The sequence below is a fragment of the Lolium perenne genome, chromosome 2, assembly GCF_019359855.2.
Source record: "Lolium perenne isolate Kyuss_39 chromosome 2, Kyuss_2.0, whole genome shotgun sequence".
NCBI classification, from domain to species: Eukaryota; Viridiplantae; Streptophyta; class Magnoliopsida; order Poales; family Poaceae; genus Lolium; species Lolium perenne.
Genome location: NC_067245.2, coordinates 148,228,396 through 148,300,092, shown reverse-complemented (window position 1 = coordinate 148,300,092; position 71,697 = coordinate 148,228,396). Strand labels below are relative to the sequence as shown.

At 45.1% G+C, this 71,697-nt stretch overlaps 3 protein-coding genes across 3 annotated transcripts; all 3 read right to left on the bottom strand.

The window, feature by feature from the left end:
• Positions 1–41,629: 41,629 nt before the first annotated feature.
• On the bottom strand, positions 41,630–47,923 carry LOC127322045 (ras-related protein RABE1e). The gene is made up of 8 exons (XM_051350991.2): positions 47,680–47,923; positions 45,287–45,359; positions 45,103–45,203; positions 42,713–42,778; positions 42,527–42,621; positions 42,370–42,432; positions 42,169–42,264; positions 41,630–42,071 (listed from the first exon to the last, which is right to left on the bottom strand). The coding sequence occupies exons 1-8, from the start codon at positions 47,750–47,752 to the stop codon at positions 41,985–41,987; spliced, it is 654 nt and encodes a 217-aa protein (XP_051206951.1). The 5' UTR covers positions 47,753–47,923; the 3' UTR covers positions 41,630–41,984.
• Positions 47,924–50,806: 2,883 nt separating this feature from the next.
• On the bottom strand, positions 50,807–54,663 carry LOC127322090 (hydroxyproline O-galactosyltransferase GALT6). The gene is made up of 7 exons (XM_051351047.1): positions 53,839–54,663; positions 53,521–53,753; positions 53,043–53,330; positions 52,821–52,949; positions 52,549–52,722; positions 51,787–51,894; positions 50,807–51,459 (listed from the first exon to the last, which is right to left on the bottom strand). Exons 1-7 carry the CDS (start codon positions 54,620–54,622, stop codon positions 51,253–51,255), a joined length of 1,923 nt encoding a protein of 640 aa, XP_051207007.1. The 5' UTR covers positions 54,623–54,663; the 3' UTR covers positions 50,807–51,252.
• An 11,391-nt stretch (positions 54,664–66,054) lies between these two features.
• LOC127322074 (phosphoacetylglucosamine mutase) lies at positions 66,055–68,977 on the bottom strand. Its single transcript, XM_051351024.2, has 8 exons — positions 68,430–68,977; positions 67,986–68,105; positions 67,753–67,895; positions 67,417–67,668; positions 66,912–67,327; positions 66,629–66,804; positions 66,447–66,543; positions 66,055–66,350 (listed from the first exon to the last, which is right to left on the bottom strand). The coding sequence occupies exons 1-8, from the start codon at positions 68,763–68,765 to the stop codon at positions 66,208–66,210; spliced, it is 1,683 nt and encodes a 560-aa protein (XP_051206984.1). The 5' UTR covers positions 68,766–68,977; the 3' UTR covers positions 66,055–66,207.
• Positions 68,978–71,697: the final 2,720 nt, after the last annotated feature.

Genomic DNA, 71,697 nt, shown 5'->3' with positions numbered 1-71,697 from the left:
TTGTTCTTGCAGCGTCGGGTGCAACCGGCGATGTCGAGGAGGCATCCACTTTGGAAATATACAGGCACCGGCGACCAAACCCAAATCAGCTTAGATGATTTCTCAGAGAGCGAACTTCGGGATGAAGTAAGACGCCTAACTTGCTTCAGCCAAAAGGACGTTGTCGCTATGACTTCGGTTCATTTCCCTTTCGGCCTTGATCATCTTCCTTCAGAGGTATTTTTCAATTGTTTTATATTCAACGTCATTATTTGTACTTCGAATTTAACACTTTTCTTTCGCCTTCGATAGCCATCTACCATCGTCCAGTGCTACCCTTCGACACCCGAAAGCGGAGAAGCTCCAGAAGATGATGATGTTGTAGAAGAAACCGAAGACGATCCTGACGTGATTGAAGATAGAGATGTTTTGGGTGACGAGGCTCTTGATGATGACGCACTCCTCACCTCCAGGCGCCGCAGGAGAATCAACGAAGATTTGATGGTGACAACGGAGTCGAGTCCTAGCGGACGTGACAATGATGATGCTAATGTAAGTCCTTCTCCTGCACCTTCTCGTGAAGCCTCGGCTCCCCCAGCACCAAGAAGGTCGTCAGGATTCTTCACCGAAGAAGACGATTTGATATCTCTTCCGTAAGTTTCTTTTTCCTCGCGTTCACTTCTCATACTTTCTGATAACCTTTGAATCTACAATAATCCATATTTTTCTTCGAAAAGCTCTGATGAAGATGAAGATGTTCCTCCTCCGAAGAAGGCAAGGATGAACTCTGAGAATCCAGAGTCAATGAAGGAGTCGACGCCCTTATCTGCTGAAGATGATCCTACTGTTGCTCTTCCGCCAAGGAGAGCCGTAGCCAAGGTTAAAGCATCTTCAGTTGCTCCTTCAGCAAGTGCCTCTGTTCCTCCATCTTCGAATAATCATGTAAGTATTTCTTCAATATCCAATACCCAGCAGCCCCCGAGCCGATAATTTGCTTTAAGCAGAGCCAAATATAGGTTAAGATATGTCTGTTGTATATCCTGACGCACTCCTTTGATTCTCTTGTTGCAGCTAATTCATGTTGCAGTCGACATTGTGGTTGACTTGATCAGTTCGTTCGACTAGAGGCAGAGAATGCCTAGCTCCGCAAGGCTGCTAGATCTTCAGCTGACCAAGTGCAAGAAGCAAATAGGCTAGCAGCCGAAGCTCGGAACAAAAATGCAAGCCTAAAGGAAGAACTTAAAAAGCTGAAAAAGAAGATGAAGGAGGAGCAGGAGTCGAAGCTAAAGGCTTATGCCGAAGCAGATAAGAAAGCGGGCGCTCTTCGCAAATCCATCGAAAGCTTATTAAGTAAAATTTCTCCATGCTCGTTTACTTCTCCTTTTCTTAAGATATTTTTTCATTGTAATGAAATATCTTCCAAGGTATTTTAGATACTGCCGACTTGCCTGTCGATGGTACGAACAAGCTTAGGGTGGGTTCCATGTCAGATGCTCTTTCAATTGCTGTCGAATCCAGCGAGCAGATCCAAGATCTTTTAAAGAAGGCCAAGGGAGCTCTGTCGAAGTTATTCTCGATGATGTTTCCCAAGTTGGATCAGAACAAAACTCTTGGAGAGCTGGCGAATGCCTTCTTCATCGACTTCAGCAACGCAATTGAGGTACTAAAGCATCGCTCCTGACTTTATGGAGCGGTTCTCGCTTTTCAACTCTTAATGGGGCATGGTCTTGAATCCAAACTGGAGCAACTATCGAAGGTGTTACCAACGGACGTAGATGGTTCTCTTGTCGACCTTGCCCCTTTTAATGAATCAGCTCAACTGTGCGCAAGTCGTCTCCTGAAGCTAGTGGATGAAGAGAAGAAAAAAGCTACATCCGAGACTATTGTGGGTATACTTCATGGGTGTACCATCGACAATGCCTAGATCCGGCAAGCCAGGGTGGCCCATAGACGGTGATGGTGGCATATGGCCCATCGGGCGGCCCAGTTGCCGTAGATCAAGATGGATGAAGTCCAGCCCAGGAACAAGGAGCCGAATCCATCGACCGACCCTGGAAGTCGGATCCGGCCTGGCCCATCAGGGGTAGCCGGATCCAGTACGACGTGTAAGGAAAGGCGGATCCTTGACGTGCATGGCAATGTAATATTCCGTAGTTAGGTGACTTGTATTCCGGCTATGACTCTCCGTGTAAACCCTAGATCCTGACGCCTTTATAAGCCGGATCCCAAGAGCCCTAGAGGCACAACCACAACTCATTGTAACAACGTGAAAGCGCCCAGATAATTCCAGGCGAGCAGCAGTAGGCCCTATCATCGTGCAGGTGTTCCGAAGCTGGGTAAATCTTGTACCACCGTCCCGAGGACTCTCCGCCCGATGGCCCCTACTTCTTCTCCCCCTCGTGAGGATCCCTCCTCCGAGGTACCATCGAATGGGCAACGACAGAGACTGCGCCAAGCACGTCTGCGCGAACTCAAGCATCTGATTCCGCTGATTCACTTAATTGTATCTTGAACATATTTATCTCGTCCTTTGGTTTTGTAATGAATTAGGCTGACTGTGTTGTCGCCTCCCAACTTCTTAACATGGCCTTTTGAAAGAAATGTTTCTGATAGCTCCCGACGGGAGTTTCCTGCATTTGATAATTTTCCTTTGCTGATTTTCTGAGAATGTATGTTAAACAACTTGCTGCAGATACCTTTGACTTCTTCCCGAGCCGAAAGTTCTTTGAACTCTACTGATGTCGACGAATCTGAACTCGTGCATCGATTGCGTAATCAAAATTCTCAATTGGATAAAGACATGGTTATTCTTCGTGCCATAGCTGCATTGGTGAAAAAGAATAGTGAACTCGCCACAGCAGTCGAGCAACATGCTCTGGATCGTCTGTGTGTGGCTACTGAGAGCCTAAGTTGTAAGAAATCAACACCCTTTTGTTGTGTTTTTTAATTTGTAAAGAATCTTCTCCTGGCTTGCTTTTTCCCTTTGTCTTGAAAAGTCGTTGCTTTCAACGAATCAGAGGAGAACACACGAATTCACGAGAAGATTGAGCGATGACCGACATGTCACACCCGGAGTGTGCATTATGGTCGAATAGGTCGGAAGCTGTAATTGTGGCAAAGTTCGAGTATCGGGTTGAGAAGGTACATTACTACTTTGATAAGTACCATGCTCATCTGACCATGGTATGGAGGACCATGTTTCCTTTGGATCCAGCACCCGAGACTCTGTCGGCTTTGTTTAGTCGATTCAAGACTCCTGCCAGAATTCGGTCTTTAGTGCGCAAAGAACTTCTTGCTGGAGCCGAACTGGCATTTGCTTCGGTGTTAGCTTGTCACCCGACCTTGAATTTAGAATACATAGCCAATGCTAATGTAAAACTTGATCAGTACTACCCCTTGGCTAGACATCCGGCTCATATCGTCATCTCTAGGATGGAGGCAGGTACTGAAAGAGATTTGAAGAACCAAGCAGATCGGGGAACCTCATCATGATGGAGATTCTTAGTTACCCTCACACATAATGTGCTTTTGTAATTACTTCGAATGACTCACTCTTCTTTTTTAAGAGGTACTTGCATTGTAAAGATGATGTTCTTTTTTAACACCCTTATGTCGTTGATGTTCTTTTTATAACACCTAATAGTGAGTCGATGGATCGTAAGCCCAGTCGAAACTTTTTATTTGTCGAAGGCAACTGAAGGATCAGGTCAGCTTGCTCATTCGACGACCCTGTAGTAATCGCAATCATTTTTGCTGGGTCGTATGTATGTTCTTAATGGCAACATCCCTCGAGTAAACGAGGGAACTATGCGCTTATTCGGCTTCGTAATGCGGTGCACCGGCGTCAGCCTTTCATATGTTGCATTGTTTCCACCAATTGCAGTGCTCACATGTTCCTTGAGGCTTGGTGGAATTGTTTTTGTAAGAAGATTCTTGTCAATTGTAGCACTCGCATGTTCCTTGAGGCTTTTAACGAAGAACCTACAGCCCCCGAGTATTGCCGGGAAAACTGCGATATGTCGATAGCCAGAGCTCCCGATAGGAGTAATAGTAAATGACGCCATTGTAATAATCCTTGCATCCCCGAGTATTGTCGGGTAAGCCATAAACATTCTGATAACCAGAGCTCCCGATGGGTGTAATAGTAGCCGATAAAAAAGCTCCCGAACATTTGTACGAGTAAAACAGTAATCGTATAATCTGAATCAGAAATTTTATTCATAATACGCAAATCGGGTATACATTATTCTGATATTGCTAAGAATCCTTATTGCAAAAGGAAGAAATAAAAGGCAGTGAAAAGGTCGAGTTCTACACATAAAATCGTCGCAATTGTGCAACGTTCCATGGGTTCTCAACATCTTTACCTGTTGTAGTATTCTTGAGGCGATAAGATCCTCCTGGGATTACTTCAGTGACGATGTATGGTCCTTCCCATGGAGATTCCATCTTCAGATGTCCTTTCTGCTTTAGTCATAGTACTAGATCGCCTATGTCGAAACTTCGAGTGCGCACCCTTGGACTGTGGTAATTCTGTATCGCCTGCTCATATACTGCTGTTCTTGCCAGAGCAATATCTCGAGCCTCATCGACAAGATCCACAACGTCTTGTAATGCCTGAATGAAGGCTTTCTCTTTGTACGCCGCCACCCGAGGTGCGTCGAAGCGAACGTCGGCAGGTAGTACAACTTCAGCTCCGTATACAAGGAAGAAGGGAGTATATTGCGTTTATCTATTCGGTGTAGTCCGCAAACTCCAAAGTACTGATGGTAATTCTTCGACCCAAGCTCCAGCTGCATTCGTGAGATGTTTTTTAATGCCATCGCAGATTAGACCGTTGATCCCTTCCACTTGTCCATTGGTTTGGGGATGTGAAACCGAAGCAAATCTGAGTTTGATGCCATTATCGTCACAGAATTCATGAAACTCCTTCGAAGCAAAGTTGGTTCCATTGTCTGTAATGATGTTGTGAGGCACACCAAAGCGACATGTGATTCCTTTAAAGAACTTGATGGCTGTTTTAGCGCTTTGATTGGTTACTGGTATGGCCTCAATCCACTTGGTGAATTTATCGACTACTACCAATAGATGGGTATGACCGCCAGGTGATCACCTTAGCATTGGACCAACTAGGTCAAGTCCCCACTGCGCAAAAGTCCATGCCAGAGGTATTGTCATAAGGTCTGTAGCAGGTGCATGTGGCTTTGGTGTTGGAGATATGCCCGAGAGGCAATAATAAAATAGTTATTGTTATATCTTAGTGTTCATGATAAATGTTTACACTCCATGCTATAATTGTATTAATCGGAAACATTAGCTTGCAAGCATGTGACTAGGTCCGGGTAGATTCGGAATATGAGATGGAGACCGAAGTTTGTTCGGAGTCTAGGATGGGATCCAGGAAATCACGAGGAGGTCCGGAATGGTCCGGAGAATAAGATTCATATAAGGGAAGTTGATTTATAGGTTTCAGAAAAGTTCGGGATTTTTCCGGTGGAAGATCAGGAAGGTTCTAGAACGTTCCGGGGGTCCCACTAGTGGGCCCACGACCCTAGGAGGCCTAGGATGGGCCGAGGGGATGCACCCTAGCCTAATGGGCTAGGGGCACATGCCCCTCAAGGCCCAAGTCGGCCAGCCCACTAGGGTTCCCCAAAACCCTAGGCGGGATCAACTTGGGGGGAAGAAAACTTCCCCCCCTCCTTGGCCGCCGGCCCTAGATGGATCTAGGGGGTTAGAGGGCCACCCAAACCGACCCTCCCCCCTATATAAATAGGGGAGGGGGCAGGGGGCGCAACGAACCCATCATTTGGTCCAAAACGTTGGCAATGATCGCACTTCCGAACTAAGTCTCTTGCATCGGCTGCTGCTGTTGGCCAATAAAACCCAGCTCTAAAAGATTTGGCCACGAGTGCTCTGCTGCTTACATGATGGCCACACGTGCATTCGTGTATCTCTCGCAACAGGGCCTTTCCATCGTCGATGGCGATGCACCGTTGGAAGATGTCAGAAATACTCCGTTTATAAAGGTCACCATATACTATAGTAAATGCTTTAGATTGTCGCACAATGCGTCTAGCTTCCATTAGATCATCTGGCAGTCGTTCTCCATTAAGTATGCCAGAAAAGGTTCAGTCCATAAAGGCTTGAAGAGAAAAACTTGTTGTTTGGGTCCAACAGTAATATCTTCGGCAGCTTCCTGGGGTGTAGCCTCCGAGTCAACAAACGATTTTTCAGCAGGTGTCGAAGTTTTTTACTTTAATGGACCGTTGACTAGTTACTTCATAGAAGACTTCATCTGGGATTGGAGAGCATGTAGAACCGATATTTGCTAAGGCATCTGCTTCCTCGTTGCTAGCTCTGCCGATATGTTTTAACTCGCAACCTTCAAACTTGGCTTCCATCGATTTATACATTTGGCGATAAGCAATCATATTGTCGCTGATAGCGTCGCACAAATTCAATGACTGCTGAACCATAAGGTTTGAATCTCCATAGATGTCCAAATGAGTAGCCCCACATGCCTTGGCCATACGCATGCCTTGCAATAATGCTTCGTATTCTAATTCGTTGTTCGTCGGCAGTGAGAAATTCATTCTCAACAAATATCTCATCTTGTCTCTTTGTGGAGAAATTAAAACTACTCCCGCCCCTGCGCCCGTGCTTCGTTTCGAGCCATCAAAGTACATAGTCCAGGAACCCGACATATCGGGTGCAGCAGGAGTTTGCGACTGAATCCAATCGACAAAAAATCTGGGAGGACCTGAGACTTGATAACTATTCGATTGATGTAAGAAATATCACGTGGTGCTATCTCGATGCCCCACTGAGATACACGACCTATAGCATCTGGATTGGTGAGTATATTCTTCAATGGAACTTCGGTTACGACAACAATCGGGTGCTCGACGAAATAATGCCTCAGCTTTCGTGCTGTCATCCACACAACATATGCCAATTTCTGGTAGTGTGGATACCTTTGTTTTTCTGGTGTAAGTACTTCGCTGAGGTAATAAATAGGGTGTTGTACGCCGTGAACTTTCCCTTCTTCCGCGCGCTCAACGACAAGCACAGTGCTGACGACTCGACTAGTTGCCACGATATAAAGTAACATTGGCTCCCTGTCATGTGGAGTAATGAAGACCAGAGAAGTCGACAAAACCTTCTTGATATTGTCGAAAGCGTCTTGCGCTTCTGCTATCCACTCGAATTTTTCCGATTTCTTCATCAACTGATAGAAGCGCGGGGCCTTTTCTCCTAGTTTTGCAATAAACCTGCTAAGAGCTACCACTCGTCCTGCTAGCTGTTGCACCTACTGTAAATTCCTTGGTGGCTCCATGTCAAGGACAACTTTGATCTTCAAAGGGTTAGCCTCTATTCCTCTAGCTGAAATAAAGTACCCGAGTACTTGGCCTACTGGTACCCCGAAATAGCATTTCTTCGGGTTCAGCTTGATCTTGTAACGGTCGAGGTTGTTGAAGGTTTCTCAAGTCATCGATGAGTGTGGTGGCGTTTCTGGTTTTGCCGACGATATCATCAATATAAACCTCAATATTCCGGCCAATCTGCTCCCCGAGGCAGGCTTGCATGCACCGTTGATAGGTTGCACCTGCATTTTTTAGTCCGAAAGTCACGATGTTGTAGCAGTAGACACCATGTGGTGTAATGAATGCTGTTAATTCCTGGTCTTCTTTTTTGAGCTTGATCTGATTATATCCTGATTAAGCATAAAGAAAGGAGAGGCGATCGCAGCCTGCCGTGGAGTCGACTATTTGATCGATGTGTGGCAACGGGAAATGATCCTTCAGGCAATGCTTGTTGAGGCTCGTGAAGTCGATCCACATACGAAGTGTTGTCGTATCTTTCTTCGGCACCATGACTGGATTAGCTACCCATTCGGCTTCTTTGAGCTCTCGAATAAACCCGGCTTTGCGGAGCTAATTAACTTCTTCTCCAATAGCTTTTATTTCTGGTTCTGAGAAACGAAGTAATGTCTATTGTACATGTTTGGCTTTGGGGTCAACATTGAGGGCGTGCTCAACGAGTTCCCTGCGAATACCTGGCATGTCGGATGGCTCCCATGCAAATATTTCCCATCGCTCACGGAGGAACTCGATGAGCGCGCTTTCCTATGCGATAGTAAGATCTGCCGATGCATCGATTGTTTTCTTCGGGTCAGAGGGATGTACTTGATGCTTCTTTGCTTCCTTGGCAACGTCAAACTCGTCGGACTTTGTGTTCTGATTATCAGCAGGTGGTTGTGTATGATCGGTGATTACGTTAAGTGCATTGAGTTCTTCCCTGACTCCAAACTTAGAGGCGATCTTCTGAAAGTCTTTGTCGCAGTTATCAGAACGAGAACAACTTCCATGAATAGTTATTGTTGTCCCGTTATTACCTGGCATCTTCAGCTTCAAATACGTATAATGACGAATTGCCATAAATTTGGCAAACGTTGCCCTGCCGAGGATGGCGTGGTACTGGGATTCCCAATCTATCACCTCGAACTCGAGTCTCTCCTTCCTGAAATTGTTGGGTGTGCCGAAGACAACATCCAATGAAATTTTTCCAAGGGGATATGCGGGTCGGATTGGGATGATGCCGTGGAAGCCGGTGTCAGATTCTTTTAACATATCAGGGATGTGTTCGGTTTTAGGATGAAGTGGAATGGAATGGAACCATTCCATTCCATTCCATTCCACTCCATTCCATTCCACTTCATACTTGTGTTCGGTTGCACTGGAATGGCAAGGAACCTAATTAGTCTAAATACTCTATTAATTAGACCCTAATTTAATCTAAAATTTTAATTAACCTAAATTATGCCTAATACTGCCTAATAGATGGGAGAGCAGGGCCTCCATCCGCGTCGCCTGCCTGGCTGGCCCCGCCGCCGCGCTCCCTGGCCGCCGCGCTGGCTGGCCCCGCCGCCGCGCTCCCTGGCCGCCGCCGTGCTGGCTGGCCGCCGCCTCCCTGGCTGGCCCCGCCGCCGCGCTCCCTGGCTGGCCGCCGCGCTGGCTGGCCCCGCCGCCGCGCTCCCTGGCCGCCGCGCTCCCTGGCCGCCGCCGCGCTCCTTGGCTGGCCGCCGCGCTGGCTGGCCCCGCCGCCGCGCTCCCTGGCCGCCGCCGCCGTGCTGGCTGGCCCCGGCCGCGCTCCCTGGCTGGCCACCGTGCTAGGCTGGCCGCCGCTCGTTCCGCGCTGGAGAGAAAACGATTAGCAGCTGATTGAGCTCGTTCCGCGCGGTCCGGCCGATTCGGCCGGACGGATTGGGACGGCATATTCCGGGAATATGCTCTTTCGGGGAACGAGTTGGTTCCATCCCATTCCTCAGAATTCTGGAACCGAACGCCAGGATGGGAGCTAGGCACGGGACGGTTCCATCCCGTTCCTTGCCATTCTGGAACTGAACACATCCCAGGTGTCAGACCCATTGTCTTCATTGTGCTTGCAAACAAGAGATTTAGACCACTTCCTCCATCCATAAACACTTTGCTCATGTTGTATCGTCCGATCTGTGTTTCAAGTACTAGGGCCGCGTGACCAGGCCTGGGGACAACTGTCGGATGATCTGCCGTGCTAAACAAGATGCTTTGATCTGACCAATCGATAGTCAGGTACTGTCGCCATAGCCACTTCTGCAAGCTTTATCTCCCGCGAAAATTTCTTGGACCCCCTTTTTGAAACGCTTGCCTTGTGAATCATGTTCACTTTCCCTCAAGATGCGGGTTAGACTTTAGTTGGTATGTAGATATCTTCGTTTGGCACATACTGTTGTTGCTGAGGGTGAACGTACGCTGCCGCTCCTCCTTTTGCCGAACGCGCCTTTGCTTCTGAATCAGTCCTTAGCTCTTCGCATAACCTCTAATATCAAGGAAATTCCGAAAATCTTTGAGTAGATGCGTGGCCTTATCGATGTTGTCCTTTGGGTCAATGTAAGTATGGAAGTAACATGGAGCGACAAGTTGTTCTACAGCTGGTAGGTAAGGTGCATGGCTGCGATTTTTGGTTAATTGCGCGCTGCAGCATCCTTGACCATAGGGACGACCCGTAGTTCGACCAACTGCTTCATTGTGAAGATCCCTCCTTCTCTTCCGGTGCTCTTGTCCGCTCCTAGTGCTACCGATATTCATTCGGGTGTTTACATTGCTATTATCGAACGAGTACGATGAACCCGCTGCAGATATTGGTGGGACAACGATTTTTGGAGCCGAAGTCCTTAGCGAGCCTGGTGCACCTGAACCCGGAAGTCGAAGGAATCCTCCGGAATCAACGATGAAGTGGACACCGCCAAACATTGTGTCCATGTCGCCACGTAACTCCAAAGGAGTTGGACGTGATGCTTCGTTGCATGGGGCGAACTCAAAGGATCCGCAGCGAACCGAATCCATCGAGCTTGAAGGCGTTGGTGACGCCAACACAAATGTTGCTGATGTAACCGGAGCAGCCGATGATGTGCCTTGTGCCGACAGATTTCCCACAGACGGCGCCAATTGACGAGGGTGCTCCTCGGCAATGCCCACCATGATGGGGATTAGGGTTGATGGAATCCTGTAGGCTGACACGAGACATCAGATACCAAACAGACAAGGAGAGAGATTTACCTAGGTTCGGGGCCCTCGTTGAGGTAAAACCCTTACTTCCTTCTTGTCTGATCTTGATTATCAAATATATTGGGTTACAATAGGGTAGCCGAAGGCTATGGTTGTGATCTCCTCGAGAAGCTAAGATTCTAAAGACCTAGCTCTAGATTTGCGGTGGATCTATCTGTTGTCGTTGTTCCCCTGGCAGACCCTCTCCTGGCCCTTATATTGCAGGCCAGGTCCCAAGAGTTATGTCCGGATTCGGCTAGGTTACAAAGAGATCTATTGTAATCTTCCCTTGTTTAACGTCTTATTGCCTTGTACGTCAAGAATCCTTCTTTGGGTGAGTCTCCTTCTCTGGAACCAACGTATTGGCCCATCTTGGTTGTTGTACAATCTTCATGGGCCCCTGGTTAGGCCGTAGGAGGTAGCATAATGTTGGTTACCCGAAGGGTAATGCCCACATCAGTGTATTTGGAGGGCATTGGAGACTTGGCTACTTCATGAAGAATTAAGGGATCTTCATATATTATATTTTGACCAAGCCAAGTCGTATGGATTATCATCTCCCTATATTATAACCAATGTGCCTCTTTGCGGTAACTTGTACTTCAACTCTTCATGTTAATAGTAAGTTACTTTCCCCTTCGCATGTTTGGTTTTGTACCAAATATGTGTTTGTATGTGTTGTGTCTTACTTGCCTATCTTGTGTATTCAAGTATGTTTGTTTGATTCATCATTTATTTGTATATTGTTTTGAGCCTAATGCATCTTGATGATATCTTATTTGGCTCTCTTTGAGTGATTAATGGAACATCCCGTTTTGGGGGAGTGTTATGATTTATGCATCTCTCTTCTCTTAAAATGTGTGTACATGAGTAATACCACTTAGTGTTGATATTCCAAAATTATCTAGTCACTATGTGGTGTGTCATACTCATGATAAAGTCAAATTCTAAATGTCCATTAATTATCTCTTCTAGAATTTTATTTGCCTCTTGATTAGAAGAAATGTTTTATCACATTACGGGGGAGCAATATGTTCTGTACATATCACAAGCCTAGAAAATGTGAACATATGAGGGTTTTCCCACTTAGAGTTGATATTGTTAATTATCTTATTCCTAGGTGGCATGTTTTCTCAAACAAGATCACTCTTATTAAAATCTCTCCTTGCTTATCTTTTGGTCTTTGTTTGACTAAGAGATTCTTGATGCGGTTTGCTTAACGACTTATCTATATATCTTATTTGGGAAATCGTTTGCTCCAAGTTATTATAATCATTGATTTGCATGATTGGATATATTGAGAATCTCTATTTGTGCATGGTTCTTAATTTATAACTTTAATCATGTGTATTTTGTGAAGTTGATCTCGAATCCTTGAAATGTACCACCGTAAATCAATTCCAATATTCTCATTGTCTTTGACAATTGATAACCTTGTATGTGGTTGAATTTATGGATCATCTTCACCTTGGATTGCTTCTTATTGCATTATTTTATTTCCAAGAAATCTTTGTAGCTCCCATGTGTCTTCCTTGCCTCTTTGAAAAATCTTTTGATAAAATCTCTTGATTCTTATCAAGTGTTTGTTTTTGGAACACAAACCTTTTATTTTTGGTACATTGTGCCATTGTGAAAATTGTCGAGGGTTTGGTCTATTTGTTAGAACCTTGCTCTTTTGGGAGTTTGCTGTCTCATTCCTTCTTCTATGTTTCATTTGCTTGAATGAGATAAATCTTTGAGCATGTTTATTTTATTCCATTCTTTTATGCTCAATAGTTTTACCTAGTTCACTTGCTGAACTCTGTTGCATAAATCATGTGTTGATTTGCTTCTTTGGATCTTGTGCATGTATGTTTACTAAATGTATATTTTATATCATACTACGCTTTGTTTGATCCAATATATAGGGTATACTCCATCAAATCCTAATTGGCTAAGATGTGCATGAAATTCAAAGTTCATCTATAAATATGCACATATTTATATGGAGTGTGGCCTATGTATTGTGGTTAGTCTAACCACTTTGGACCCAATAAGTTTGGGGACCAAGATGTACTTTAATGTTGTTTTAGTTACATTGGAGATGCAATGGAGGCTTTTATCATTTATAAGGAAGGTGTTGTCACCATATGATAATTGGAGCCAGCCTAGGATGATCAATAAACTCTTATCTACTACATCATACCATTGCTATCTCGGTAACAAGTATCTCATTCAAGCATACTTATATAGCATCCAACCTCTTGTAGGTTGCATCTTGGCATGAATTTATTTATTTATAAAATTTGTGGTTCCTGGAAAAGTCTTTTAAGGAAAACTTCTTATTGCATATTTGAGTAATTTGAGAATTGATACGTCTCAAACGTATCCATAATTTTTGATGCTCCATGCTTGTTTTACATCAATTTATATATGTTTTGCTCATACTTCGTTGCACTTTTATACATTTTTCGGCACTAACCTATTAACAAGATTCCACAGTGCCAGTTCCCCGTTTTATGTTATTTTGTATTTCAAAAAAGTTGTACAGGAAATATTCTCGGAATTGGACGAAACAAAAGCCGAAGTCAATATTTTTCGGTAACGAAGACTGGGTCCAGAGGGGAGTCAAAGGGGGGCAGCAGGGAGGCCACGCCAGCCCTAGGCGCGGCCTGGCCCGCGCCTAGGGGTGGTATGGGCCACCCTGGCCTCCAGCGACATCGCCCCTCCACCTATTTAATCACGATCTTGGGAAAACCATGGACACCCGAGGCTCCATCCATGAAAAGTTCCGCCGCGGCCGCCATCGCAGACCCTAGCTCAGGAGGGTTCTAAAGCTCTTCCCGGCACCTGCTGGAGGGGGAAATCATCGCCGGAGGCGTCTACATCGCCATGCCCGCCTCCGAACTGATGCGTGAGTAGTTCATCCTTGGACTATGGGTCCATAGAAGTAGCTATATGATTGTCTTCTCCAATTTGTGCCTCATGTTTAGATCTTGTGAGCTGCCCTACATGATCAAGATCATCCTTATGTAATGCTACATGTTGTGTTTGCTAGGATCCGATGAATATTGTATACTATGTTGAGGTCGATTATATATTCTTGTCAAATATTATTTGTGATCTTGCATGCTCTCCATTGCTAGTAGATACTCTGGCCAAGTAGATGCTTGTGACTCCAAGAGGGGGTATTTATGCTCGATAGTAGGTTCATCCCTCTAGTTTTCTGGGAGAGTGACAATAACTTCTAAGATTGTAGATGTGATATTGCTACTAGGGAGAAAACCACACGTTTTATCCAAGGGTAATTCTTTTATTTACTTTACACACATTGCTTAATACGATAATCTGTTGCTTGCAACTTAATACTGGAAGGAGTTCGGACGATAACCGTAAGGTGGATTATTAGTCATAGAAGCAGTTGGATTACGATCTATGTATTATGTTGTAATGCCTAAACGAATCTCATAGTAATCATCTTGTCATGTATGGTCGATATTCTGTCAATTGCCCAGCTGTAATTTGTTCACCCAACATGCTATTTATCTTTATGGAGAGACACCTCTAGTGAACTGTGGACCCCGATCCTTCCCTTTACACTGATAAATTCAACCACTGCAACCCTGCTCTATTTACTTACTGTAAGCTCTGTTCTCTTTAATTACTGCAAACATCTCCTTCCACTCGATACATTTAATCCTTTGTGTTCAGCAAAACCGGTGAGGTTGACAACCTCACTTTAAGTTGGGGCAAAGTATTTTGGTTGTGTTGTGTGCAGGTTCCATGTTGTTGCTGACGTCGGTAGTGCGCCCTGCCACTAGTCAGCTAGCAACACCTTCAGAAGTCACGCCTTTCTCCTACTGGTCGATTAAACCTTGGTTTCTTATTGAGGGAAAACTTGTTGCTGTGCTAATCGTACCTTCCTCTTGGGGTTCCCCAACCGTGTGAAGTCTGCGTACGACAAGCACACGCCATCAAGCTCTTTCCTCGCGCTGTTGCCTGGGAGAAAGAGGATTTCTGCAAAGGGAGTCTCTCATCTTCAATCTCTTTACTTTGTTATTGTTTTGCTTAGTTACTCCATGCTCACCTCCCATGTTGATGTTTCTTGTTTTTCACTAGTTAGGCTTAATGGAAAACAACAACAAAATTAGAGGTCTTTATAGTATTTATCTTGAGCTAGGACATGATGTGTTTGTAGAGAAAATTAAAAAACCTATGGAACTTTATTTGCATGCTAATAGAAGTGATATTAGTATGAACTCTTTGAACACCATGATTGCTAATACTATGGAAAAGTCTAAGTTTGGGGAAGCTAGTTTTTATGAAAATGATCTTTTTAATTCCCCAGCTATTGAGGAGAAAATTAATTGTGATTACAATATGTCTCATATATCTGATGATCGGACGAAGCCTGGTGATCAGGGGGATACGTGAGCACCCATCCGCAAAGCGACATGTGTCTAACGGCTTTTAACAGTGTTTAATTGTTCCGTGAGCTGATACTTCTAATTAAATACTCCCTCCGTACCAGAGCTTAAGGCGTAAAAAAAATTGTTTTTTCCTCATAGCACAAGGCGCATGCTAAAGTTTAGCCTTTTTCTGCCGACGATGCCCCTAGCATCCGTTTACAGTTTGCTAAAGAGGAGGCGATTGAGCCAGCTATGGCATGCGCATGGTATTAACTCCTCTATTCACGCCAAATTAATTGATCTCCCAATCAATCTGCTTTAAAACCGGTAATTGATTGGTTACGCATAGTGGTGGGAGATAACGAGGAGTGTGGTGCGTGTATTAGGAAAGAGAGAGAATTAAAAGGAGGAGTTAGTGTAGCGATTTATTAAGGGCAAACATGGAAGCAAATCTGCATGCGGGGTCGACCTTAATTCTTGTGCCAATTTTTTTTACGCCTTAAGCTCTAGTACGGAGAGAGTAGGAAACCCCTTCGTTTGGTGTGGGTTTCAGCCCCTCAGATGGCGCATAGGGACAAAAGATGGAAGAGAAAAATCAATGATGGGCGTGGCACTACGAGACTGCATTTTCAGATGGGGTACAGTACATGGATCCCATGGAGCATTATTTTTCTGCCGTGAGCTTGTGACCCTCATCCACTCCCACCTCTCTCTCTCTCTCACTGATTCACTGCCCGCCCATGGAGCTCGGGACTAGCACGTCTTTGGCCAATACCTGCGCAACCACCGCCCGTCCTGACTTCGTGCCCGTGCCCTGGACGCGCTCGTCGGCCGCCTCCGCGCCTTCGAGGAGCATGGCTTTACTTCTATGAGGTCCGCGACTCCCAGGGACAAGGCCGACCGCGTTCCGCTGCGGCCGCCGCGCTCCTAGGCGCGCCTGCTTGTACTGGCCCGCGTGAGCTCACCATCCACCTTCACTGAGCACGTCCGCGGCCAGCTTCTTCGCCCGGCGTCACGCCGCCCGTCGCCTCCGTTCTGCAGGCGCGCATGCGTCCTGCTGCTCTGCTCCTGCACGGTCCACGAGGATGGCGCCCCTGACCGTTGCTCCCGCACCGGCGCCGGAGGAAGCCGCGGACAGGCAACCCCTTCCAACCACGGCGCGCGCGCGGAGGGCTCGGGGCGGGGCCATGCCGGCCGGCGCGAGGTGGCGACACGAAGTTGGGGAGGGGCCGGCGTGGAACTCGTGGATCCCGCGTCGGGGGAGCTCCGCTCGCCCGAGGGAGAAGGAGTCGGCGAGATTGGGGATGGATGAGGACGGATGTGCGGCGGTGTCTAGATGGGATGGTTCATGTGATTTTTTATGTCTAGTTGTGCCCTCCCCGATGCATGGTCGGCGGCGGCCTCTCCTCGCGCTCCTCTCCGGCACAGCGTTCTGAATATTTCCGGCGAGGCATTTCATCAGGAGAGAGAGACTGTGAAGTTTTGTGGCCAGAGGAGGTGCGTGAGGAGGATAAGGAGTGAAGGACGGTGGTTTCTGGAGCACGCTGGGGTGAGCCTTCTCAAGACGCTTCACACGATAGGCAGAAAAGTAGATTTCACGACCGTTTGATCACCGTGAGCATCTACTCGCGGAAAGCGAATCTAAAAGCAAATCCAACGGTGTTTAGGGGGTGCTCACGTATCCCCCCGATCACCAAATCCACTCTCATCTGATGATTATGGTGACGAGAATAATAATGATATCTATTTTGTTGAATTTGCTCCCACTATAATTAATAGGAATGACTATACTTATGTGGAGAGTAATAATTATATTATTCATGTGCCTCATGATAAGAATGTTTTATGTAATAGTTATATTGTTGAGTTTATTCATGATGCTACTGAAAATTATTATGAGAGAGAAAAATATGGTTGTAGAAGTTTTCATGGTACTAAAACAGCTCTATATGTGCTGAAATTTTTGAAGTTACTCTTGTTTTATCTTTCTATGTTTGTCACTTTGTTCTTTGTGGATTTATTTGTGTACAAGATTTCTATGCATAGAAAGTGGGTTAGACTTAAATTTGTTTTATAGTTTCTTCTTGATGCTCTCTTTTACTTCAATGCATATTTGTTATGTGAGCATATTCTCAAACTATCAAGCGTAGCTAAAAGGCATTAAAGAAAAGCACTCTTGCGAGATAACCCATGTTTATTTATGTAATTTTCTTCTGTTGTGTCTTGAAAGTTATTACCTCTGTAGTAACCTCTCCTTATCCTTTTTATTTCATTTTTATGCCAAGAATAGCCTCTAATAGGAAGAAAGCAAGATTTGGGAAATTGTGTCCTGAAAATAGATTCTATGTTGTCATCGTAAAAATTCGTAAAAATATCCGGAGCAGCATTTTGAGCTGTCATTTGTTATGCATATGCCCCAGATTATTATATAACTTTCGTTAGTTGACCACTTTTCGAGATGAGCAACATAATATTTTCGGAAAAAACGATCTTTACCTGTTGTTCTGTTTTGACAGATTTCTACACTATTTGCATTTGCCTCTTAAATCTCTTTATTTTTGAGTTATTTTGATCAAAGAACTTTTTTTAACACTTGATACAGTAGCTAATGCTTTAATAAATGTTTTATAGTATATGTTATAACTGAATCCAAGTGGATTTGTTTATTTTAATTGTACTAATGCTGCTGATAGAGAATTGTGTGAAGTTTTGTATGAAGGAAGTTTTCAAGTGTAGAGAGAGAAGAATGATGTGATGAGATGAAAAATGGAAAAAAAGTTCAAGCTTGGAGATGCCCCTGCACACCAAGAAATATCCAAGAGGTATAAGCGTCAAATCTTGGGGATGCCCAAGGCATCCCCTTTTCACCAACAAAGCAACAGGTCATCTCTCTATGCGCTATATTTTTATTGCTTCATATGCTATATGTTGTTCTTGGAGCATCTTTATTTTTGTTTTTAGTTTTTTTTTGCTGTAGCATATGTTGGATCCTGGCACATTTGTTTTGGAGAAAGACCCGCTCTTTTTTAACTGCAAAGAACTCTCTAGTTTTCGATGTTATTGTTCTGCGAGTGTTCTAGTTTTCTAGTACTTCGTTTAGCTCTTGTTCTTTCACTTGAATTTTGTTCAGAACTCGTTAGTATTCTTTATTTATGTATGAATAGAACTCTGGTCCATATTGTTTTTCACCTCTGAGAGTTATTTCAAATAATTTGATTGGTGTTGGAGACGAGTAAAATGTTCCATGACTATAGTGATGCAAAAAGGAAGCTTGTCTATACTGTGGCATAGACTTTGGCATGTCATGTTGGATGTTATTCTTGTCATATGCTTAGTATTTATTGTTGTAACATGACTTGTGTCAAATGGCTGAGAGTGCATAATGTGTCATTTAAAGAATCATGTCTGATTTCCATCATAAAAGCATAATATTGTGGTATTCTCCTTTGATGCTTTATCGGGTTGACTTGGCACATGCTTATACCATGCTATGACTATAACCAGTCAACTAAAGCCTCTATGATCATTTAGTTTTTGACTTGTAATATCACTTTATGCTTTGATTTATAATGTTTTGTCTCTATGCATGATTATGACCATTATTGCTCTCTTAGTTGGTCGCTCCCAGTCTTTTCCTAGCCTCCGCCTGTACTGAGTATGAACTCTACTCGTGCATCCAACCACCAATAACCAAATTTTGCCAATTGTGTCCACCATATCTACCTAGTAGCATTATTGCTATTCCAAGTATTTTCATCATGTTTTTATTTATCTTCCAAATTAAAATTTGACATGAGAAAATTAGTCAGTAAAGCTCTCACGAACTTGATGGCACATTTACTTTCTTGCACTTAATAAACTTGATCATTGTGACTATCTTATGAAGTTTATATGTTTGCAAATTACAAGTTGGGAGTTAGCATAACCATACTTTCATGGGGAACGCTTTCAACATTGCACTTATTCATATTTTGTTGATGTCATGTTCTTTGTTTATGGATGCCTAGCTGTGCGAAATAAAATGGAAACGGTAAGTCCATGGAGTTTGTATATGATATCGAGAAACTCCTGGGCGCTAATCTAAGCCATGCATCATTCATGGTGGAAATTTACAGTGAACCATAGTGAGTATTCTATGAAGCATTTTCAATAAAAGCTATACCCATAGTGAATCATTCATTGTCTGTTTGTCTTGTCATTTTGGCATGGAGTGCTCCTACAAGAGTACTTTTCCATATCATCGGGCAAGAGGTACCCCGTTGGCGGTTCTCGATGATACATGTATACAATGATAAAAACTTATTTGGGACCTAAGTTTAGTAGCATGAGGTTTAGGTACTCGTGTTGGAGATATGCCCAAGAGGCAATAATAAAAGTGGTTATTATATATCTTTATGTTTATGATAAAAGTTTATATATCATGCTATAATTGTATTAACCGAAACATTGGTACATGTGTGATATGTAGACAACAAGAAGTCCCTAGTATGCCTCTTAAACTAGCTTGTTGATTAATGGATGATTAGTTTCATAATCATGAACATTGGATGTTATTAATAACAAGGTTATATCATTATATGAATGATGTAATGGACACACCCAATTAAGCGTAGCATAAGATCTCGTCATTAAGTTATTTGCTATAAGCTTTCGATACATAGTTACCTAGTCCTTATGACCATGAGATCATGTAAATCACTTATACCGGAAAGGTACTTTGATTACACCAAACGCCACTGCGTAAATGGGTGGTTATAAAGGTGGGATTAAGTATCCGGAAAGTATGAGTTGAGGCATATGGATCAACAGTGGGATTTGTCCATCCCGATGACGGATAGATATACTCTGGACCCTCTCGGTGGAATGTCGTCTAATGTCTTGCAAGCATATGAATAAGTTCATAAGAGACCACATACCACGGTACGAGTAAAGAGTACTTGTCAGGAGACGAGGTTGAACAAGGTATAGAGTGATACCGAAGATCAAACCTCGGACAAGTAAAATATCGCGTGACAAAGGGAATTGGTATCGTATGTGAATGGTTCATTCGATCACTAAAGTCATCGTTGAATATGTGGGAGCCATTATGGATCTCCAGATCCCGCTATTGGTTATTGGTCGGAGTGAGTACTCAACCATGTCCGCATAGTTCGCGAACCGTAGGGTGACACACTTAAAGTTGGATGTTGAAATGGTAGAACTTGAATATGGAATGGAGTTCGAATATTTGTTCGAAGTCCTGGATGAGATCCCGGACATCACGAGGAGTTCCGGAATGGTCCGGAGAATAAGATTCATATATAGGATGTCATTTTATGTGTTTGAAAATGATCCGGTGCATTTATGGAAGGTTCTAGAAGGTTCTAGAAAAGTCCGGAAGAAATCACTTTGGAAGGCGGAGTCCCGAAGGGACTCCACCACCCATGGCCGGCCAACCCTAGAGGGGTGGAGTCCCAAGTGGACTCCACCATAGGGGCCGGCCACCCCCCCACATGGAAGGGTGGGAATCCCACTTGGGTGGGAGTCCCACCTTGAGTAGGTTTCCCTACAACATGGAAGGTTTTGGGTTCGGGTCTTATTCGAAGACTTGTAGTCCAACACTTGGGGTTCCACCTATATAATGAGGGGCATAGGGGAGGGGGCCGGACACACCACAAGCCACCAAGCTGGCCGCACCCCTTGAGGCCGGCCACCCCCTCTCCCAAACCCTAGCCACCCCCTCTCTCCTCCACCTCTCCCGCACGCTTAGCGAAGCTCCACCGGAGTTCTCCATCGCCACCGCCACCACGCCGTCGTGCTGCCGGATTCAAGGAGGAGCTACTACTTCCGCTGCCCGCTGGAACGGGGAGAAGGACGTCATCTTCATCAACACCGAACGTGTGACCGAGTACGAAGGTGCTGCCCGATCGTGGCACCGTGATCAAGATCTTCTACGCGCTTTTGCAAGCGGCAAGTGATCGTCTACCGCAGCAATAAGAGCCTACTCTTATAGGCTTTGGAAATCTTCAAGGGTTAGTCTCGTTCATCCCCTCGTTGCTCCCATCTTCTAGATTGCATCTTGGCTTGGATTGCGTTCTTGCGGTAGGAAATTTTTTGTTTTCTATGCAACGTATCCCTACAGTGGTATCAGAGCCGTTTCTATGCATAGATGGTTGCACGAGTAGAACACAATTGTTTTGTGGGCGTTGATGCTTATGTTGTCTTTAGTTCGAGTACTTTGCATCTTTGTGGCATGGTGGGATGAAGCGGCTCGGGCTAACTTTACATGACCGCATTCATGAGACTTGCTCCACGTTCGACATGCAACTTGTATTGCATAAGTGGCTTTGCGGGTGTCTGTCTCTCCTACTATAGTGAAGATTCAATTTACTCTTCTATTGACAACACTAGTATCACCGTTGTGGTTCATGTTCGTAGGTAGATTGGATCTTACTCGAAAACCCTAAACCACGTAAAATATGGAAACCAAATTAGAGAACGTCTAACTTGTTTTTGCAGGGTTTGGTGATGTGATATGGCCATAATGTGATGATGAATATGTATGAGATGATCATTATTGTATTGTGGCAACCGGCAGGAGCCTTATGGTTGTCTTTAAATTTCATGTTGAGTAGTATTTCAAAGTAGTTGTAATAGTTGCTACATGGAGGACAATCATGAATACGGCGCCATTGACCTTGGTGCTTCGCCGACGATGATGGAGATCATGCCCGTTGATGATGGAGATCATGTCCGTGCTTTGGAGATGAAGATCAAAGGCGCAAAGACTAAAGGGCCATATCATATCACATATGAATTGCATGTGATGTTAATCCTTTATGCATCTTATTTTGCTTAGAACGCGACGGTAGCATTATAAGATGATCCCTCACATTAATATCAAGATAATAAAGTGTTCTCCCCTCGTATGCACCGTTGATATAGTTCGTCGTTTCGAAGCATCTCGTGATGATCGGATGTGATAGATTCAACGTTCACATACAACGGGTGTAAGCCATGTTGCACACGCGGAATACTTGGGTTTGCTTGACGAGCCTAGCATGTACAGACATGGCCTCGGGACAACGGAAACCGAAAGGTTGAACACGAGTCATATGGATGATATGATCAACATGTTGATGTTCACCATTGAAACTACATCATCTCACGTGATGATCGGTTTTGGTATAGTGGATTTGGATCGTGTACCACTTAACAACTATGAGGGATGTTGTATTAAGTGGGAGTTCATTAGTAATTAGATTAGAACATGAACTAATTATTATAAACATAGTCTGAGTAGTATTTTGAATTAATTTGTAGTATTGGCATCCGGTTTTCTACCAAGCGCTAGTCTTATAATTGAGATAGAAATACTGTTAAAATCTGACAAGAAACTTTACGGACTGGTACCGTATTGTTAAAGAATCAAGAAATGATTAAGTCCTATTGCAAACTTTTAGTAAACCTCACATTGTTGATTCAAAGAGCTATGGTTTCAATTAGTACCTAAAGTTATCTTGTCTCCGTGAAACTTGAAGTTCAAATCTGTTTGAAAAGTAAGGAGCTAAAAATTTAGTTTTCAGAAATAATCAAGGTATGAGATATATGTGATATCTAAGACCTTATTGCAAGATGATAGAATATAATTTGGTGAGACTACATAAACTCATAAGTTTTATGGGAATGTATGAAGGTTGAAGACGCCAGGCGTCACAATCCTCCAACTATTGGGGCACTAATAATATTCGCATATCCATGAAGTTATCGTCCTTAGTATGCACCGTTGCTAAGACTCGTCGTTTCGAAGCATCACGTGATGATCAGGTGTGATAGATTCTACGTGTGCATACAACGGGTGCAAGCCAGATTTGCACATGCGAATACCAAGGTTAAAACTTTACGAGCCGAACATGTACAGACATGGTCTCGGAAAGTCGTCATGATATAATGGATAAAATTATGAGTGAAATTGTTCATCATATTACAAAGTTACTAATAGTGAAATCTGAAACACTTGTCATATGATGATCAACTTCAAAGTAAGAACCTCAAGGTTATTGGTATTTGACCAACAAACCTAGAAGTTATTGAAGGTGAAGTATTTTCTGAATAATGAGGAAAGCTAAAAGAGAAACTACAAAAGATATTTTCGCAGAAAGAAAAAGACTAGAAAGTCTAGCTCAGGTGTATATACATGATATACATGTTATGGTTGTATTCCTAGTTTGGTCACACAATGAAATTCTTGGGTATTGGTACCATATTGGTTGGTATGAAATGTCATACAAAACAACGCAATACAAGAATACAATGGCCTAAGTGACTGACAAGGAATATGATAGGAATGCACTTCTGGAACAAAAATAAAGTGTTATTATGTTCGTCGTTGGCATCCTATCTAGCCCTTAGAATTTATAATAAAGAACTTAATGATTGTTATTTTGTTCTGGTCAAATGAAAACAATGAGTTGTTCAAATTATGACATTACTCCATGTACGATGGATAAGTTATTATAAATCTTAATGGTGAAACACACATACATAATACTGACGCTAAAATGCCATAAGGCAAATGATTTGAATTCCACTTATTTGTGGAACCGCAATTTAGGTCATATTAGAAAGGAACGCATGAAGGAACTCCATGCAAATGGATTTTGGAGTCATTCGATTTTTGAATCGTTTGGCGCTTGCAAATCTTTTCTAAAGAGAATGACTGAAATACCGTTCATAGGCCAAGAGTTGAACGAGCAACTAACTTAGTGGAAAAATACATGATGATGTATGTGGTTCACTGGGCATAGGTTGTGCGGGAGATTCTTCTACTTCATGAAAACTTCCAACAATGAATTGAGTATATATATGTGGATATATTCGATAAGGAAGAAGTTTGAAACATTTGAATGGATTCAAATAAATTTCAGCATGAAGTGGAAATCATCGTAATAGAAAAGTCAAATATCTATGATTGGATCATAGTGGAAATATTTGAATTACGAGTTTTAGCGAACATCTAAGAGAGTTATGAAGTTGTTCTACAACTCACGTTTCTTGGAGTATCATAGTGATGATGGAGTATCCAAGAGATGTATCCAAACCTTGTTGGATCAATGATGAGATAAAATATTGATGCCATTATATTTTTTGTGGATTATGCTTTAGAGACTACCGCTTTTACACTGAATAGAGCATCATCATGATCCGTTGAAATGACACCATACGAGTTATGGCATGGGTATGAACCCTAATAGTCCTTTCTTAAATTTTGGTATGCATAGCATAAGATAAATAAGTTTACAACCAAAATCGGATGAATGTCTTTGTTGGTTATCCCAAAGAATTGATTGGGAATTCTTTTCACTATAAAGTAAAAGACAAAAGTGTTTGTTAATGTTACTTGCTTATTTCCAAGAAATTGTTTTCTAGCGAAGTATTTGAGTGGGAGGACAATAGAACTTGATAAGGTTTATGAACCTGAGCATAATGATCAGAGTAGCGCAGCATTGGAATTGTTTCCGGAAGCGGTCACGATGATCATAGCTCTCATGACTACAAAGTGTTTTAGTCATGGAGATCGAAGTACATATTGAACCTTGTAGGTATGGTTTACTTTGTGATCAAATAAATGATTTGTGAACAAAGGATTGATTTTGAACAATGATAAATCAACTACAAACAAAGAAGTTATGATGGACCCTGACTCCGTTAAAATGGCTATACGCCATGAAATCCAAGATAGATGAATACTTTTTGAAAGTAAATAAATCTATGAAATTGATAGACTTGGATGAAATGTCCTTAAAAAAGCTAGGCTTGTCGAAAAGTTGTTTACGACAAAGTTCAAAGAGTTGACTACGATAAGATTAGATCTTCCGTAGCAATGCTTATAGTCTATGTGGATTATTCTAGTAATCGCTACATATTTCTTTCATGAGATATGATAGTAGGATGGCAAAATACATTACTTAACAGAAGTGTGTATTAAAGGTGTATACAAGATACAACCAATTGTTTTGCTAGTCCGTGGAATACTAGATAGGTAAACGAACTTCAATTGGATGAAGTGAGTATCACGGAGTTGGAATCTTCACCGGATGAAATAGTCAAAGAGTTTTTGATTTCATCAGAAACGATGAAGAGGCTTGCATTTGCAAGAAATTAAGTGGGAGCGCTGAGACATATTTATAATACTTTATGTAGATACATATAGTTGGTTATAAATGATGTAATTATATACTTGATTATAAAAGGTTTCATTGAGAATTAACTTCAATGAAAGGATATGGACTGAAACATATTTAGTGTCAAGATCTATGAAGATAGATTGAAACACATAATAAGTTTAAGTCAAAGTACATAGAAAGGATATTGAAGTAGTTCAATATAGAAATATTAAGAAAATGTTCTTGTCATGTGAAGTTTTAACAAAACTTGAGTGTATCTGACACTCAATAAGTAAAAACACATGAGTGATTTAGATCACAATTAATATGTACACAATCAGATGTCCTGTGCTCTAAAATGTTAGCAGCATATACCAGAATGATTCATGTGATGATCATTGGACAAACAGTAAGAATATCCCTGTGTACTTTAGAAGAACCAAGGATATATAAATAGTTTTGTATGGAGAAATGACAAACAAATCGCTGTAAGGTGTTGCATCGATATTGGTTTTGTCACATATAAAAATAAAATTTCAATCTCAAAATTAGGCTAAGTGTTGTTTAAAAGGTAGCACAATGCTAGATTTAGAAGAGTTCTAAATATTGTGACAGATTCTACAAAACGAAGGCAGAATATGTCATTGTTTTGACAATGACTGAGGATGTTAAGTCAAGAGGTTCTTTGAGAACTTGGTGTAGTTCCGATAGTGTCAGAACTTTGAAGCTATATTGTGTATGACAATATCAGTGACATATTTCAGACCGCGGAATTAAGGTTCCACCAGAAGACCAAACATATTTAATGCCGACTCATTTGGAAAATGAGTGATGCGTGAAGACGCAAATGAATTGGAAAATACATACGTTTCTGAGTGTGTCAGAACCGTTGACTAAAGCTCTCCCTAGGGCAAAGTATGACCAACACCAGAATGCCATGGGTGTTAAGTACCTTACAATGTAATCTAGATTATTGACTCTAGTGCAAGTGGGAGACTGTTGGAGATATGCCCAAGAGGCAATAATAAAAGTGGTTATTATATATCTTTATGTTTATGATAAAAGTTTATATATCATGCTATAATTGTATTAACCAAAACATTGGTACATGTGTGATATGTAGACAACAAGAAGTCCCTAGTATGCCTCTTAAACTAGCTTGTTGATTAATGGATGATTAGTTTCATAATCATGAACATTGGATGTTATTAATAACAAGGTTATATCATTATATGAATGATGTAATGGACACACCCAATTAAGCGTAGCATAAGATCTCGTCATTAAGTTATTTGCTATAAGCTTTCGATACATAGTTACCTAGTCCTTATGACCATGAGATCATGTAAATCACTTATACCGGAAAGGTACTTTGATTACACCAAACGCCACTGCGTAAATGGGTGGTTATAAAGGTGGGATTAAGTATCCGGAAAGTATGAGTTGAGGCATATGGATCAACAGTGGGATTTGTCCATCCCGATGACGGATAGATATACTCTGGACCCTCTCGGTGGAATGTCGTCTAATGTCTTGCAAGCATATGAATAAGTTCATAAGAGACCACATACCACGGTACGAGTAAAGAGTACTTGTCAGGAGACGAGGTTGAACAAGGTATAGAGTGATACCGAAGATCAAACCTCGGACAAGTAAAATATCGCGTGACAAAGGGAATTGGTATCGTATGTGAATGGTTCATTCGATCACTAAAGTCATCGTTGAATATGTGGGAGCCATTATGGATCTCCAGATCCCGCTATTGGTTATTGGTCGGAGTGAGTACTCAACCATGTCCGCATAGTTCGCGAACCGTAGGGTGACACACTTAAAGTTGGATGTTGAAATGGTAGAACTTGAATATGGAATGGAGTTCGAATATTTGTTCGAAGTCCTGGATGAGATCCCGGACATCACGAGGAGTTCCGGAATGGTCCGGAGAATAAGATTCATATATAGGATGTCATTTTATGTGTTTGAAAATGATCCGGTGCATTTATGGAAGGTTCTAGAAGGTTCTAGAAAAGTCCGGAAGAAATCACTTTGGAAGGCGGAGTCCCGAAGGGACTCCACCACCCATGGCCGGCCAACCCTAGAGGGGTGGAGTCCCAAGTGGACTCCACCATAGGGGCCGGCCACCCCCCCACATGGAAGGGTGGGAATCCCACTTGGGTGGGAGTCCCACCTTGAGTAGGTTTCCCTACAACATGGAAGGTTTTGGGTTCGGGTCTTATTCGAAGACTTGTAGTCCAACACTTGGGGTTCCACCTATATAATGAGGGGCATAGGGGAGGGGGCCGGACACACCACAAGCCACCAAGCTGGCCGCACCCCTTGAGGCCGGCCACCCCCTCTCCCAAACCCTAGCCGCCCCTCTCTCCTCCACCTCTCCCGCACGCTTAGCGAAGCTCCGCCGGAGTTCTCCATCACCACCGCCACCACGCCGTCGTGCTGCCGGATTCAAGGAGGAGCTACTACTTCCGCTGCCCGCTGGAACGGGGAGAAGGACGTCGTCTTCATCAACACCGAACGTGTGACCGGGTACGAAGGTGCTGCCCGATCGTGGCACCGTGATCAAGATCTTCTACGCGCTTTTGCAAGCGGCAAGTGATCGTCTACCGCAGCAATAAGAGCCTACTCTTATAGGCTTTGGAAATCTTCAAGGGTTAGTCTCGTTCATCCCCCCGTTGCTCCCATCTTCTAGATTGCATCTTGGCTTGGATTGCGTTCTTGCGGTAGGAAATTTTTTGTTTTCTATGCAACGTATCCCTACAACTCGTATTCAAAGGGCATGAGATTTTTAACTTGTGATTTGTCAAGCATATAGCTCATATTTGAATCACATTAACTTTAACCATTCAAGATGCTTATGATAGGGGCAATGAGAGCTCAAAGCTAATGAGTACCATACTTTTTGGAAGGTTTATAAAACTTGTTTATCTTGCTTACTCTGCAAAGAGTCTTCTTTTACTTTTATGTTGAGTCTTCATCTTCTTCTTTATGCATCAATTAAGATGGCACAATTGTCATTCTTTGTGTGATGTGCATAGTCCCAAAATTATTATTGATTGATTGATGATTATGATATTGCTTGTTCTTAAATTACTTGTATCTAGTCACCTTTTGAACTTTGAAGGTGTCCTTGCATTTATGTTTTGCTACTTCATAAAGGACATGTTGAGTACCACTTTGTTATGTTTACTCTACGCTCATAAACAAACAGTTGCTTTCAATGCACTATTATTTATGATCCTTTGTTTGAGTTACTTCTCATGTTATAACATAGTTGCTAAGTTCTATTGAATCATATCTATCATGCCTATGTTTAGAGTACTTTAATCCCAGCTCACAATGTTTTACAATGCTTGATCAAGATTGTGTTGGCTTCATGTCACCTCAAAAATTATTTTGTTATCACTTACCTACTCGAGGACAAGCAAGAGTTAAGCTTGGGGATGCTTGATACGTCTCAAACGTATCTATAATTTTTGATGCTCCATGCTTGTTTTACACCAATTTATACATGTTTTGCTCATAGTTCGTTGCACTTTTATACATTTTCCGGCACTAACCTATTAACAAGATGCCACAGTGTCAGTTCCCAGTTTTCTGCTGTTTTGTATTTCAAAAAAGTTGTACAGGAAATATTCTCGAAATTGGACGAAACAAAAGCCGAAGTCAATATGTTTCCGTAACGAAGACTGAGTCCAGAGGGGAGTCGAAGGGGCCAGCAGGGTGGCCACGCCAGCCCTAGGCGCGGCCTGGCCCTGGCCCGCGCCTAGGGGTGGTATGGGCCACCCTGGCCTCCAGCGACATCGCCCCTCCGCCTATTTAATCACGATCTCGAGAAAACCCTGGACACCCGAGCTTCCATCCACGAAAAGTTCCGTCGCGGCCGCCATCACAGACCCTAGCTCGGGAGGGTTCTGAAGCTCTTCCCGGCACCTGCCGGAGGGGGAAATCATCGCCGGAGGCATCTACATCGCCATGCCCGCCTCCGAACTGATGTGTGAGTAGTTCATCCCTGGACTATGGGTCCATAGCAGTAGCTAGATGGTTGTCTTCTCCAATTTGTGCCTCATGTTTAGATCTTGTGAGCTGCGATACATGATCAAGATCATCCTTATGTAATGCTACATGTTGTGTTTGCTGGGATCCGATGAATATTGAATACTATGTTGAGATCGATTATATATACTTGTCATATGTTATTTGTGATCTCTCTCCTTCGTTGTTGACTTTGAAGAACTTCCCCTATCTCTCTCCTATGTGTTGACTTTGAAGAACTTCCCCTATCTCTTGTTTCCCCCCATGATTCTTGCTCATTCTTGAGGGATCTAGGAGAGGAGATCTAGATCTACAATCCCCACCAATCCATTTCTCCTCTAAGTGAGCGGAACTCTTGGGATCTAGTTCTTGGAGTCATATGTTGATTTCCTCCATTGTTCATCCTCTCTAATACCATCCTAACATTTGTAGTAGAGATGCGCATGTTGAGATGGATATGTGGCCACACAAGAAAGGATCAGGTACGTAGTGATGATATACGGGAGAGAGTTGGGATAGCACTGATTGAAGAGAAGCTGGTCCAACATCGTCTCAGATGGTTTGGACATATCCAACGGAGGCCTCCGGAAGCGCTAGTGCATAGCGGATGGATAAAGCATGTTGAGAATGTTAAGAGGGGTAGTGGTAGACCAAACTTGACATGGGAGGAGTCCGTTAAGAGAGACATGAATGTTTGGAATACCGACAAAGATTTAGCCATGGACAGGGGTGTGTGGAAGTTAGCTATCCACGTTCCGGAACCATGACTTAGCTTCGAGATCTTATGGGTTTCAACTCTAGCCTACCACAACTTGTTTGGGACTGAAAGGCTTGGTTGTTGTTGTTGTTGGTGGTGGTGGTGGTGGTGGTGGTGGGATTTGAGTTTGAAGGATTTGAACACCTTTGGTGTTCTTGCTTTGCATCATTTCATAGTGTTGAGATCTTCACCACGATTTGTTCGAGTGAGAGACCGTGATCTTGTTACTCTTGGACGGTGACCTCCTAGTTGGCTCGGTTGGTGTCCCGGTGACCTCTTCATGGAAGATTGTGAAGAGGCCCGGGCTTCTCCTTCGTGGAGCTTGTGAAGTGTTTTTGGAGCTTGCCATCTTCGGAGTGGAGGAAAAGCTAGCCATAATGAAAGGGCCATTATCCTTCGTGGAATTGGCTCGGAGAAGAAGGTGAGTCTTCGTGGCGCTTGGGAAATGCTTCGTGGGATCCCACACCTCTCCAACATGACGTACCTTCCTCCCAAGGAAGGGAACACGGGAATACATCTCCGTCTCCGCGTGCCTCAGTTATTTCTATACCCGAGTTTACCTTCCTTTGTGATAGCCATCGAGCTTGAAGTTCATATATCCTGCTATCACTTGTTATTCTTATATATCTTGTGCCTATCTTGCTTAGCTCTAGTTGTTGTTGTTGCACTTAGTTGAGCCTAGCATATTTAGGTTTTGTCCTTGTAAAATAAACGTTAGCTTAATTCCGAATTCTTACAAGTCAAATCCATATGAGTTTTTCAATCGCCTATTCACCCCCTCTAGGCGACATCTGGTCCTTTCACTCTCATTTTTTTGATAAGGATCATATATTAATATCTCGAAGATACCAATTACACAACCTCTGGAGCAACATAGTGCCCTAGCAGCATTATGGATGCACACAATAAAAAAAGAATTAAATAAAAGGAAAAAACCCGCTACAGTGATCACATGAGCTCAAATATCAAAGCGCATCACCAGGCAAGATTAGCACAACAACTAGGCAACAAGTTACTGGAGTTCTTCAAGCCAAACGAAGAACCTCGCGCCAACCGAGGTGAGACATCAATGAGGAGGAAATTAGGCAGGGATTGATTGTGCCGGAAAGAAGGAGGATGAGGGGGAGAAGGAGGAGGAGGAGAAGAAGAAGGAGAATAAGAAGGAGGAGGAGGAGGAGGAGGAGGAATCGAAATCCCAACAACTTCAAGTTTCAAAATAGACTAGAATTTGAAAGTTCGGTGTGCTGATTTTGTTGATTAGAAGTTTGGGGTTGGATGTACCTAAGCCCTACAAGTTCAAGGTTTAATTTGAACTTTGCTAAAACAATGTGTTGACTGAATGTTGGTGCGCGCAAGTGTTCATAGGTTCATATTCTACGAAATAAGATGGAGTTTCGCAAAAAGGTAATGAATCTGGAGCGGAAGAGTGAAAGTAATGAGAGTACTCGGTTTAGCACTAAGCTGTCTATGGAAAGGTGTGGATACGCGGTCTCGACACCTATGTCGACCATGTTGTAACTCGGCCGCTTGGCCATTCTTCTAAAACTGATATGTAAATGTGCCCGAGTATCTATGATAGATATCCTTGAAAAAAGGCAACCAAAACGAAACACGACTACCCCAAACACATAGCCGCCGATCACTCCTCTGGAATCCTCCGAAATCCAAATGCCACCACAAACATTTCATATTCCACATAGAAAAGAAACAGACAGGCAGGCAGTGTCGCTTGACATTGGCCAATGCATGATGAGCTCGTTCCATCCTCTCATTTCGTTTTAGCAGGGGCGCCACAGAAGACACAACACAGGGTGGCAGGCAACGCGCCTACCACCAGCACATTTGCCACAGCACCAACAGCTCAAACCGGCCACCTGCAGCATTGGACGTATCATTAGGATAATGGCATGGAATAAATCAAATCAGGCAGGCCATGATTAGATCCGATTACTTCGCTGAAAAGTAATATAGTAGAACGATCATGATTGGATTTGTGTTGTGTTGGCGTGGAACTGGCGGGACCGAATCGGAATCAGAAGCTTTGGATGTTCCTCGGTTCCGTTAACCAGGGCCATTTGGACGGCTGTCAAGCCAGTTGGGTTCGTTATGCCTTTTCTTCTTACTTTCGTCTCTTTCTTAAGTTTATTCTACTCCATACATAACATTGCCCTTGTTCTATGATGTCAACTTGATGAAAACAAAGATGCGGCAGCTGATTACAAATGTACTCCCTCCGTCTCAAATTAGTCGTGTTAGGTTTATCGAGATTGACATGTATCTATATGTGTTTTAATGTCGAGATATATGCAAAGCTAAACAAATCTAAGATAACTAATTTAGGCTGGAAGATGTTGAAATTTTTGATGCTACGTTCTGAAATTAATAACTGGTACAGTGGTGCCTAATCAGCCACAGGCCACCTCACTCTATAGCGAGTATGCCTAGACGGCCGATTAGGGACAGAGAATGTATGCATATATTGGTTGTACTACCACTCACACACATCTAAGCGAGTGAGCCTTACAAGTCAATAGTTGACAGGGATTACTGTGAAAAGCTCGTGAATCTGATCTAGAACGTAATTTCTATCAATTGTCGCAGATTCGGATACATTTATATTTAAAATGTTTATAGGTACATTCAAATCTACGACAACTAATACATAAAAAATGAGTACCTACGGACCGTTAAGTTATAAATCCAGGCACCCCTTCAAAACACTCATTCTTCCTATCTAAGTTTGCGCGTTTTATATAGTTGGTAATCAGTAATCCAGATGGCTTCAAACTTGTATTCAACTCAGAGTGTTTCAAACATCTTTTGCCACTGGCTGTATACTATATTGTAAGGATAGAATCCTCATACAGGTCAGAGTTATTGCTCTATTATGGTCACTCTAGCTATGTAGAAATGCCATAATTTTTATTTTAAATGTTGATCTTCTCAAGTTATTTTCCAAAGTGTTACTAGCTTTCATTGTGGATTATTTTGTAGGGACGAAACACGGTACCCTATTTGGGGAGGTGTGCTAGCGGCAGGAGCAACTGGTGAAAGATAATTTCACCCCGCATGGGTGCTGACATAGTCTACGGGGATATTGTATTTAACTTTTTATCTTCTTATACCTTTTCTTTCACTCTTTGTTATCTATTGTGTGCATCCTAGTTATCGGAATTGGTACTTGCTCTTTTCTCGTATTGGATAGAAATTGGTAACGTAACAAGGGAAAGATCTAAATGCTTAACTTCAACACTTAAGAAAGCGCCATTTATCACACAAAAAAAAGATTAGTCAAGTTTTAGGACTTTATGCATCTAGGTCCTCCTAGGTTAAGTTGTAGCCTCTATCGATCACCTGTTCTTGAAATGTTGGAAGTATTTGTTAGGGCAATATGCTTGTTGTATTACCAGGGGGCCAAAGGCCACAATATATAGTACATGTACAGGTGCACAAATGCAGAAAGCCCCCTAACATATGGGGAAACTACAATAGACAGATATATACATCTAACACCCCCCCCTCAAACTCATGGTGGATCCACAACACTGAGTTTGGAGAGTAAAAAATCATGCTGCGCTCGAGTCTGTGCCTTCGTAAAGAAATCCGCCAACTGCAAATCTGAAGGCACATAATGAACCGCAACAACATCATCCTGTACCTGAGCACGTGTGTAAAAAGCATCAACACCGATATGCTTGGTCAGCTCATGCTTGACCGGATCACGTGCAATACTGATAGCACCTGTACTGTCAGACAAAAGTGGAGTGGGTGTCGTAACAGAGACCCCAAAATCTGCAAGCAACCACCGTAACCAAGTCACCTCAGCAATCAACAAAGCCATAGCCCGCAACTCAGCCTCAACACTCGAACGGGAAACTGCGACCTGTTTCTTCGTCTTCCAAGCAACAAGCGAACCACCAAGAAACACACAGTAAGCAGAAAGCGAACGACGATCCGTAGGATCACTCGCCCATGTAGCATCCGAATAGCACTGGAGCTGGAGAGAGCTGGAACGGGGAAAGAAAAGGCGACGAGTGATCGTGCCACGAAGATAACGAAGAACACGGAGGAGATGACTATAGTGAACAGTGGTAGGAGCTGAGACAAACTGACTCAGAATATGAACAGGATAAGAAATATCAGGACGAGTGACAGCAAGATAAACAAGACTCCCAGCAAGATGGCGATAACGGGTGGGATCAGGAAGAGGATCACCATCAGTAGGACGAAGCTTAACATTAAGCTCCATAGGAGTATCGGCTGTGCGCTCATCCCCAAGAGCAGCACGAGCAAGAAGATCCTGAATGTACTTTTCCTAAGAGATAGAAAAGCCATCAGAAGTGGAGGAAACCTCAATGCCAAGAAAATAGCGAAGAGGACCAAGATCAGTCATAAGAAACTGCTCACGAAGACGAGCCTTGACGAAGGCAATATACTCAGGATCATCACCAGTAATGATCATATCATCAACATAGAGAAGAAGAAGAGTACGTCCACGAGGAGAAGTGTGAACGAAAAGTGCTGGATCATGAAGACTAGGAGAGAAACCAGCAGCAGTCACGACAGAGGCGAAGCGCTCAAACCAGGCACGAGGGGCCTGTTTGAGACCATAGAGAGAACGTCGAAGTCGACAAACCATCCCATCGGGAACAGAATACCCAGGAGGAGGCTGCATGTAAACCTCCTCACTCAACTCGCCATTAAAAAAAGCATTCTGAACATCAAGCTGGGAGACAGACCAGCGGCAAACAGAAGCAACAGCAAGAAGGGTACGCACAGTAGTCATATGAGCTACAGGGGCAAAAGTCTCATCATAATCATGGCCGTGCTCCTGCTGAAAACCACGAGCCACAAGACGCGCTTTATAGCGCTCAAGAGATCCATCAGAGCGAGTCTTAATTTTATAGACCCACTTACACGTGATGGGACAAACACCAGAAGAGGGAGAAACAAGATCCCAAGTGCCAGTGCGCTCAAGCGCAGCGATCTCCTCAGCCATGGCAAGCTGCCATTCAGGATGACGCTCGGCATCCCGATAAGAAGTCGGCTCGGAAACGACAGAGAGACCATACTGACTAGGAGAGTAACGAACTGGAGCACGACGCTGACGAACAGGCCGGGAAGGGGAAAGCTCATCTGCAGAAGACAAGTCATCAGAAGAAGAGGAAGAAGGGACAGCATCGGAAGGAGCCGAAGCCGGAGAACGAGGAGTACTAGGTGGACTAGACGAACGAGAGGATGGCGCCGAAGGGGGCGCATCAGAAGTAGGAGGGAGGGGAGGAGGGACAGCAGGGGGTGCATCCGGAAAAAGAAGAAAAGAGATATCATCCACCGGGTAAGTACCCGAGGTGGGGCGAGGATAGAAGGGACGCGTGTCATCAAACGTGACGTCACGAGAGATGCGCATCCGACAACCAACGGGGTCCCAACAGCGATAGCCCTTATGCTCATCACTGTATCCGAGAAAAACACACTCAACAGACTGAGCGGTCAGTTTGGTGCGTTCGTGAGGAGGCAGAAGGACATAGCAGACGCAACCAAATGAACGGAGAGTCGAGTAGTCTGGAGAAACACCAGAGAGACGCTCGAGAGGAATGCCACCCTGTAGAGCAGCGGAAGGCTGAATGTTAATGAGGTGGGCCGACGTAGCAACAGCCTCAGCCCAGAAATATGGCGAAAGAGAAGAAGCAATCATCATAGCACGGGTGGTCTCAAGAAGATGACGATGCTTACGCTCGGCGACGCCATTTTGAGCATGCGCGCCGGGACAAGAAAACTGAGCGAGGGTGCCCTCCTCAGCAAGGACACCACGAAGGTGCTGGGAGATATACTCACCAGCAGAATCAGCACAGAACACGCGAATGGGTGAGGAATACTGAGTGCGGACCATGGCCGCAAAACGCTGATAAATAGAGAGCACCTCACTGCGAGAGTGCATGAAAAACACCCAGGTGTACCGTGAAAAATCATCAATGAATAAGATATAGTATCGATGGCCCCCTTTCAAAGCGAAGGGAGCAGGACCCCAAACATCTGAATGGACTAAATCGAATGGTCGCTGAGAGACAGAAACACTAGTAGGATAAGGAAGCTGAATCTGTTTGCCTAACCTACAGCCCTGACAGTGTAACAACCCATCGCCAGAGACAGACCCCAGAAGGCCACGATGAACCAAAGACGACAGGCGAGAGTCACAAAGGTGACCAAGACGATGATGCCAATGCTGAAAAGAGCCGGTGACAGAGGCAACAACCGGAGGAGAACTAGCAGATGGAGTGGCAGCAGAAGGAACACGAAGCCAGTCTAACTCCCAAAGCCCCGGAGACTTACGGCTACGAGGGCCAGCTCCAACCAGGGCATGTGTGTGACGATCCTGAACTGCACAAGACTCAGCATCAAGAATGACGCGACAACCAGAATCGGTGAGCTGGCTAGCAGAGAAAAGGTTCATCTGAAGGCGAGGAACATGAGAAACATCAGGGACAGAGAAAGAGGGAGTAGAAAGGGTGCATCTACTAGAAACAGGAATAGAAGTACCATCAGCCGTGACAACACGGACAGTAGAAATAAGAGACCGAAGAGCAGACAGAATAGAAGACTCAGAGGTCATATGAAAGGAAGCTCCAGAATCCAGATACCACGGGGACGTACCTGACTGTGTAGAAACTGGTGGTCGCGCAGCGCCAGAAGAGCCTGTCACAGAACCAGCAGCGCCCGGCGAGGAAGAGTCTGTAGTAGCGAGCAGACCACGAAGACCCCTGAGAATGTCCTGATCAGAGAGTGTAACTGCAGAAGATCCTGAAGAGCCAGCCTGCTGACGATCCTGGAACTGCTGACGTAAACTGGGATCCCGCGTCCAACAGGTGGAGGAAGTGTGGCCAACCTTGCCACAGTAGGTGCAATGAGGACGAGGGCGGATACTCGGACCGCGAGGCTGCTGACGTAAACTGGAATCCCAAGCATCAAGCAGGCGGTGAAGCTGCGCTATCTCATGCGCAGAGAGCGGCGCAACTGGAGAGGTCGACGTACAATCAGGTGCCGACGAGGAGCTATCACCCACACGCACAGAGGCCACCAAAGGGGGCGACGGAGAGCAACACGCCGATGAAGACAGAGTCGGCAAAGCGCGGTCATAACCACGTGAAGAGGCCGCGAAAGTCGATGTAGAGCGGCAGGCCGACGTAGACGGAGTCGACGAAGCGCGGCCATAACCGCGGGAAGAGGCCGCAAAAGTCGATGTAGAGCGGCGGGCCGACGTAGAGGAAGTCGATGAAGCGCGGGCAGAGCCGCATGAAGAGGCCGCAAAAGTCGGTGAAGCGCGGCTAGCCATCATCCACGGAGGCAGCGGACAAATACCAAGTACCGAAGGGAGGCCCAAAGATAAGGCGGGATCAGCGGAAGAAGACATCGGGTAACAACAGCCGACGACAGTAAATTTTTTTTTTACCTCAGCTGGAAGTCAACACGACCACGCACAGGAAAGTTGCAGCACGGCACGGGTCGATCAGGAGCAGAGCGGAGGAGATCAAATCGGAAAACCAGGCAGGGAATTAATCGGAAAGCCGGGCAGGAAATCCAATCGGCAGAGCTAATCGGCAGAGCAGAGCAGCCAGCCGGCGGCGTGGGAGCAGGCGGGAGCAGGCAGAAATCGAGATCAGCCGGGCGGGCGCCACGCGCGGGGAGAGATGGGGCGGGCCGATCCGCAGCCGGGCGGGCGCCACGCGTGGGGAGAGATGGGGCGCGGGGCGGGCAGACACGGGAGCAGGAGGAATCGAGGCAGCGACCTCACGCGAGGGATCTGAGGCGGGCGACCTCGCGCGGAATCGAGGCAACCAGCGGGAGAGACGGCCGGAGGAGAACCAGCGGGAGAGATGGCCGGCGGCAGCAGCCGGCGGAGAAGAGGCGACGGCCGGCGGAACAAGCTGAGACGCACGAACTAGAAGAAAAATAGGACCAAAATTTGCTCTGATACCATGTTAAGCTTCATGCACTAGCCACTTGAACCAAAAGTCCGAACTGATGGAAAGGGCTAGGCAATCTACTTATACACTTCAACACCCCCTCTCACGTGTGACGGGAAGACGAGAAGACAAGTCAACACGTGTAGAGAGGCAAAGAGGCAGCGGCGGCGGCCGGGCGCGGGGCGGTAGGGTGCCGGGGCGGGCGGCGGCTGCGAGAAGAGGGGGGAGAAGAGATAATTTTTAGAATAAATTGTGAAAGCCAGGATTTGAACTCGAGACCTGGGGCTCTGATACCATGTTAGGGTAATATGCTTGTTGTATTACCAGGGGGGGTCAAAGGCCACAATATATAGTACATGTACAAGTGCACAAATGCAGAAAGCCCCCTAACATATGGGGAAACTACAATAGACAGATATATACATCTAACAGTATTATCGTGACTGTCGTGCCAAGTTAAGTTTTATGTACACGTCACTAAATCAGCTCATGAAAAACCGAAAGTTGATTGAATGGTTTTACTAAATCGCTACGGAGTACATGAATTAGATTAATAATTAGTAATATATATAGGAAAGTTCGATGAGAGTGATGATAATTAGACATTGATTATTCAAAAGCTAAGGTATGTGCTTAAGAATTGATTTAAAAGCTAAGAACTGTCACAGAGATTAAATAAACCAATCAACTCAGAACAGATAGTCTCATCACTCATGTACGTCAGCTACAATATGATACTTCCTCAGTTCCTCTGTTCATTAATGTAACACATTTTGGAAAGCTAAAATAGCTTTCTAAAACATCTTATATTAGTGAATGAGAGCATCTCCATCAGGTGCGCTATAACGCGGCGCGGTAAACCTCCGTTTCGGCGCGCTGCAAACCGCTGGCGCGTGCGATACCGAATTTTTCCCCGCCGGAGGCTCTATTTTGCAGCACGCGTTGGTGCGGGAAAAAAGCACCTCCACCGGGCGCGGCAAAATACAGCGCGCGCGGGCGCGGAAAACAGTTTTCTACACTACTATGCATCTCACAAGATCAAATACTCACACATAAATCATGAAATAAATGATGTACCATAATTTAAATGGAAACAAAGTGCAACACACATCACATAGTTCAAACGACACACAAAATGACGTAGTTCAACAATGACACACGACATATGGTTCAAATGGACAAAGTGGAACACACAATTTGCATATCACAAATGCATATCACACTTCCGCATTTTCCAAGTCAACACCTTCTTATTCTTCCTCATCTTCTTGGGTTGAAGGAGAAATAGTAGCATTCATGGAAGACACGAAGCCTCCCGGTGGTGCTCCCATACTCCCATACACACCACTCACCGAGCCTCCCATAGTCCCTCCAAACACTACTCCATAGGTTGGTCCTCCCATGCCGGCCATGCCTCCATAGCCTCACATGGCGGGCATGGGCATGCTTCCCATACCGACCATGCCTCCCATGGTGGGCATGGGCATGCTTCCCATGCCGGCCATGCCTCCCATGCCGGTCATGCCTCCCATGCCTCCTCCAAACGTCAGCATGCCTCCTCCAAACATGCCGGTGGTGGGTGTGTTCATGTTGGCTACCAACAATCTCTTCTTGGCCAACACTTCATCGCGAAGAAGGATGATGTACTCCTTTTGTCTCTCATCCATATGGGAAGTATCCATCAAGAAAAGCTTCCTCTCCTCCTCCGCTAGGCGTGCATGCTCCTCGGTGGCTTGCCTCTTCTCCTCCAAAGCCAACTTCCTCTCCTCGTTGGCGGCAATCCTCTCCTCCAAAGCGGCTCTCCTAGCTTCAATAGCATCCATAGCCTCTTTCTCCAAGTTTCTTTGCATCTTTCTATCTTCATTTGCTTGCAACCGTGCATTTGCAATCCTTTCCATAGCCATTGCAATGTCGTCATCTCCGGCCTTCTTTCCCTTCATATCTTTGGCGGTCTTCCTACCATGCACATTCCTCAGCCCATTGTTGACGGAGTGAGGAGTGGAGCTTCTCTTCTTGCCTTCATCACTTGAATCATCATCATCGATGATTGTTGCATCACCGGTAGCATTGGCCGCCATAGTTGCCGCATCCAACTTGTCGCGCGTCTTCCACTTCTCTTCATTCCCTAGCACTTCATAGCAATGATGCAAGGTGAATGGCTTGCATTCTTCTTCTTCTTTCCCACATCCCTAAACAATCCTTGAGCCATAGAGTTCTACAAAGCAAGCAAAAGAGAATAGATGAGCTATATGAACTACAACCGTATTCTTCACATATGAGCCATATGGTCAACATAGTAGTAGAATGGCTTACCCTATCATTCTCATTTGTGCCACTTGGATTAAGAACATCGACGTTGGCTTGCACGCCCGCCCATTTTTGGCAATCGGTGTTGATGCCGGACCAACGGGATCGAAGTGAGTGCATGGTTCGCTCGTTCCCACTTGTGTTGTGTGTGTTGAAGTACTCCGTCATCCTCACCCAATATGTTTCTCTTGGTTGATCGGTACCGGTTGTTGGATCCATTCCAATTGTCAACCACGTCTTGCAAAGCAACTTGTCCTCCGCTATGGTGTAGTTGGCCGATCGACCGGGATGGCGAGGTTCAATCAACCCTTCTCCTTCCTCATCTACATCCTCATATTCCTCCTCTCCATCGGCGGCTTCATCATGCATGAACGAAGATCCAACATTCATCGTCTCCATGAATGTGTCATCATCAACTCTACATTGCAATGAAATTCATTATTATCCGGCTATGTATGCATCTAAACTACAATTTGGATGAAAACTAGAGTTTTTTTACCTCTCGGGCATTTCATCATGCACCGTATGTGCGCCCGCGTGGCTACCGGAGGGAGGCGCCGGCTGACTCGTCGTCGTCGTCGTCGTCGGAGGAGGAGGAGGAGGAGGAGGAGGAGGAGGAGGCGGCTGGTTCGTCGGAGGAGGAGGCCGGCGGGAGACGGGCGCCTTGGCTTTCTTCGGCGGCGCGACGGAGGCGGTACCGATGGACGGCCGTTTGGTCGACGGCGCCTTCCCCCTCCTCGACGCTGCCCGCGCGTTGCCGGCGCCCTGCGCGGCTGCCATGTGCGCGGCGGCTGCGCCTGCGTGCAACGCCCCGCGCGGCGGGATGAAGAGCGCACGCGCAGCTCCCGTTGTGTTGCCACCGTCGGCGCCGCCGCTAGGGTTTGGCGCAGTGGGCGGCGGCGCGGAGGAAGCAGCGGCGGCGACGGAGGGTGGGACGGAGTAGGGAGGAGTCGGTGGGTTGCCGGAGGGACCGTCCATCGTCGGGATTGCGCCGGCGGCCGCGCGGAGACGATGGATTGGGCGCTCGGGCGGCGACGCGGAAGGGGAAGTTTCAGCGCGGGGGTTTTCTCGCGCGTGGACGAGTGATGCCGCGCGCTGTAGCCGGCGCACAAAGTATGCCGCTCACGATAGCGCAAACCGGCCCGCGCCCAAAAAAATTTACAGCGCCGCGCGGTTTGCAGCACCTGCTGGAGGGCCGATTTTCCTCCCGCGCGCTGCAAACCGGCAGTTTTTATGTCGCGCCCGCGTTTTAGCGCGCCTGTTGGAGATGCTCTGAGGAGGGAGTATTTAATTCACCCTATTTTTGTATAACTGGTTACTTTTATCTTTCAAAAGGAGTATTCCGTCTCATTGCAACCAACTCACAATCCAAGGATGGCCCACCTGTTAGTGATAGTCTGCATGATAAAAATTGGAATCTTATGCACATGGAAGAAATCAGACAATATACATGCATGACTTCAGACAATCAGATACTCCTGTCTCGGAAGATCCTTTTACATGAATGAAGTAAGCAAATACGTCAGCTTATCTGTTGAACTGTTTGCTCTGGTAATCCTAGAGCTAAAATAAGAGTAGAGCACAAATCAGCACTAAACGGATCTAGAGGACAAGAATGAAAAGCAAACACCTCACTGGGAATAACACCACCAACTGGCCAGAGGATAGATCTTTTGAGCTAGAAATCAATCGGCTGGGCGAAATATACATCCTGGCATGTCACCGAAGTAAACATGCAGAAGGCGGCACCGGCTAACTGGCAAGCATGCACCGGCTATGCTAGGATAAGCGGTGCAGTTGCGCCAACCCATTGATCAGGTGTTACAGCAGGACGATGACCATCTTGATGCGGCCCCACCAGCCTGATCTGGGTCTTGCCTATTGATTTGAATAGTTGGGGCCTGCATGATCAGGTAAAGGTTAGCAATGACGACTCAATGGAACAAATCGGATCCCCAACCTGTATATCTATATCAGTAGACATGCCAGGGTAGTTACCTCCGTTGCCGCGGCAACAGTTTCAGTCAACCTTTGCTTAATGTCCCTTGCAATGGTAAAGAATACTTCCTCCACGTTTTGATTTGTTTTTGCACTCTGTATACAAATTGAATTAGTTTTTTTCATCTTGGCGAACTGCTAGTTATGTGATAAAGGCCATAGTGTGACTTCAGTACTTAGCGCATCTTAACAAATTTTTACCGTCTCAAAAAATTTAATCCCATACTCATCTGCAAGCTTCTGGCCTTGAGCTGTGGACACCACCTGTTAGCCATGAACCATTATGTTGTGGACATCACAAGGAAAGTTGGCCAGGCATAGCAGTAGAAAAAAAAAATGGAAGGCTGGAAGAAGTTACCCGCTTTGCATCCATATCGACCTTGTTTCCCACCAAGATCTTGTTAACATTATCAGATGCATGCTGTTCTATGTTGCGAATCCAATTTCTAATGTCTAAAAGTTAGTTAAGAAAGATTCAATAACAAAAAACAAAGGGTAGTTCCAGCCTCAATCAACAAATGGGATGCACAAGCTTGTTGGATACTGTTGAAGGATGACTCATCTGTAACGTCATAGACAAGCAGAATGCCCATCGCTCCTCTGTAGTAAGCTGCAAAAGGAAGAAGGAAGCCGATCAAATAGGAGCATAAATCTTGCTCAGAAATAAGTAAAAATGTTCAGATATGGTAAACCTTTGGGAAATTGTAGTGACAGACTCTTGATAACTTGTACATAGATAATACATACTGTCGAGTGCTATCGCCTTTGCATAAATGCCCAAATATATTAACTCTAAACCAACACATACATGTGTTCATCAATGAAAGATCTCCACACCACCGACACATATTTGGGCATATGTACATGCCTCTGGTCTACTTACAATTTCAGGAACAAGGTTAGACAGGTTTGTGATTGCAAGATTTTTTAATTAGCAAGAATGTAAAATGGACAGCTTTTTGTGCACAACTTATACATGAGCATAGATCAAACGGTGCATAGTTTTCAGGAAGTCCTAATTTGATGTTATTGGAAGAGGGTTCTGACTATTCTGTAGAAACGACGAGAATAGAACGCTGTTCGCTCGCTCGCCCCCCCGACGGGCGACGGGCGAACCCTAGCCGCCGCCAACTCCCAGGCCTCCTCCCCTTCCTCTCCCCGGCCGTCGCCGCCGGCGTGGGCCGCCGGGCGTTGCCCGCGCGGTGCCGGCGGCGGCGGGGCTGACTCTACCCGCGGCGCGGCGGGGGCGCGGGGGCTCCTTGGCGGCGCGGTGCTGCTCGGCCGGCGGCGGTCCCGGCGCGCGGCGGCGTGAGACCCGCGCGCCGGGTGGGAGGAGGGACGGCGGCGCTGCTGCTTGGCGGCGGAGTTGCGAAGGCGGGCGGCGCGGGCGGTTCCTGCTCGGCCCAGATCTGGCCCAGACGGGGCCCAGATGGGCTCGGCGGGCTGCCTGCGACTACGGCGCGCCGGCGGTGCTCCCTGGCGGCGGAGATGGTGTGGCGGCGGCGGATGGGTGGTGACGGCGCTGCGGCCGGCCTGCTGCAGCTTGGCAGCAGGGCTTTACGGGCCAGTTTGGGCCCGGCCGGGCCAGTTCGGGCCTGGTGTGCCCTCGTTGCCATGTCCGGCCGGCGACCGCGAAAGCGGTGGAGGTAGTTCCTTCCCGTCTGGTTGCGGTACCGTTACCCCTGTCCCTGCTGCTTGTCATCTCTTCCTCGAGGCCCTGTCCCGGTGACCACAGTGCGACGGCGAGGGTGACTACAAGACCGTGGTGGCGTGTGCTGGTTGGTGGCTTGTTTGGTGGAGCACGTCGGGGCGTTCAGGGTGGTGGGTTTGGTGGTCAGGAGAAATCCGTGTCGGCATGCCCGACTCCGGCGCGGCGACGCCTGCGGGTGCCGCCTTCCTTCCTGAAGGGCGTCGGATGCATTCCTCCCCAATCCCTTCCGCGTACCGGGGGAAACCCTAGGCCTAGTCCGGGCAGCAGCGGCGTCGTCGTCGTTCCCTTGTTGAAGGTGCTGCTTGGTATGCGGCGTCTCGGCGTGCTAGGAGTGTGGTGGTACTTCTCTAGAGGGCGCAGCGGTTGCGGAGTCATCCCCGTTTTCGTCAATCTGCCGGTGTCGGCATTAGTTTCTTTTTCTTTTCTTCTTCTTTTTCGTTTGGGTTCGGTTGTGCTGCGGCCCCAGCTGTCTCGTTGTATCGTTCGGTTGCTATATTAATATAGCGGGGCGAAAGCCTATTTCGAGGAGGAGGATGTTATTGGAAATAGCTCAGTACTTATCATGCTAGATGCATGGTTAAAGTTGCACCTGTGTGACAACTGTTCAACATGAAACCAGGCAAGATCCGAAGACCAAGCCTGATAAGCATGTCCTGGCCCTTTTGAGCATGTGCCTGTACTGGAGCTTCATCCTCAAGGTGGGCGACCTTGTTGTTTGAAGTTCCAAAGTATCAGATAAGCCTCACTTCTCACAAAAAATACTTTTACCGGCAAAAATTAAGGTTACTTTTTAATAATTTTCTAATCACACCCATTTTCTTTGTTCTATAATGTTGTTAGTATCCAAACCCAGGCTAAGAACATTGCCATTTCACAAGACCAAGCTCAAGCTCTTCCAAGGAAAACTTTAAAGCAAGGCATTATGGTTATAGGTAGTACATTAATGAAATGTATCTAGTTTCAAAAATCCTAAGAGTGAAGGATTTGATGGCCACCCATCAGAACCAATAGCACATCTATACATGATTTAACAGCAATGTCATACAACCGTGTAATCGCTTGAGGACAAAGCGGAACCTGCAAAGTGTTATGCATGTGCTATTATGCTCAAAATGGCACGTATTTCTGTTCCAAATATGGCGATTTACCGAGAACAGATATTTACTCCGTCTTTCATATTTAGTCTACCGTGGGCGCTTTAGTAGAAAACAGAAAGTACATACCAGTTGTGATTGTCCGAAAACGTTCTTGACCGGCAGTGTCCCAGATCTGCAATTTTACACGCCTTCCATCAAGCTCAACTGTCCTAACCTTGAAATCAATGCTGAACAAAAATAAAAACAAGTTCAGAATCTTGGACTTCCAGAGTGAATGTCTAAAAAGGGAGAATAATTGTTTTGTACATACCCAATGGTGGTAATAAAACTTGTAGTGAAAGTGTCATCAGAAAACCGCAGTAGCAAGCAACTCTTCCCTACTCCTGCAGATTAGAAGAGGGACGCAAAATCAGAATGAATACAGTATTTTTATCTGAGAGGGCGCTGTCACAACACATCAACATCATGCCGCAAAAGAAATCACACAAGACGGCAATAATAAGAATGAGTTTATCAGCTGTGCCAAGTGAAGTAACCGCACTCAGACTGCACTGGATTTGGAGCATTGGATCAATGTTTTGATGGTCAGGTTTAACTGCTCTTGCGTCTACTACATCAGAGAAATTAAGTATAAATTTGGTGGAGGGGCAGCTGCGAAAGGGCGATTCCCCCTTTTCCATTGAAGTAGGGAAGGGGGTGATTGATCTTTTTTTGAATCAGGCCTTACTGACCAAGTGGTAGTATAAGCTTCATTGCGGATGAAAACAAGTCCTTGTGAGCGGAGCTACAAAAGGAAGTTCAAGCTAAAGAAATCCTCTCAGATAAAAATACTGCAGATTTCCCGTTGTGATAGCATGTTCAAGTATCAGTTTGATCCAAGGCAGACTGCAAAACATGCAGTTTTTCCTTTTCTTTATTCATTAAATACGAGTCAAACATAATTTCCCCTTCTTTTCTTGGGGTGATGGTGCTTATGAAGTTTCCACCACAGCGGTTTGAATGAATGAACTTCAGAAGCACCCGCGCTATTAGTTGCCGTTCATTCATCAATGACAACTAATATGGAACGCAGAGTACTTGGTAACTTCTAAAAGTGTGCCAGCTGGAACCAGCTAATGACATTGGTTCCAACAAAGCTGCAAGAGCTGCCCCATAGTCTCCCCATCAGGACCAGTAGGCCATAGTGAAAACTGAAAAGTGAAAACCTAAACTCATCTTACAGCATGTCTAACAGACCCCTTAAAAGGGCCAAACCCGTATAATAACTGCCAGAATACGGGTTTCGGCTCTACCCGGCCGTCTAGCAGACCCCGTAAAAACGGCCCCCGCTCCGATTTTTGCTGTTTTCGATTACGGGGCGGGCTTTCGCCCCCTACTTGTGCGACGCCACGCCAGGAGCAGGGCGCGGAGCGGGAGGCGGCGTCCCAGCCGGACATGGCGGCGGGACATGGCGGCGTCCCAGCCGGACAGGGCGTGGAGCTAGCTCTCGATTCCGCTAGCTCTCGATTCAGCTAGCTCTCCGCTAGCTCTCGATTCAGCTAGCTCTCCACATGCGCCTGTCGCTTCCGCTAGCTCTCCATTAGCTCTCGATTCAGCTCGTCTCTGGGAGCAAATAAATCTCTGGGAGTCAGAGCAACACGTACCCAGCCCTCTTCTGTTCTACTGTTAATTTCGGTCAATTGCTCTCTGTTCAATTTGATGCTACATCATAGTTTGGGAGTGGCTGGAGGAGGAAGGAGAGGAGGAAGAAGAGGAAAAAAAGAAAAGAAAATTAATTTGGCATATTCCTAGAATATTCTCTTTTACAGTTTAGGGATACGGGGTCTGCTAGCTCGGACAAATTTTCGGCCGATCGAAATCGAATACAGGGCCCTCTACTCGTGTTATACGGGGCAGAAATTTAGGGGGTCTGTTAGACATGCTCTTAACCTAGTCAATTAATAGGGATACTCAATTTGTTCAACCGTTTCTATCCTTTTTTGGTTTTAGTCCACACAAACTACCTTGAGACTAATTTTGCCAACCTTTTCAGGTCGTTGCGAGCACTATCTATTAATTCAAGGAGCCATTATTGAAAAAAAAAAGTTCAACAAAGATGGCTACATATAAAAGAAGGGCCAAGAGCATTGTACAAACAGAACAACCGTGTATGATCCAAAATAACAGCGCACGCATAATGCACTTCACGGACTAATCTGGAGGAAGATGGATTTATGGCCGCAAGTTACACGCTCTATTTATATCACATCTTTTTTACAGGCCAGCCTATGGTTGTCAGTTCTCACAGAAGAATGTCAACAAAAGTGAATCAAGTAATCAACATGTACATGTTCACCCGGTAAGTAACAATCTCCAGCCGCCACAACTGGAAGCTTCAATTAAAACTACATGGCACTCCATTAAACAAGATCGCGTTCCTTAAAATCCTTGGTAGCAACGGTCCGTACTATGCGGTCCAAACCACAAGCAGTTCAGAGATGCCAAAGTAGAGAAAGTAGTACTACACGTCTACCCGGAGCGGCGGCAAATAGTGCAAGGAACACATATCAGCCTAGTAGTACATCGGACGGAGCTGGCGGTATATATCGTTCTAATCAAGGGCGCAGGCGGGCAAAACCGTCAAGAGCGTCCACGAAACATGAAGCAAGAGCTACGAATTTGGAGGGGAGAGCTTGGGAGGGGTGCAGAGTAAGAGGTACTTGCCGCTGTCGCCGATGAGGAGGAGCTTGATGAGGTGGTCGTAGTCGCCGCGCGGCCTCGACGTGGCCGCCGCCATGGTAGGCTGGCCGGACGACGAGCTCTCCTCGGTCCTCGCCCTCCCTTGCTCTCGTCTCGTGGGGAATTTGTGGTCCTCTCTCTCCTGTTCTCTCTGTCTTGTTAGCGAGGAGAGAGGGGAGGAGACGGAAGAAGCAAACGAAGCGTCCAGCTGTAGGCGAGGGAGAAAACAATGGCGTATATGGGTTGGGGAATGTCATTGGGTATCTTGGTAGCTGTCCACTTTCTTTTTTTCCTCTTTCTTTCTAAATTGCCAGGTTGAGCAATGCTGTTGGTAGCAGTAGTTACCGACCAACCTCATCGGTTATCAATTTTGCAGTACCGAAATGCAGATGTGGCCATCTTGGCTAGTCTATCCGTGTTGACCTACGTAGAGATACAAGTATAGCATTCTTTTTATATGGTTGCATAAATAAAATGAAATCCGAAAAAGAAGGTTCTACAAATTGGCTTTCAAACATGTTTATTTGTCTACATCTTGGAAACCGACACAAGAAGAAGAGATATCCCAAGCCCGCTAGGGTTCATGTCCCCTCCGCTTGCAATGTTGGCGGTCCTTCCCACCCCGCCTCTGGTGGCTATTTAGCTCTTGGAGGTGTGGCGCACCCTAAACTCTCGCCAGCGGGAGGCTTCCTACTTGTTTTTTAAGTTAGTCTCCTTGCCTTGGTGAGGTGGCGGCAACAACAAGGTGTCATGAGATCAAACGGTATGCATGCAAGTCCATAAGATCATCTCCATCTTATTCCCGTATCATCGGTGTACATATCGCCGACAAAGAGCACATGGGGCTGTGTGGTCGATGAATCTCATGGTTAATTTTCATGTTTCTTGGTGTGGTAGTAGGTCTAGCTCTTCTAATCTACGATTTTCATCCTTTTACAATGGTTTATGTATGGTGGGTTGGTCCTTTTGAGCCTTACCATGACGACACATCTATCTACTACAACAAGTTTCACTATGATAAGATTTGCCTGGGTGCAGTCTCAGCACACCTTCGGCTCGCTCCAATGCTTGTAGTCGTCTCTAGGTGGTTTATGATCTATTTGTATCCTTTATTACTTTTGAGGTTATTTGTACGAGTGTGTTAATGATTATTAGTAAACATGCCTTTTTCCAAATTAATTCTAACTCAGTTTGATTTTGTAGGTAGGTTAAAATCTCGACATCTAAAAAGCACATTCACTTATAAATCAACTCTACTTATGTTTAAAAATTCAAGTTCAAATACAACGTAATGATACTATGTAGTAGTATGCAATTCAATAGCGTGTTGATAAGGCTCAGCTGACGTGGTATTTTCCTAAGTTTTAGGTTTTAGTCGATTCAGAAAATTGCAATTTTAGTTTAGTGGAAAAATAACTTGTTATTCTCTATAAAACTACAACTGGGTGACAAAAGTGCAAGTTGCAATTTTCGGAAACTGAAATTATATTTTCTAAATCGATTGAGACTTATCTCTGAGACATAGACAGGGTTAACTGCACGTGTATTGCACGAGATAGACCCGGTATTTTCATCGCCTCGCAGGTATGCACGGTAGTACAAGTACAGAGACTCGGCCAACGGGTGTAACTTACACGCAAACACATAGAACACGATGTCTGATTGCGACATCATCAAAGCTACGAAAGAAAACAGCGCGGCGGCGCTGGTGTCGCTCGTCACGTCCAGCTGGAGCTAGAACAAATCGTTTATCATCAGCTGCTCATGCGTTCACTAATTCACCCGACAGCCAGCTCAAAGCGTGCAGAAGCCAGCCATCATCGGTAGATAAACAAGAGTAAACAACAAATGATAGTAATCCATCGGTCCAAAAATAAGTGTCTCAACAAGAGTAAACAACTGATAGTACTAGTACAAAGATAAGTCTCAAACAAAAGTATATGTACGTCACCATCAAAACTTTCTCAAACATCACATTACAATACCAGGTAGACCTGGTTCATCCCTCCGCACGAGGTTATGACCTGGTCCCAACAAATCCAAAAATTCCAAAATCATTAAAAAGTTAAGAGCAAAACTAGCAGTTCGCAGTTTATTATAGACAAAATACAAAATGATGTCTTCAAAACATGCTAGGCCTGGACCCACACGTCATTCTCACAGGCATCTGCAGTTTAACAAAATATCAACATAACAGTTTTGTGTTCGGCAATGTTCCAGACATCAAGATTTCCTTATAGCCCTAAAATGAATTTTAGATGCACCAAAACTGCATACAGAAACAATCAAATAGTAACTTGCATTAACACCAATGAACCCCGCAGAACAATACTAGTTCAATATCAGATTTGTTACCATGGAGAGAGAGAGAGAGAAAGAAAAATGTTAAAAAAGGTACAGAACACAGTGCCCTGTTCATAAAGAAAACAGCGATAAACAGCATAAAAAGACACGAGATATGCTTGCCAGCTACTCAATGGATATTTGAATAATATCCTCGTACAAAAGCAAATTCTACTTTCGTTCTCTTCAGATCTTTTTCTGTGCGTGGGGTCATTGGATTTTGGAGCAGCGCTTTCGTAGGAATACAGTCAATGCCCACGCGTGCAGTACAAACTCTATACTCCGACTGCTATCAGAAATTAGAAAGTTCATAATTATGCGATGATGAAGTTTATGTGCAGGCAGGCTCTTAAAGGAAGGGATCCATGTGCTACTACCTTGTTGCAACTTGCAAGTGATCAGTAGACAGTACTAAGAGCAAATCAACCTAAGGGCTCAGTAAACAATACGAGTTTTCACTTAACCAAACTACGATGGAAAATCCATAAGAAAGTTTACCACCTCTAGTTATCTACAATTCAACTGGAAACCATCGCATGAGGGTGCCAGTTTTTTCGGAAGTACTGTACAAAATTCATGTTTAGTGAGTCAAGGACAATCTAATGAGAGCAAAATGTGTTTGATGCAAAAGCCTTTCTTTAAAGATAAATAGATAATGCAGCTTCAGAAATTTGCCATGATCTTACTTCACAGTATAACTTGATGAGAAATAGCACTATAATCCACAAAATACTAAATAAAATTTAAGTAAAGTCACAACCAAAGTTAATGAGATTCCAGAACAAAAGGCGACCTGTAATTTCTGAGTGCTCGCACATACCTGACGGCTTGTGTTCAGCATGTCAAGACTGAAACTACTAATGTCCGTACTGCAAGTAGCAACAACTGAACTGAACTGAACTGTTTCCATATTTACATAGGACTGAAGTTTTAGGCATCCCCTGGAATAGCTGCAAACTTCTATCTATCTAGTTCAAAAGTGAGTACTGGTGAGGTGGAATACACTTTTAAAACTAAGTTAATCATCTTTAATATACCCAGCAAATCATATCTACATGTCAATCCCCAATAGGCAAGAGGCACAATGCACCATCATGATATAATTAGTCAATCCTGGGTGGTGATGAACATCAGTGAGACCATATCATTTCTTGAACAATGAAGATTGACACTATGGCCTAGAGAACTAGTCAACCCCTACTGGTTCCATTACTGTTATCTCGCATTGCAACATTCTGGTTTTCCATCCAGCAACTTTTGCCACATACATAACATCAGCCTTGGAGATTGGTAATGTGCAGTATAATAATCATCTATGCATCCAAACTGACAAAACTTGCTGTTGTGAACGTATTGAACGTGCCTTGTCCTAGTGAACTGCTCAACCCACAAACCCATGCTCACGTCTTCCATTTTGAAGAGCTGCACATCAGGCAAAGGTAGATTAATAAATATCTTCCTTACCATGAATTGCTATTAGGTACTGACGACAGGTGGAGAAAAGATTTCCACACTAGTCCATTCAGGATTTAACCATCGTTAAATGAGGGGTCACAAATGTTCTTATCAGTTATTACTCAACTAGTATGGAAGAACCGTAGCTACGTTGCTGACCTATGGTCCAAAGTGGTATTACAGGAAGTTTTGAAATTGTGATCTGATAGTATTTTGGCAAGCTCAACCATTCAAGTGCATAAAGAACATTATGGCACTGAGGCAGTATTTCAAAAGGTAATTATAATATCTTACCCTCAACGTCTTGTTCCTAAATGCTGACAAAACAAAAGCAGCAATATCAGATGATATAACATATCCGGGGCCATTAGCATAGACTGGATACTCTTCTTCTGGCCACTCCTGTGAAGTGATAAAAAAACTAGAAATATCAAAAGCTTGCATCAAGATAACTCTGTATCTAATATTTCGAAGTCCAAACAAGTGCTGTTAACTATAACAAGTAAAGTAAAAGATAACTACGTTACCCTGATAAAATAATGTAGGGAGAAAAATGCAAGGTTCCTTCCAACTTTCATAATCATACAACTAAATGTTGAGATACGGTTTAAGGCTTTAGGCCAAGAAAAAGTAAGGAATCGAGAAACAAGGAGCCTAGTTGACTGAAAAATAGTATCGTCCTGCTTAGATAGCTAAACAAGTTAACAATAACCAGCAAAGACCCACAGCTTCCATTATGAGCACCTTAGAGGGCATCTCATCACTTAACAGTAAATGATCCTTCACTTCACTTCAAGTAGACAATAGAAAGACCATTTTACATTTAACAAACCAAACAGTATTTCATAGAAGAATGGACACATCAGTCAGATGTTCATATCCTGATATCGACACACTTTGTTTCAATCTTTCAATCACTTAAGATACTACGGTATCGATGACAGTGGACAGAATATAACCCAGTTTATTTGTTACAAATATACGAGTCCCAAACAAAATAGAAGAGGAAAAAACTGAATTAGCAGCAGCCAAACGAAAATCCTACGTATGGTTTACCTCATAAGTCACTGCCCATTTCCCTTGGCGCAATGGCCTGTGGTGGAAATTGATATTCCCCATGTAAAGACTTGTACCACTTGGCACATTAACAATTTCAGTGATTACTGAGTCAAGTCTTACAAAAGTATCATCATCACACTTCATTACATATTTAGCAGAGACAACATGAAGCTGAAAACAGAGTTTTATCCGTCATTGTCAGAAAATAACTAACAGGTATAGCACTTCAAAAAAAGGATGAGTCCAAATAAGAAATTGTTTTTGCTTACCCCATACTCCAATATTGCAAGAGTCTTGAGAACAACTAGGTCATAATTATCCAGAAATGGCACAAAAACAATGTCCCCAAAGAATTCTGCCTCCTTTTTCAACTGGAAATTCACTTCGCTTCTGCCATGCTGGAGATAAGAATGCTCATCAGTTTAACTGTTATAATGTTCCAGAACACAAAAGGAAACAAAAAGGTGTGGATTTATGCTCAAGAATTTTACCAGTGCAACAAAGAAGCGAGCAACAACATTTGGTGACTTGCTTACAGCAGACATCCATGTCTTACGGACACCCATACGCTCAGCAAAATGATTGGCAGATGAGAGTATGCCAATGAAAATGTCAACTGGGTGATCAGGCAGAGGGGGTGCCTGCCAAAGAGTTGACATCTCCAGATAATCCTGTGGTGCAAAACTGGGGTGTGTAGTGGGTAAGGACCCAGCAAACACTGATTGCACATCAAGGTCCCCATTCAATGACAATCCTGTGGCGTCCTCAAGCACAAACCCCTGCAAGAGAAGCAACAAGAAACAAATGTTCACTGCAATGGTAGGCCCAGCATCCAGTATCCCCAACCACCAATTCTTTGAACTAGAACAATAATAATGCATAGTATATCCCAGCACTGACTATGAAAGTCATTTGACAGGATTTGTTGTTCGAAACTGGATGAGACGGATGAAGTAATTATGCACTTACAGTGCGGTAAGGGAAAGAAGTCACATGCCGGCCGTCCACATTGACATGGTACCCCTCCATTCCAGCGCTGAGAGTAAGAACAAATAGTTTGCCCTCCACAAAAGGGAAGGGCCAATCGATGTTGACCTCCTTCTTGTGGCCGATGAGCCGGTTGAGCCACCAGACCGCCTTGGTCTCCTCAGGCTGCTCTTGGTCGTCCCGAATCCACCTCTCGCACTTGCACAAACCATCCACTGCACATGAATTCATTCTACACATTTATTTACTGTACTAGGAGAATCCGCCAGACCAGAAGAAACATGGCTGAATTCATTCTACCGGTTTCCTCATCGGTGTGGGACTTGCGGCCTTCGCAGCGCAGCGGCGTGCCCCACTGCATGCGGTAGCAGGTGTTGTGCTCGATGACCGGCCTGCCGCTCCAGTCGCCGCGGAGGCGCGGGTTGAAGTGGAGGATGCGTGGCGGGTCCTCTCCGTCGACCGTGTTAAGCCCCTGGAGCTCCATCATGAACTGCGACACCATGATGGGCTGGTCCCCGTCCCTGAGCAGCGCGATCTTCGGGTCGCCGTCCGCGTGCGCCGCGCGAGGCGTCGCCGCCACCGTGATGTGGGAGCCGAGAGTGAGCCCGCACGGCAGCTCCGCGACGCGGCCCCTCTCGCGGAACTCGTCGGCGGTTAGGACGATGGACTGCGCGCACACGTCGCGGGAGGGCGGCGCGGCGGCGGCGGGCGGGTGGAGGGTCTGGAGCTGGGAGAAGACGCGCGCGCCGGCCGCGACGGCGTCGGCTATCGGGCGGCGGAGGGGCCCGGAGCGCGAGGAGTTGAGGAGGCGGAGGTGGAGGCCGGAGACCATGCGCGAGAGGCTGGCGGAGGCGGAGGCGGGATGGGGCTGTTTGTCGGGGCGCGCGGGGGCGGCGCGGTCCTCGGCGCGGTGCAGGTGGAGAGGAGGGCGCGACCCGGCGGCAGTGGCAGCGTCCGGTGTCGGGTTGGAGACGAGCGGCGACTCGAGGAGGAAGACGAGAAGCGCGTAGAGGAGGAGCGCGGTGGCCAGCCCCTCGATCGCGCGGCGGCGGCAGGACGCCCCCGCGGGCGGCGGCCTCCGCATTCCGCCGGGAATCCGAACCCTAGCCCTACGCGAAGGAGGTTGCGTCGTCACGGGGGATGGCGGGAGCACGGCGAGGGGGGGTTTCCGAAGAGGAGAGGCGCGGAAGGGGGAGAAGAGGAGTAATTAACAAGGGAAGGGAATTAAACACACATTCGATTCAATTAAAGAAGGAGACGAAATGCTGCGTTACTTTGGCTACAGTGCCATTGCCGGTTCGGAGCTTTGCAGATTATAATGGTCGCGTCGGGGGTTTGCATGACAGAGTTGGTGGCTGGACCGGGTGCGTGGACCGTAATGCTTTTAGAATTTGGGTTGTGGAGGCGGGAGGGCGGCGATGGTGTATGGACCGATTTCAGGAAAACAAATAGGGCGGCCGGTTACACGTGGATTGAGGCGAGGACAACCGGGGCGTGGCCGCGTGGACGCAGACCGCTGCTTCCAAGGGACGAGGCTGTCTTGTGTCGTTTGGCGGCGGTTTCGAAATTTTCCCCAAATTCTCTTCAAATTTCGGTCATCTCCAAGGGTAACACACCATTTTAATCTCGATTTCAGGATCTGGATTACTAGCGCATGTGCATATGCATTGTGCATACCTTTATGCTTTGGGCCATCTAGCCACTACTACAAATGCTAAGCGCCTCTACATGAATATCTTTATGAGTTACTGCAAATCCTAGCGCATCTACAACAATACAAACATATCACATATGCATATCTTTATGGGCTACTACAAATGCTATGCTAGCGTATCTACAGCAATACAAACGTATGCATATCTTTATGGGTTAATGGCTACCACATCAGCAACCCTATAAATTTAATCTATCTATTAGTAATCATCAACAACAGTACAAACAATCTAAAAAATAATTTTACAAATATGAATATAGCGATGATAACAAATATTAGTGCCAGCCAAGGATGTGACTCTATAATTGCCCCTCCATCACTGGAACCGGACCAAGCCTATTGTAGTAGACTTTGTTGCAGTCGACAGAGAAAAAATCGGTGTGCTAAAGCCTCAAAGGACCAGTGCATTGTGAATGATAAAAATCGTAGATCGAAAGAGACGAGCCTAAAACCATACCAACAAATGCAGAAAATGATGGGATCCCAAGAGATCCGCTGGGCACACGAGTTCACGTGCACTCTACGAACCCTAGAGGCATCACTGAAGCAAGGATAGGATGACGAGAACTTTATTCTAATTTCAGGATGTAGCCGCCGCATCACCATCATGAAAAACACTATAAAACAACCTAGATAAAGAACCAAAACAGTCCCGCCAATGAGGAGCCGTGGTCCACCACACCTCCAAGACCCCAACGCCACCGCAGATCTAGTGGATCAATGACATCGCCGACCAAGGGGCAAAACGTTGGATAGCAGTCGCTGCCTCCCGATCACCTCTATTTATTGGTCTCACGTACCAGTTCAGTTGGCTCAAGAGCATATTTTAATACATAAATTATCATTACGAGTTATCTAAATGATCACTTCATTTTTTGTGAACTACAACAGTTGTACTAATGAAAACAAATGGCACTATGTGAGCTATGAGCAACAAAGTGTGATGACGATCCTTGAGCAATATTATTGTAGTCATGTAAGACTTTCCATTTTTTTCTTGCTCTCCATTCGCCATGGAATATTACCACTATGTTTATCAAATCTACCGCAGAAATCAATTGCTCGATATAGATGCGTGAAGCATTTCTGCATAGTGTCAACAAACAATTAGGGGCTAGGATTTTCCACCATGACAAAACGGTGTGCATCCTGTAACAAGGAAACAAAGAGAATAATTAATGAAAGAAAGAAAGAAATAAAGAAAGAACAATGTCTTGTGTTTCTAGAGTAGTAATCAAAACCACCCCAATGCTATCGCAAAACAAAACAAAAACAAAAAATCACACCAAATGGTTAAAAATGTTAGAGCTACTCTAGTAGGCACCCTACAAACATAGCATCAATAATTATTTAAGAGTAAATAGTGGTTTCAGCTGGCCCTCTAAAATTTTATAGAGACTTTTGAGTGTATGGAAGATCACACTTCCTATGGTGCAACCTTTATATTTTTGAGTGTATGAGTTACTACAAATGCTAGCGCATCTACAACGATACAAACATATATGCATATCTTTATGGGTTACTACAAATGCTAGAGCATCTACAACAATACAAACATATCGATCATATCTTTATGGGTTACTACAAATGCTACCGCATCTACAACAATACAAACATATGCATATCTTTACGGGTTACTAGCTACCACATCAGCAACCATACAAATTTAATCTATCTATTAGCAATCATCAACAATAGTACAAACCATCTAAAAAATAGTTACTTAAACCACCTAGCGATGATTACAAATATTAGTGTCAGCCGAGGGTGGGACTCTATCATTGCAGCCAAGCCTATTGAATTAGAATTTGTTGTAGAAGATAGAGGAAAAATCGGTGTGCTAAAACCATACCAACAAATGCAGAAAATAATTGGATCCCAGGAGATCCGTTGGGCACACTAGTCCACGCGCACTCTGCGAACGCTAGAGGCAACACCGAAGCGAGGATAGGATGATGAGAACTTTATTCTAATTTCAGGATGTAGCCGCCGCATCACCATCATGAAAAAATACACTATAAAACAACCTAGGCAAAGAACCAAAACACTCCCACCAACGAGGAGTCGTGGTCCACCACACCTCCAAGACCCCAACGCCACCGCAGATGGAGCGGATCAACGACATCGCCGACCAAGAGAAAGAACCCTGGATAGCAGTCGCTGCCTCTTGATCGCCTATGTTTATTGATCTCGCGTACCAGTTTAGTTGGCTCAAGAGCATATTTAAATACATAGATTATCACTACGATGTTATCGCGTATTCAATGATCACTTCATTTTTTGTGAACTACAATAGGTGTACTAATGAAAACAAATGGCACTATGTGAGCTATGAGCAAGAAAGTGTGATGACGATCCTTGAGCGATATTATTGTAGTCATTTAAGACTTTCCATTTTTTGTCTTGCTCTCCATTCGCCATGGAATATTACCGCCATGTTTATCAATCTACCGCAGAAATCAATTGCTCGATATATATGCGGAAGCATTTTTGCATAGTGTCAACAAACAATTAGGGGCTAGGATTTTCCATCGTGACAAAACGGTGTGCATCCTGTAACAAGGATAGAAAGAAAGCAAATAATGAATAAAAAGAAATAAAAAAGAACAATGTATTGTGTTTCTAGAGTAGTAATCAAAATCAACCCAATGCTATCTCAACAAAACAAAAAAAAAGATCACCCCAAATGGTTAAAAATGTCAGAGCTACTCTAGTAGACACCCTACAAACATAGCATCAATAATTATTTAAGAGTATATAATGGTTTCAACGGGCTCTCTAAAATTTTATAGAGGCTTTTGAGTGCATGGAATATCACACTCCCTATGGCGCAACCTTTATATTTTTCTTCCATGTAGGACATCTCGTTAGTTGGATGAAATTTCCTTTTATTTCTTCGATCATTTTTTCGTCCCTGTCCACCTACGCTCATGCTTTGCCCCTTGACATCTAACCCCTATCCCTCCCTCCCCCCCATCTACCGGCCGGTGGCTTTGCGTGGACTCCAAGACAACTAGAGGAAAGGTCACGAGAACAACGACCGATTGTGGTCGCGAGATTTTGTAGGCGAGGTGCAGGAGCTTGCGTGAGGGGGTGTCAGTGGCGGAAGAGAGTTTCTGGAGGTTGTCTAATGCCTCAGTGACCAAAAGAAGGGCATGGGAAAGGAAGAACCACCTATGTGATGTCTGCCATGGCTGGTAAAGGGAGGGCGACTAGGTGGTACAAAGAAGCTTGTGGGAGAACAAATCGTGATCAAGCTAACCTCCTCTTTTGTTTTGTCTGACGATGCTACAAGCAATGGTCATCAACTGTGTAGTGAGGTCGTGGAGGTGGAAGGGGAGCTTGCATGGCAAACTTTTTGACTCTCGGGTGTTACACACCTCCATACACCTAAAAAATTATAGTAATTTAAAAAAGGCAAAAAAAAAGTTGAATCTCCTGAAAATCAAGGAAGATCAAGTTTGTACTCGCAAAAAAATGTTTGGAAAAGAAATGATTCCTATGGTCTTCGGGGCAAACGAAAAATAAAATTATGATGAATATATAGTGAATAGTACCTGGTCATGGGGCGTTTTCAGTTTTTTTTTACCCAGAATACAATGAAAGTAATTCCCTAGGAAAATATTTTTATAAAAGTACAGTACTTGATCATTTTGTTTTCAAAAAAAGTTCAATTTTTTAATCTTTTTTTATTTTTTTATTTTTCTAAGTATGAAGGTGTGTGGCACCCGAGAGTCACCATGCATTTCTCCTACCCACTGTATATTTTTAATTCTATTTATAAAGAATAAAAGGGTCTACAAAAGAGAGCAGTTGCTTGAGCGGAGCAACTGAAAGATACCATCGATTTGTGATGGGTGATTAGTTGCGGCCAGAGATAACAAGTGTCTGATCATACAAAAACACCAGCGCGTGCAGGAATATGATAGCACTTACTACATATGTTCCTATTTAATTGACGCTGCTTAACACACTTCCGTATTAAATCGGTTGAAGGGAGTACAAGCTATAGCACACCGATCATGCTACTCCCTCCGATCCATAATAAATATCAGAGATTTAGTGTAAAATTGATTTTATACTAAATTTTCAACACGTATTATGGATCGAAGAGAGTACATCATTATTCACTTGTTAGTTCTCGCCACAATTTCTTGCTTGCTAATCCTTGCCACAAAATAGGAGCAGCATTAGCCAATGGATTACTAGATTGCAAAGTAGAAGAGGTGTATCAAATTAGCGACTCTCCATGACAATGTGCACATCGTTTTGCAGACCGGCTCATGTCGTACAACCTTTCTGAGCTGCTACGGATGCATCCTTCTACGCAATACCATCGTGCTAATGACACGCCTAGTGGTTGGTACAATTAAGATGCACTTGGAATGTATGCGTAATACAGTACTTTTGTTCGGCAATCGATCAAGCATTTGGAGCAAGCATTTACGTACTACAAAATCGTGTCACATTGTACAGCAGCCACTTGCATCTTGAGTCATACGGTCAGTTCATTCAATTCAAATCCTTTTTATCAAGTTGCACACGCGAAACTTCTTTCCTATTCATTGCCGTTACTTAGTAAGGATGCATTTTTCACATGGTAATGCGTCACTAGTGCTACTACTCCGAATGCTTGTTATAGCACTCTTGGGTAACGCACGGCAGGCACTGCTACTGCTTGGCATCCGTTTGGGACGGTTACCGGTCTTAGGAGGTGCCAAACTCATGTGACGACTTGCCGTGGAAAGCTTGGTGCTTGGCAAACGAGTTGGATACAGTGGGAAGGTCATACGACTGAGTACATCGATCAATCACAATTTGGCGAAAAGAAGTGAATGAATCAGGTTTTGGGTCTTGCGGCGTGTTGGATAGATACTTTTTTTTGCGAGAGTGTTGGATAGATACTAGGATTAGTGGTAGCTGATCGTTGGTCTGGCGACATTCCACTGGCGTAGTGTGGAGTGGCAGAGGACCAGATCACACACTATGAACCCTTTCGATCGGTTCATGACACACTGGCCACTGGGCATGGCTAGAGGGTAGAGTGGTTTGATCAGGAACAAATTAAACTAGAGCCGGCACCGTCCAAAGTCCAAACTACTTTCCGCAGCGATTGCGTTTTCCGCCGCAAAGTGGGGGAGCACGCGGCCGAGCGCACTGCCCTCGCATGTGTACCTTGTACACGTACCAACGGACGCGCGAACAGGCCTACAGGCTACACGGGCCTGTTTGGTTTGGTTGCTCGCGCAAAGATTTCTCGCACGCGAGGAGAAGAATTTGGTCCGTTTCGTTGGCCTACTTGCACCATTTTTCTTCACCGTGCGAGTTTTAAAGCAGTTTAAATGTTAGTCCGTGAGGCACGCTCTATTCGGGAGGTGCAGCCCTCTCCTCTGCACACGTTGGGAAGCACGGGAGATGGAACGTGGCACGTTAACTTCCCACACCACTCCCCTCACCATCCAAAAACCCCTCTCTCACCTCATCTGCACCTCCGGCATGGCTGGCGTTCCTCCACCCCCTGCTCCGCCGCTGAAGCCCTTCGTTGTGCGGGCTCAATCCGCGCAGAAACGCTGGGCAACGAACCAAATCCAAATGTTGGGGACGACCAACGACTTCGATTTGGCGAAGGCTCTCAGAGCTCCATCGTCGGCCACGGCGACGCCATCGGAGCCCGGTGCCTCGAGTGCGGCCGCGGGAAAGGCATCAGCGTTCGTCGGACCAACCCTTGTCGAGCTAGTGGAGATTTTTTCGCCGGCGTCACTGCCCCATCGCAGGCACGCCGAGTTTCGTCGACGACTCCAGGACCTTCATCGCAAGATCCTAGATCTTCATTGGCAACTACTGCACCAGATTTGACCACAGTAAGACCTCGATCTATTAGATTCGATGTGCGGTTAGGGTTTGGTAGGGATGAACGGCGGTTGAGTTTTGCCTAACCGGCATCCGCACGGCCATTATTTTGCTTCTTTCGGTCTATACTTATTTGATCTGTTGTAGATTCGTACGGACAATGTTCGATTATAGTTTGATTGGACTTTCCCCAATTTGGGATTATACTTTTTCTGGGCATGTTGCATCGTTTCATGCTCTCAATTGTTATGTCAGTGGCATTACGGAGCATGAACCTAGCAATGTTGTCCAACATCTAGCCATTTCAGAGCCTCGCCAAGCTCTGCAATAGCTTCATCATGCACATCATTGCTATGTTCATGGTCTGCATCGACATGGACATGAACTGGATTAGTTCCTTCGAGTGTGCACTGACTTATCTGTTCATCTGCTAACAAAGGTCGTCAAGTTGGAGTGTAACACGGTAGGAAGGGGCTGCCATCCTCCACCTGGGTACCAGGACAAGCTGGTGCTCAATCGATGGACTAAGACGCTAAAGCCGGTGGTGCCGAGGAGGATCGAGGCTGCTTCGCGGCCACCTCTAGCGGTGGGGGCAAGGCCCAAGATCGGCCACCTGCCTAGGCCCATCATCCCCCGCCGTTTCTGTGTCGAACTAGACGTGAACGACTTGCACATGCTCGTCGTTCCACCAGCATTCAGGACGACTTTAGGGAGTGGCTCAAAATACGTCGGTCGCGTAAGGTGGCCATCTTAGCCTGTCGCTGGTACGACAAGTGGGTGCAGGTCAATTATCACGACGGGCAGGTGGTGCTGAGGAGGAACTAGCCGGTGGTCGTCTACAAGTACGACCTGGAGTGCTGGAGTTCAAGATCAAAGCATTTGGCCTGAAGTTTGAATATCTACAAGCACAACATCTCCACCTACAAGACCTACGCCTGCCCTGACCACGGCTAGTCGCCGACTGCCAGTGTTAATATGTATATCTGTCTATGTAAGTATGTAGTCTTAGTTTGCGTGAAACACTGATGGACACGCCTAGCTACTTATGTCGTGGCTTTTGATCTGGGGTTAAATCCTAGTTGCTCTAGTGGCATTGGAAGCATGTGGAAGCTTTTGATGAGGGGTATTCCTCTGAACTCCTGATTGTGAACGCAAGTGTACATGAAACCTGCTTACTAATTTGTTGTTAGGTGTCAATGTCTGTGTGTTTTGTGTGCTTTGTGTGTTCCTAGCCGTTAGGATGGTAACATCACCAAGTTTGAAATGGTAGCCGGTAAGCGAGTTTTTGCACATAACCAAACGCCTTTTTTCCCTCTAGTTACCGTATTCTTGTCCGTTGTGGGCTATCAAACACTGAACCAAAAAGTGCACCCAAAAACAGTGTTGGGAACCAAACTAAGTGCACAAACATGCCTAGAATCGATTTTCACTCACGCAGCAGTTGGCGAGCCAAATCACAAAAACAGGAAAAAACCATGCGAATAACCAAACAGACCCCAGATTGACAAAGTTCATATAAATAGTAGTTCAAATCACACGTGAATTTATATTAAATTAAACTAATAGAACTGGAAGACTATTGTCCATGCAACCGAGTCTTCAATCTGGTATCTAAAAAATTCTTGGATACGATCGGATTTTATTGTTGGCTTAACACAACTACCGGCATTATCGTACATGAACTGGAAGTTAAATTTCTCTTATTCCTAAAGATCATGTTGTAGAGAGTCATACATGGCGTAGTGATGTTGTTGAGGATTTTCTTATCCCAGAAACGAGCACGACCTCAAACAATAGTAGATTGAGCTTGCAAAACACTCAAAACTCTCTCAATATCCTTTCGGCATGTCTCTTGAATCTTGACAAATTCAGCTTGCTTTCTTGTTGTTGGATTTGGGATGGTCTTCACAAATATTAACCATGAAGTATAGATGTTGTAGATACGATAGTAGCTCGTTATGTAGGCATATCCAGTAACCATATAGTTGCAAGCCAGGGCATCAGCGCATCACTACTAGCTATCAAGCACAACTGACTCTTTTTCACGGCACTATCTATGCTATGCCTTTGAGCAATTCTTCCAACTATAATGCTCCCAAGCATATTCATCCAAACTCTTTCCTCATTGATCTTCATCGTATTCCGTTCGTTGGGAGGCCGGACATACTCTGGATCGAAGACCTGGATCATGACCTCGCACACTTCAGAGTAGTATTTCACCAATGTGAAGATACTCGACCGCGTGGTTCGATGTCATATGCAATCACTCACATAGCTCCCCGGATCTTCTAATACTCACAAAACCCAATAAGTTCGGCCGCGTTCCTCCGGCGAGTAAACAAAGCGAGACTTGGCCTCGCAAGCTTCCACAATCTCCACAAAAAGTTCTCTACGCGCCTAACGATAGATATGAGCCAAATAGGTAGGTACGTTGGCGAAATAATGTTGCATAAGCATATTGTGGCCAAGCGCGTGGTCCCGAGAGATGCAACGATGGCTATGCGGTGGGTCCTCGCCGCTTTTTTTTTCTTTCTATCTCGAGCTCCGTCGCGGCGAGGGTCACAATCATTTGCACAGTATCGTTGTCGAGCAACTCTTCAATACCCAAGGAGGACGAGTCTTCAAAGAAAAAAATGGTGCATTGAGACTCAAGGTTGAACTCATTTACAATACGCGCAAAACTCCTATGTAAAATTCGAACGCCACAAGAAATCTAGCCAAAATCTACCGGAGAAATTAAAACATAGAGTTTTTCTCTAACATGACGTTGGATGATTAGGAAGGCAGGACACTTTAGTGTCTCATAAAGGCGAAGTGTGTTGATTTCGTCAATCTCAAGATCCGCCGGATCAATTCTTCAACGCAGTCTCTCGAAAGTGCTCATTGGGTAGGTGTGCGTGTGTACGTTCATAGGAGTGAGTGTCCGCGCGTATGTTTGACCGCTTTGATTGTACTGTTTTTGCAAAAAGAAAACATAGAGAAATGGAAGAAAATTTACCGTGGAGTATCGAGGAACCGACAGCCGGCGAGGTTGAAGGGCGGCGGCTACCGCTGTCGATTCGGGGCGGCTTTCTCTAAATTACCAGAAGGGGGGCGGCTACCAGAAGGGGGCGGCTACCGCTTCGACGCGGCCAATTCATGGCGTCTAGCTCAATGGCGTGGCCGATTGCTCTAGCGCAATGCCCCTTTAGGCCTTGTTTACTTCTAAGGTATTTATGGGGATGGGAGGGGATTATTTCGTATCCTGAAAAATTCCCACTAGCCCGTTTACTTCTCCGATTTTGAACCAAATAATCCCGAGATATCCCCTCTCATCCTCTTCCATCCCCACATTTTTTGCCTAAATCAAAAACTCTCCATCATACTAGTGTATTTTTGGAGAAGGGTATTTGAGGGGATTGGGTGAACACCAAATCCCCTTCCATACCCATACCCATTGGGAAGGAAAATACGTGAAAAGTAAACAAGGCCTTACTCGTGAGTTTTGGTTCAATTTCTGTCATGCTGTGTTTGGTTGCATAGAAAGTTGGCATGGAATTGAATTGGACTAAGATTCCAAATCCAAGATGGAAATGAATTGGCTTCTAATTCGATTCTGTTGTTTGGATGTGTATGGAAATTGCTGTTGAAATCAAAAGGGTGTAACCAATTCCAAATCCTGTTTGGATGTACAAACTATGGAATTTGATGTTTTGTTGAATTTGGCAATTTAAATTCATGTTGAGTTTATGTCTACACCTAGCACACACATAATAATTTTCTGGGTTTGTTTAGGTAAAAAAGAAATCAAAGAATAAAAAAAAGCACTTCACTGCCTCCACGATTTGGAGATCGAGGCAGGGAGCCGGTGAGGCCACCGTTCCCCATACCGCCATCGACCGCCATGCCCCCTACCGCCGCCGCCGGTGAGGCCGCCGTTCCCCTTATCGCCGCCGCCGGTGAGGCCGCCGTTCCCCTTATCGCCGCCGCCGGAGCCGGTGAAGATGACGCCATGGAGAGGCTGGGGAGAGGTCGCCGTCATCGGAGAGGCTCGGAGGAGGGCGGAGATGGGGAGAGGACGACGCAACAGAGAGGCTCGGAGGGGGGTGGAGAGCCGCCGCCGGCGTTGACTCTCCCGCCGCCATTCTGGTCTGCCCGCGATCTAGGGTTAGGCCAGGGAGGGGAGGGCGTGGAGGAGGGAGGCCAGGGAGGGGAGGGACGCCAGGGAGGGGAGGGACGCCAGGGAGGAGAGGCGCCAAGGACGGGAGGTCGTACTGGCGCCGGTTGCCGGCTGCAGCAGCTCGCGGTGGCGGCGGCCCGAGCGAGCTCGCTCGTTTTTCTATCGCGGGACGAAGGGGGACGAAGGGGTACGCGAGCGAGGGAGGAGATTCTGAGCGTTTCCGAGGTCCCAACCTCAGAAAGATTGGAGCGAACCGTTACACGCGCGGGTGGGGGGCTCGGAATTGAGCCCAGTTTCCACGCCCCAATTCCGAGCGCAAACCAAACGGCTGAATTTGCTCATTTGGCCCCAATTCCAATTCCGAGCCTAGTTTCTACGCAACCAAACACACAGCATCAGCGAAAAGAGTTGACAATATCGTGCCACTACCACATGAACCTGTCCGAGATTGGTGTTTTTCGCTCACGAGCCGGACTCCATATCTTCGTTTGACCTCGAGATGGAGAGGGTATGCCACTGAGCTTGGGCCTAGTGCCTGTGCAATACTGCAGTCAATCGCTGGGCGCGATCACCGGGCTGATCATTGTAACAAAGTTACGAAAGCATGTAAAATTATCATGTCTGGTATTGGAAAACACAATTAAAAAAAGTACTCCCTCGATCCTAAAATAACTTATGTATATCTAGATAAAGTTTAATCAAGTTATTTTGAGACCGAGGGAGTTCTGTGTATTATGTGTTCTTAGAAACAGGGACGCCGGTTTCTGCGACCACCAAATCCTCGTCCCTAAACTAAGAGAAGTCTCTACATATATTCCTACGATAAAAATGAATAAAGAGTTGCACATGCACAAAATGATGTCCAGATTCTTCAAAACGTTACCGCAATGAGAAGAACATTACGCCTTTCAGAAAAGAAGAAGCAAACCAAGGAAAAAATGCAACACTACCCAAGAATGCGTTCAACAAGCTGTGCCACAGATTTTGCAAGGCTATCAGCTGCTTCCACCGTAGACGCCTCTGCGTAAACTCGTACCACATCCTCAGTTCCCGATGGCCGTACAAAGCATCGCCCTTGAGAGTAATTAGCTGCAACGAAAACTCGTAATTTAGTGCACTTTCACCAATGTTTAGGTACTAAATCCAACGGAAATATATCATGTAATCGAGTAAGACATCACTCACCAACTTCCTTATCTATCAATTCTTGCAAGCCAGATGGTTGGCAAACTTTTCGTTCTGCATCAGTTGTAACAATCGAAGCACGATCTTTAACTTTAACCTACATTGCATAATCAAAATAGTCATGAGAAACTTGTCCTAGAAAGTAGATGAATACTGCACTGATTACAGAAGCAACAACTTGCCTTAAGTTGTTTACTCGGCAGATCAGTATATATGTCACACCAGTTCTGTAATGACCATCTCTTATGTTGTAAAACAGCCTCCACTAGAAGCATTCCACTTAGAGCATCACCGACTGCTTGATTAATCAACTGAGTTGTTGCCAACAATCTCAAGGTAGCATGGTGCTGTGGAGAACCTAAGGGAAAAGTTATTGAGAGGGCATATAAGATCAACATGGTAAAAACAACACCACGAGCTAAAATTGATGAAAAAAGAACATTGCACAAGCCGTGAACAGCTTACCTGCAGCTTTGGAAGAAAGTTCGCTGGCCAAAGACTCCAGCCGTGAGACAAACTCATCAGCGAATAAGACTGTCCCATGTCCATTGGCTTCAAAATAGATACCAATATCATATTCTAGAGCTTTCTTATGGAGATATTTAACTCCTGTTGAAGTGAAGGCAACTTCAAGACCAAGATTTTTGAGAAACTCTGTTGATGCTCCATTTGCATAAGCAGTTTGAACTACACCAAACCTCGTAGGCAATGCTTGGTTGTCTTGATGGTCTTTTCCATTCACAATATCTAACTGTTCTCTAATAAAGAGGACAAATAGTGATAGTATCTTGTCACCATCAACAAGATCAATCACAATGCTGCTAGGTGATGTAATGCGAAAATAAACAAGCCTATCTGCATCACCATCAAAACTTGCACACCTGAATGATATATCAGAATGTCCACATAAGCATCTGCCAATAAAAGATGTGAACGTATGGCAGAGTTAAATTGTAACCACAACACTCACCTGACACCAACATCGTTAGGAGTGAATCCAAGAGGATGTACCTTCTCCTTTTGAACAAAGTCAGCACCACACCTCTCATTTAGTATTCCTTCTCCTTTTTTACCTGAATTCCTCACAACAATGTCTAATCTGGCCAGTTTTGGCTTTATTTCTTCAAGCTTCAACCCACCAATACCATTTGCCCCATCCACAATTAGTTTCTCCATCAGCTTATCACTACCTTTATCATCAGGAGTTAATTCCAACAAATGTCTGTGGCAATTCAATAAAACTGTTCAGCAAACAAATCAATATCTCTATAGCTTACTGTAAATATTGGAATGGCTTGAAAATAACCTGAATGACTCAGTAATTTGTGTAAAATAATCTTCTTCAGAGGATTTCAGGCCCCTGTTCTTATTCCGAACCATCCAGTGCAGCTGCGGAGTTGTTAGGATCCCCATGTCAAGTGCAACTGAACCTACTATTGCATTTATCCCCTTCATAACAAAGTTTCAGATAAGTAATTAGATTGACTGTGCCAATAGATATCTCGGGTACTAGAAGAGAGGATGTTAATAGTACCATACTTTCGTTGCAACATCAAGTAGGTACTCTCCAGTAGGCCTCGTGTCTCTTGCCAGCAGCACTTGTGCTGAGTGACCTTCCCCAAGTGTAATCCCTTCATCCTTTGCAAACTGAAGCACCAGCTGCATGTGAACAAAGACCAGGGCAAACTGAGGTCGAGAAGGTAGATAGTACGTAAGATATCTGGACGAAGTGGAAATCTTAGGCAGGAGATAAACCGTCCCAGTAGTCCAATTCAATGATAGTAATAAAACTTAGGCATCCTGGTTTAGAATTCGAGCATTATCAGTGCAGTACCATAACTAGCATCACTATACTTGTTAATATCCAACAAACTGAAGCATCATCAAATCAACCTAAGAGAAAGGGGAACATCTTTGAGTATGAAGGACTACAGGATACAATTTAGCTTAATTGATCTTGTTGCAGAGATGTGGCACGCCTACCTGCAGGAGGGCGTCCGGGGTGGGGGCATTGGCGAGGGCGTCGGAGAAGGGCTCCCAGGCCTGCGACATCATGCCGCCGTCGGCGTCCACAATCTTGACGCCGTTATCGCCGACGGGGTTGTGCGACGCCGTAATGACGAGCCCGACGGCAGCGCCGCCCAGCTTCACCGAGCGCAGGGCCGCCACGATCCCGGCCCGGCACACCGCGGGGGCCATGGTGCTCCCCTCGGCGCGGAACCCCGCCGTCCCGTAGGAAAACTTGGCGCCATCGGGGACGGGGAAGAGGGACGCCGCGGCAAGCAGGGCGGCGCGCTGCTCGCCTCCCGGGTCGGCCATGCCAGCAAGGGTGGATCTAGATGGTGTGCCGCGGCAGGGAAGCGATGGGTAGAACAGGAACGGCGAGGCGACGGCGACGGTGGCGACGCCGTGAGACGGCAGCGCTTGGGCACGGCGGTGGATAGATCACGAAAAAAAATTAGAGTCGCCTTGGGTCGGACTGGAGCTCGGGGCGACGGGGAGGTCAGAGTTGACTCGGAGTGGGAAGTGCGTGGATCTCTGTCTTTATTTTAAGAAACACATCTTCTAAGAGCACTAAGCTCCCAGGGTTCTGCGCCCCTGTGGTGGATTTGGGTGTCACTTTCGATGGGCCTACTAGCACGCGTGTTACCGATTGGCTGTTTGTAGAATCTATCGTATTGTTCAGCTCGACGTGGCTCCCGTCCTGTAGGCCGAAGCTGTCGTAGAATCTTCAGAGCTAGGACACGTTGATCCAACCAATATCGGTTTCCATCAGTGGACAGTAGGAGAGATGGGCACGGCAGCCCACCACCTCCCCCACGATTCAAAAAAACCTGTTCCCCCACCTCCCTCTCCCGTAATGAAGCAACGGCAAACGAGACGACGCGCTGGAGCCTCGTGGAGCAGACGGCGCCAGAGCTAGGGCGGCGTGCGGCGGCTCCGGTTGTCACCTCCCATGGTCGATTGACTTCCTTGGCCCTCTCGCTCTCAGCTAGGTCCCCATCCTTTCCCAGTTCATATCACGGCTTGATTCAGGTCCATCCCGCTCACCCCGGCAATGGATCTGCGAGTTGCCGGATGATTTTTAGCCCTCGCCCTAGCAGTTATGATTTGATTTTCCTATATGTCAAGGTCGCAGTATTGTCGCCGGATGTAAAGAAGATTATTTCCCTCATGTTTTTTCTATGATCTTGTTTTTTTCCCTATTCCCTTGTGTGGCGTTGCGGTATATTTCTTGTTATTCTGGTGCTCTCCCCTATTCCCTTAATGCTCCATGGAACTGCCTGCAATCGATTTGTCCTCCTGACGTCTTCTCTGAATTTGTCCCCTTAAGCAATGTACTGTGCCATACCCACATTTAGTGCAAGATATCAGTACTAATTCAGATACTGTATCATATTTTGGCATATCACACATTTATATTATTTAGCTATAAGTTGTGACTTTTAAATTGTAAAAGGATTATGGTCATAGACATTGCTTATCATTTTGATTCTAGATTAGTTTGTAGATAAGCTTTGACAAACATAGATTTTGCTGTGCTAATTGCTAAACAGTGTAACCCTTAAGAGTTGAGTGTTGTATGTGCCCCGCGCAGTCATGGTGGTGTCATGACGAAATTCTAGATAATTGCAGCGAAGGATCCATGGGATTCATGACTGCCTCTCCTCCGATCTGGTATGGCGGATTTAGGTTCCCAGGTGTTGTCAGCGAGGCGGTGCAATTGCAACGCTGCTGGATTTTTGTCCATCAGCTTCGCCCATGCCTTAGCGGTGTCTATGTCAACAATGGTGTCTGCCACAACGCTATTTCAAAGTCCATGTGAATTTGTACAGTAGTCAAACATTGCCTGGTGCCTTGCTTTGAGGCGGCAACACCGGTGGTCCGAGGAGGATGATTTGTTTGCTGGATGGGTATGGTTTGAGACTTCAGGGTTGCTAGGTCTGGGTGCCGCTCCTCTTCGGCGACGTCGGACTGCTTCTATCCAGAAAGCTGCTCGGTGGCAATGGCGCTTGTTGGGGTTCTTCATGTCCTCTCTGTGGATAGCTATTGTAACTTTAGACATGCTCTGTATTGTGTTCCAAACTCTAAGAACATAATTATTCAGAACTATAGTTTGTTGTTTTTTGTTTCAGAAAACTGGTTAGACATATGGCTGGAAATAGCAGTAGAAACAATGGAGTTCATGATCCATCATGAAAGATTTGTTTCATCTGCATGGAGCCCACGGTTTACTCTTCCAAGTGGATGAGCTCGCCTGGAAATCTTAGATCTTAAGTATCGAACAAGAAGATGTTGCCATCCTTGGAGCAATAAAATTTTGCTTTTTCGGAAAATGTCCACCAATCAGGGCACTAATGGGAGGATACCCATCCTTGGTTTGCAGGTCTGACACATTTCAAGCTGAATCTCTTCTTCTGTGGAACCGGATTTGAGTTTAAAGCACGAGATATGCCAAAGTTTGAGCATCTAGAGTTGGAAATTCATGTGCATAAGATGGGGTGCCTGAATGTTGTTGCGGATTTTTGTATCCGGCACCTCCTGGCCTTGACTAAGCTCCAGGTCGCGGTTAATTTCCATATTATATATAAAAAACCTGACATATACCTAACAGAAGATGAGCTGCAAGTTTTATTAAAACTTTCATTGGGACACTTTGCATCAGTCCAACCATATCATCTGTGTCAGGTATAATTGTCGCCACCGTTGCACATCTTTTGAAGATTATATAGAACATGTAAGTTCTATGTCAATAATTTGGCACTGACTGTGTTCTCGCTTTAATTTTTTACTGCATTTTTGACCTAAATACAAAAGGTAAAGTAGAAGGGTGAATTCAGTTAATCCTCATACTTGTATACTTTCTGGTACTTCAAACATGATGAGACAGACAACGACGACGAAGAAGAAAAATACGCTGACAAAGAACCAACAACAAAATGTGGTGGACAAGAACAGTGAGAAGAAAGTACATCGAGAGATTGATCATCGCTATTATATTCCTTTATAATTGTTAATGGCAGGGTTGCTACCAATTTAATATGACGTTCTGTTTTCTCTTTTTTATTTAGATCTTATATATACTTATATTAGTTGCTCATTTGTAACTTGTGTTGAAATTTTGTTCATACACAAGTAAAATTATTTGAAAATCAAGAGTCACCTTAATGCCTGAATTAGTTGTGGAATTTAATTATGCATGTTCATTGTAAGATGGCAACATAGTATGAGGGAAACTTGGTTTCTCTTT

What these genes read in the sequence shown, in the direction of transcription:
- LOC127322045 (XM_051350991.2), bottom strand. Translation starts at nt 47,752, where the DNA reads ATGGCGGCGGCCACGTCGAGGCCGCGCGGCGACTACGACCACCTCATC. An exon ending in CCTCCTCATCGGCGACAGCG is followed by an intron (nt 45,360 to 47,679) that starts GCAAGTACCTCT and finishes TCTAATCTGCAG; the next exon opens with GAGTAGGGAAGAGTTGCTTG. An exon ending in AGATGAGTCATCCTTCAACA is followed by an intron (nt 42,622 to 42,712) that starts GTATCCAACAAG and finishes ACTAACTTTTAG; the next exon opens with ACATTAGAAATTGGATTCGC.
- LOC127322090 (XM_051351047.1), bottom strand. Translation starts at nt 54,622, where the DNA reads ATGCGGAGGCCGCCGCCCGCGGGGGCGTCCTGCCGCCGCCGCGCGATC. An exon ending in TTGCAATATTGGAGTATGGG is followed by an intron (nt 52,723 to 52,820) that starts GTAAGCAAAAAC and finishes CTCTGTTTTCAG; the next exon opens with CTTCATGTTGTCTCTGCTAA. An exon ending in AATGGGCAGTGACTTATGAG is followed by an intron (nt 51,895 to 52,548) that starts GTAAACCATACG and finishes ATCACTTCACAG; the next exon opens with GAGTGGCCAGAAGAAGAGTA.
- LOC127322074 (XM_051351024.2), bottom strand. Translation starts at nt 68,765, where the DNA reads ATGGCCGACCCGGGAGGCGAGCAGCGCGCCGCCCTGCTTGCCGCGGCG. An exon ending in CCCCGGACGCCCTCCTGCAG is followed by an intron (nt 68,106 to 68,429) that starts GTAGGCGTGCCA and finishes GTTCACATGCAG; the next exon opens with CTGGTGCTTCAGTTTGCAAA. An exon ending in ACTTTCTTCCAAAGCTGCAG is followed by an intron (nt 66,805 to 66,911) that starts GTAAGCTGTTCA and finishes CTTTTCCCTTAG; the next exon opens with GTTCTCCACAGCACCATGCT.